This window comes from Cyclopterus lumpus, chromosome 9, assembly GCF_009769545.1.
Source record: "Cyclopterus lumpus isolate fCycLum1 chromosome 9, fCycLum1.pri, whole genome shotgun sequence".
Taxonomy (NCBI): domain Eukaryota; kingdom Metazoa; phylum Chordata; class Actinopteri; order Perciformes; family Cyclopteridae; genus Cyclopterus; species Cyclopterus lumpus.
This window is the reverse complement of record NC_046974.1, coordinates 17,622,435-17,694,038: the sequence shown is the minus strand read 5'-3', so window position 1 is coordinate 17,694,038 and position 71,604 is coordinate 17,622,435. Positions and strand designations below refer to the sequence as shown.

The window sequence follows — 71,604 nt, the reverse complement described above, 5'->3', positions numbered from 1 at the left end:
GAGTGAACTTCCTTGTGGACAAGAATTTAAAAGGCCCACATCCTGCATACAGCTTGGAAATGTGGATCTTGTTGAATTGCCATGGGCCATCAAACCGCATATAAAATGATTGTACACAAATATCTACACAAAGTTATTTAAGTCTAAAATAGTTTTAGAGTATATCAAACGGAGCCATATAGTCAATGCTAGAAAGGCCAGAACTGTATTAGAAAGCCCTCACGGGAAAAACCAGCCCGGACTTTGGTCTGTGTGAATATTCTTAGCGCTCATGGTTAAAATATTTGATTGTATGAATGAACCCATATGCGTTTGTGTGAATGGCATGTACGTCGTAGTAGACGTTACTTTGGGGATTCCCTACATTCCCTGTCGCGCTGACGTGCAGTTCCTTTGTGTGGCTTACACCGGGAAACGGCTACATTGGTTTGGGAGATGCAGTAGGTTGTATCTGTTTTTGAAAGGAATCAATCAATCAAACTTTTATTTCAGAATCAAGGTCCAGGTAGTACAAAATATTAAATAGAATAAAATACATACACGTAAAATACATAGACCTACACATGCCTTATAAATAGACAGCGGTACCAATGTCTCCACAGCTGATTGTTACAGGATAAGTTAAGTGCTTTTTTTTGGTTAAAATGGTAAGTCAATGTCAGTGTGGTCTGACTGGTTTGCTCTGGTGCAAACAGTGTCCCCCTGTCAGGTGCGGGGTCATTACCACTTTGGATTTCGTCCTGTTTGTTGTTTTATTAGTGTTGCGGTGACCGCGGTTAGAGCATCTTGTCTTGGGAGCACATGCATGGTCCAAGGGGAGTCGCCAGTTTCTGGTTGCTTTCCCTCGCCACTGGGCTTCAGTGCGTAATTACTCACCGCCATTAGCTGCATGAAGACCAGGGTTGAACTTATATTTATGTAGTTTATGGTGACGCAGTCAGCTAGAGGGGCGCACTGGTATGCTTGTTTCGCCATAGTCTGTGGGCTGTTCACCGGTAAACTTCACTATTCCTTGCATTGGTTTCAGGCATTAAATATGGAGAGTGTTGAGCATGTCTTGCTTCTCCCTCAGAGAAGAGTTTAGATCTCTGCACGAAGGAGCAACTGCTGAACATAGCGGAACATTATGACGTTGACGATAAACGTATTAAAGAGAGAGTGAAGACTATATTGAAATCCAATTGATTTGAAAAGAAATCTAAATAAGCTGTTGACAGAAGATTTGTCAGCTGTTTTGGAAGATCATATACTCCGCCCTTAGCGGCATCTGGCTGAACCTTTGCACAGCGGAAATAATGACTTATGTTGCAACTTGACCAAATTTAAGTTACGAGCACAATTGGAGAAAGAATTGTCTGTGGACCGATTGAGTCTGTCTGTGCAGACTGAGCATGCAAAGTTGCAGGTGGAGCAAGCTAGACTGGCTTTAGTGAAAGAGGGAAAGTGGTCAGCTTCTGGGTTGAATAGGAAGTCGACAGCCTGGGCTTGACTTTGATATCAGGCTCTTGCCAACATTTTCGAAAAAGGAGTTTTGATTGTGTGGCTGATGCACGTGATTGGCCAGATTCAGCATGCATACTGATGCTGCAGTGCATGCTGACCGGTAGGGCACAGGAGGCGTACTCCTCGTTAACTGATGCGGACAGTCAGGAATATTTGTCTGTGAAAGTGGCTGTGTTGAAGTCCAGTGGTTCTCAACTACTCTGGCTGCGGGACCCACCATCACCCTCGAGGAACATTTTCAACTTCTTAACTTAATTTAATGAAAAAATGGTTCAGTTTGAACCTGAGATAGAGAAGACTATCACAGTATGTACAAACAAACTAGTAAGGAATATTGCCTTTTACAGTCAATTATAAACCAAAAAGTGCATCATAAGGACAACATACAACATAAATAACTATTCAATAACTTCTGACTTTAAAAAAAAACCTCAATAGTGCTTTCATGCACAAACATGAAATAAAAGTCTAGTGAGAAGTAGTTTTAAAAAGCCTCAAAAGATGTAACTTATGGCTCACTCACTGCATCTATGATAACCAACACTGTTAAGTGAATAAATTCCAGTGACAACGGTAGATGTTTCAAGCTTTACTTCAAGCCAACATAAACATACGTTTTACATGCGTTCCTCTAGAACCAGACTGAACCCGCATGCACACTAAACTGAATACTTAACAAACTCCCCTTTCTCTTTAAAGAAAAACATAGTAAAAAAACTTTTTTTTCCTAAAACCTTAAACAGATAAACATAGGTTTCAACTAGCAACTTTAATAAATATAGTTTGAAGATAGGCTTTTTGTGATTAGGTCGTTTAGCCTTTGAGTTGCCAGGCACCTTTGCTGAGAGCCCTCAGCAGAACGAGTTCAGATGTCCCCTTCTTAGTAAAGCAGTCAGCGAGCTGTTCCTTGGAGGCTGACCACATGATCTGCTGGATGGTCCCAGAGTGGACGAGTTCCTTGATGCTGCTGATTTCGAGGCGGAGTCTCTTTTCAGTCACGCTTTTGGTGGACTTCACCGCATCAAGAGTAATTGTCCGTTACACTGACAATGGGCAAATTGTTTTGTGTGCAATCACCTGTGGTCAGTTCGGAGTAGAGTGTAGCCAAAAAGACTGCACTGTCAATGCCATCTGCAAGTGCCAACGTCTCTCCTGCTAAGGTGCTTCGGACAACTCTCTTGATCCTCTTTGAACGCCAGCATATAGGTGAAAAACCGTCCATTCTCTCCCATAAGCATGACCAGGTGTCCGCCTTGAGTGCCACCGTCTGGAAGGTTTCCCATCGAGAAATCACTAAACACCACTAGTTTCAGCGAGCTGTCTTTTCCCAGGTGCTGAAACCTCAAGGTCACCTCTTCGGATTTCAGTTTCCTGACAAGTTTGTTTGCACAGTGTAGAGTCTGAACAGTAGCATGCTTTGTACTTGATGATAGGATGGATATGTCGCACATTATGTCGGGTCTACTCTGTCTTGTTACCCACAATATTTGGCCAATCTTCGACTTTAACATGTCAGTTTCAGTGTCTGTTAGAGGAGCCTCTCGCTGTGTGGCTCTCTTGGGATCCACAGAAATGGGTTGTAGATTCTTGATGTAAATCCTTTGTTGCACTTGTATCTCATCCTCCAAAGAGTGAACCTCCATTCTAATGTAGCTGAAGCTGTTGTGCTCTTCACGTCCAACTTGAAAAGCAACTTTCAAGTGAGGAATGACTGTTGTGGAGAATGTTTCTGAACCACCCCAGATGAAGTCATCCACGTGACAAGCAAGGAGTCCCATCACGTTGCAGGAGTCATCCAGCCAGTAGAACACTGCTGGATCAACTTGTGACACAGTAGCTCCCAGTTGCTGCATGCTGTCTTTCACTCTGTTGTACCAATACAGAGAAGCATCTGCTAAGCCATAAACACACTTTTTTAACTTCCACAGAATTCCTTTGCTCTGAGCTTCTTGGGGGGGACGAATATAGACATTTCGGGTTAACTCTTTGCCTTGTAAAAAGGCTGCTTTAATGTCCATAGAGTTAAGCTGCCATTTCTTTTGACATATCACTGCCATAATCATTTTTAGAGACTCTGAGGCACATGTAGGCGAGTCTTTTGGGAGCTCCTGGGTGTTAATTTCTTCAAAGCCTCTTGCAACTAATCTAGCTTTCAGTGCAACACCATCAGGTGTCTCCTTGAGTGTGCACACCCACCTCTTAGAGATGCATTTCTGGCCTTCATCTTTCACCTCTTCAAACACATCATTCTTTTTCCAGTTGCTGAGTTCATTGTGTTTGGCAGACATGAAGGCATCATTATTCGCAATAAGTATGTCTTCTTCAGGATGGCTAGCACCTAATTCACCATGCTCAGGTGGGACCACTTGAAGATTGTGTACTCGTCCTAAATCAACAGAACTGGTAGTGCCAATAATTTCCTCAGGCTCAATGTACTCCAAATTGTACCAGTATTTGTATGCTTTTCCTGCCCCGCTGAGTGTGCTTGGCCACTCCCACTATCTGTGTATGTGACTACCTGTCCAGTTTTCAGACTTAGGTCTTCGCAGGTTGTGGTTGAGTTGTTCTGGGAAGCGTCAGATATATCATGACTACCTCCTTCTGTCTGTCTTGGTGTGTGAGAGGGTTCGCTGTTATCCTCCCCATTTGTAGGTGTCTCCTCCTCACTTTCGTTTTCAGTGTCATAGTTATTCTCATAAAAGCCGGGTTCTGGTAATGTGGTAGGATGTTCAGTCGCTTCCAGCTGAATGTCCTTTTCTCCCAGCTCTGCTTGTGGGTCATCTTCTTTTCGAAGCCTGGAGTGATGTACGCAAACATAAGTGCCTCTATGCCTCACAAATATCACCACACCATCTTGGCCGATGACCACACCTGGACCTTTCCATTCTGTACAATCCACCCGTTTGAAGTAGACTTTGTCTCCGGTTTCGTATCGGTCATCAATGGTCCGTAGTTGTTTACGAAGGGCTCTTTGGATCCTTTCAGAGCACTCAGCTTCTGTAAACGCTCTTCTTGCAGTATGTCATGTTGTGATGTGCTGGGCTAACCAAGTACTCATATTAGTACCTTCCAGAGCTGGCAGCTTATTAGTGAGAACTGAAGGCAGATTTGGGTTCTGTCCAAATACCAGCTGGAGCCATTCACGTTGTGCATAGAGTTCTTTGCCATCAGGGCCCAGTCGAGGGCCATCCTCCAGTCACATCCATTGTCCCTCTTCACTTTCATCAGGGTTTCAGTGAGGGTTTGATTATGCCTTTCCAAAAGCCCATTGCTCCATGAGCTGTAAGCTGCAGTTGTTTTTACTTCAATGTTGAAGCTTTCAGCCATGTCCCTCATATCGTCGTTGTTGAATTCTCCCCCATTGTCACTGAACAGTCTGCTTGGAAGACCATGAACACTTATCCAGCAATGTATAAAGTGCTTTACAATCTCCCTGGGTTTCTTGGTGGTGACGATGCTCCACTGCACTGAAACGTGTGAAGTGGTCAATTGCATGCAGATACCACACTCCCGGCTCTAACTCACGCAAATCCACAGCTACGGTTTCATTCTAGGTTGAGGCCATGGGCAAAACCCACCGCTGGCTTTGGCTTGCTATATCTAATGCATGTGTTTTTCACAATGTCTTTAAGGATTGTGGTGCATTCAGAGCATCAGCATTACCCTGAGCAGGCCAGTAGTTTATTCAGTCTGTCAACAGAGGCATGTCCAAATAGCTTGTGTAGTTTGAACAGAACTTTCTGTTTTTCTTTTTGTTGTCATGTTTTCTGTCACAGTGAGAATGTCACCCTCATTTCTGGAGGTCATTTTCTTCTGGGTTACTCTCATCTCTAATGTTCACACAATAGTGTCCTGAAGATGTTAGTTCAAGTTTCACTGGTTGTTTAAACATTGTGGCTTTGTCATTTTCAATGTCTAAAAGGGCACCTGCTCTTTTCAGTGAAGTTTGCTTAAAAGCAATGGGATATCTACCGGAACTACTTCTGTTTCAATTTTACATCTAGTCTGTCCTATCATGGCTGGGATTTTTACTTTCTTTGTAGAATGAACAATTCTCCCATCGCCAAACTTGAATGCTCTTACACTCTTTTTGTCCCCCATTTCTTTAACTCACGTTGCGTTAGTCCCACTCATGTAATGATCAAGCCATTTTTCTCCACACACAGTTCTAGTACAAGCTGTGTCAATTACAGCTGATCCTAGAGACTCCACCATGAATATCTCTGTATCAGTCAACGATTCTTTTGATAATAAAGTAATGTGGCATTCTTTAACATCTGTCACCTCCTCATCTTCTGTCAATTTTGCATGTTCTGGCAGACTTTGGCAGACTTCACATCTTGTCCTTTTACCATATCTGTCGGGTGGATTTGTCCCTTGAACAAGACGTATGATGTTGTGGGCTTGACCTGACATTACTTTCACGCTTGCCAGTAAACCGTGTGTAGTAGGCTGAGTCGCCAACACCCACACTCACACGGAGGTCATCAGCTCCCTCTTGTGGAGAATTATCACCAAAGATTCTCTTCAAGCCTGACTTCACGTTAACAAACGAAAGCTCTGTGCAAGCAGTAAGTGCCAATTGTTTTGTCTTTTAACATTAAGTCCTGCAGTGTCTAGTAGCTTGAAAGCTAACACAGCATCTGCAAGCTCCATCTTGAACTTACGTAGTCAAACGTACGTACTCAAACTCGATAATGTAGTCGGACCATAGAGACGCCATTTTGTCTTGCGATCCGGTCAAACTCTGTGTACGCCTCGTACTGGCGACCTTTTTCCTCTTTCAAAAAAACTGAGTCCAATTTCGTAACATGTATAAGCATTCCTCCATCGACGTTTTAAATCCGCTGCGGCTATTTCTAGCGCACTATCCCTCGCTCTTCCCGTCAGCGATAAAACCAACCGCCAAGGCCTCCTTCTTCTTCTCCATGGTCTGTCACCAGTCTCCAAACTTCAACCTCATTTTTCCGGCTCTCATAAGACGCGTTGATGATTACGTGCACAGAGGCGGGTTTGGCGAGCCAAGGGCTGGTGGTAGCAGTGTCATTGGTGCTACTGCTGTCGGTGAGTCATTTGGCCTACACAGTAAAACAAGTCAAAAACAACATTAATGTTGACATTATATAAAATAATATTATAATACCATATGAAGTTACACTACTGTACTGTTTTTAATTGAAAGTCAGCTCAAATTCAATGATTATATTTAGAATTTCACAATATTATAACTGTTATAAAAGCAGATCCTTAAAAGATATTTTTCTATTTCCACTGGTTTGTTGTTCATGAGGTCCCCTGCTATGTTCATGTCTATTTTATTGAGATTTTACTGTACAATTTTTGTGAAAATTAAAGGAAAAGTTGGCTCAAATTAAAAGATGATATTCTTAATTTCCCAATATTTGAACTGTTATTAAAGCATATCTTTAAAAGGTTATATTCTATTTCCACTGGTTTGTTGTTCACAAGGACCTCTTCCTTGTCCATGGTTATTTCCAAAAAATAGTTATTTTAAAGCAGATCATTAATAGTGTATATACAAAAGACACTAGTATGTGGTTCATGACAGTTATAATATTGGGAAATTGTGAATAGAATCATTGAATTTGAGCTGACTTTCAATTAAAAACAGTACAGTAGTATAACTTCATATGTTATTATAATATTATTTCATATAATTTCCAAATTAATGTTGTTTTTGACAAATCAGACAAAATCATTGCTTAAATAAGGGTCTATCTCCGTGCTTTTGGGCCGTACAAGCCTCTGTACCGTAACACCATGAATAGAAGTGCATTACATTTCAAGCGGTGGCTCACTTTACTGAGTATCACATGACCACAGTTCTGCACGTCAACACTCCTGTCGTTCTTGACTTGCATGTGTGACTTTACAGGCATGAACGCTTCAAGAACAATGATGCCAAAGCATCAAAATACAAGTTGAAGTTGGTAAACTCATCTAAACTAAGTACACTGCTGTCTGACCAACATAAAATGTCCTGAATATGTGTATACATTTAGCGGTCAGGTTGCAGATTACAACTAAACAAACACACCAAAAACACACTAATTTATAGTTTCAAGGTCACGCGGATCAATTTAGGGAGAACTCAAGCTGGGGCACGCAGCATGATCAAATTGATCACTGGATTAATGTATTGAGATTTGACTTGTACATGTGATTATTACGTATTATCTTTATCACATGTTATTTGTTTAAACATGGTGTATACCAAGCCAGCTTGACCACTATATCCTGTGCAGTAGATGTATGGACTCATGGTCCAATGTTGCACAAGCACCATAGATCTTGAAAGTATTATTATAAGAATTAAGTCATGATACAAATAACACCTATTTATGATGTCAATTGTTAACTCTTAGGATGAACACAATTACAAGTTACAGATATCTATTTGTAAAGGTCATTATTTAGAAATGATCAAACAGTTCATTGGTCAGGAAAAAAAAATCTACATTTGAAAGAGAAGGAAAAAAATCGCATTTCAACTAATCGCCGGCACTCCAGCAGAATAATATCCAGCAGAAATGTGATGTATGAATTGCCCTTAGATTTAAATAAAAAATGTAAATTACAAAGAAAAAGATTTTATTCCACTCGACAAAGCAATCACAATTCTAATTCAAACAAAAACAAGGTTTGGAGCATTATAGTTTTGTGACTAATGTTTTAAGTAGTCAGCAGAAGTGTGAAGAACAGTCTCATCTTACACAGAAAAAACAGATGCCCTGAGATGTAGCTGTCTTCAGTCAGACCGCTTACGAGTTAATACTCTCCTTCCATGGACTGAGATCAAAGACAGGGATGTCACCACATTTAGTGTAACCAGACTTTCTGGGGGCATACAGGAAGGGCTGGGCTGGTACATCAGTGATGCCAGTGTTGTCACAGATGATACGTGCAAGAGAGGTGTTCTTCAGGGAGTCCCTCTGGCCCGCAGTGAAAACGCCATTGTTCTCCCACCAAAGTCTGCAATTGGCAGTTCATGTTTAAAAGTGTGGCTAACACGACTATCTGCACGTCTTTATTTCAATCAACAATGCATTTTTAGCACTTACCGGTCTCCCGTGCGGATCCGCTGGAACTGAGTGGCAATCAGGCAGGCAAACAAAGGTCCCACTCTTCCTCCACGGACAAACGGCTCAGCCACTCCTCCCAGCCACACATCGATGTTGTCAGCTCTCCCGTAGAGTTTCAGCAGATTATTGGCCAGGTCCTTACTTTTCAGCACTTTTGCCAGTGCTTTCTTAGTTCTTGGCTGCGACAGCCCACAGAATTTACGCCATTGGTTGTATCCTAAAAATGGCATACAGTGTAAATATGTTGAGATATTTTAAGAGTGTGGTCTGTAGGTCCTGCAAAATCATAGACATGTAAGTAAAATTGACTCTAGATATAACAAAATACACAAGTATGAAGACTAAATAACTACCAGAGAGTCCATGGTCTCTTCCTCTCTGCATGTTGAGGGCAGCCAGATCCAGTGCCAACTCACTGGAGAATTTAAACAGCCTGTCCCTCAGTTCATCAGTCATCATGTGATCCTGTGTGTTCAGCTTGGCCTGACGACCCACTAGGCCCCTGATGAGGGGGTTCAGACCACCTGAGGACAACAAGAGATCATTTAATTGTGTGTCATTTGTATTAATTTTCTGTTTAAGGAAAGACTAACAAGTTCAAGACCTTGATATTACCTTCAAAGACGACCCTCCACGGTGTAAAGAAGGCTTTGTGCAGCATCGGGCTGGGGAAATCAGGGTGATCCTGGTACTGCTCATTAAGACGAAACATGAAAGGCTGAACCATAAGGTGAGCGAATCGGTAGGCAGCTGTGGCAAACACATTGGACATCGAGGGGTCCACGTGTTCATCATAGCCAGGGTAGGTGGACAGATGACTGGCTATGAAGTCTGGACCAACAATGTGAAGTAAGTAGTCTCTGAAAGTGAGAACCTAAAAGACAGAAAATACATTCAGTTGATTGAACACATTGGGTGAAGACATTCCAATATTTCTGTAATCCATGCGGCTAAACTTGTTTCTAACCTGCGAATATCCTCCCATGATTTTACGTGCTTCTTGATAGAGTCTCTCTCCGTTCCAGTGAGGATTGAGGTCTGCCAGAGCACGGACCAGGCGGTTGTGCTCACGCAGGAACAGTGTGTGTAAAGCGGTCAGGCCAATGTGCTCATTGGACCGCTCGTCACCTTTAAGTCAGATAAAATGAGGACAAAAGAACGGTCAGCCCTGTGCAATGCTTGTGATGGACTTAACACGTTTGTATTGGTTCATCAGTGTTGGTGCACCCACTCACCAGCCACAAAGCAAGGCACCTCCTCTGCCTTACTGTCATTAGTAATGCGGGCTCGGGTGGCACACATGTTGGTATCCATGGTGGAGAAGGGGAGGAGCTCACGGTTGCTGTCAGTGAACTGTGTGTTGACTCTCAGCAGGCCCTTATCTGAGGTGAGGTCTCGTAGGAAAAGAGCTTTGGTGTCCTCTGAACCGTACACCTGACCTACATCAAGGAAAGCCGTGAGACTGTTGATCTGTTGACGGACGGTGCTCGCTCCAAACGTGTGGCCAAAGTTGCCAGAACCACAAGTTGCTGCTGAGCGGAAGAAGGGGATGCAACTCTGAGATTTTTTGCCAAAGCGAGGGTCTTTCTTGGGAATCTGATGAGATGGCAAAAATGTTATTAACATTGTTTGTGTTTTTGTGTGTGTGTCAGGTGTATTCATGTCTTTTTTTGTGTAATGCAGCAAACATTAACCTCGATGGGGAAGCAGGGCTCTGTCCGGTCACAGCTCTGGTCACAGTCAATCCCATTATTGAACGAGCGAATCACAGGAGAGTGAGGAGTGAAGGTCAGGTCATGATCCGTCCACTGGCCGAACATTGTGACCATGTGAGTGTAGAGTGGGTCGCTCTCCACATTAGAGTTTACTGTACGCACAATTCTGTTGGACACCTCTCTGACCTGAGAACAGCATGTGAGCAATGAGCACCTTGGTGAAAAGGACTTTTTCAACTGCCAGTGTTTTTTTTCTCATAGTGAGTGAAGATGATATTCTGAAGTATGTTACCAAGGGAAGAAGATGTTTGTTGATTTTGCGTTTAGGGTCCCAGCCTTTGGGCAGAGAGATTCCATCCTCATACTCATTAGGGAGCCAGCGGGTGAAAGGTGTGTTGGAGGCTCCCCAGCGGGTGTTAAGTCTAGACAAGAAACAAATGAATCCCTTATTATAATGTGTTAATCTTCTTGTTTTTGACAAGAAAAAAGTCTGAATATTTCTTCGTTTTCACACATAGGTGCACAGCGAGTACCAGTGATTGACAAACCTGCAGTTGTACTCCCATTTTTAACATCTTTATTTCAGATAGGCAAACAGATTAAGTAGTCAATTAGCTGTGGACATATTGTAACTTCTGTTCTTTTACTTCCCCCATCAATCGTAAAATTGCCTCACCTGTTGTTGCAGACGCTGCTTGCAGTGCGAAATTGATTTAAATTGGGAATAGTCTTGCAAGAAGTGGGACGATGTTTGGGAGAGCAGCCGGTCAGGGAAGCAATGACCTCCAGGTCTTCCTCAGAGATCAGATCTTATTAACAGAGACAAGAAATGAGCAACTCAGCTGCAACTGCTCTTTGCAAGACATTTCTGTGAAGCTGTAAGGATAAACACCTGTGGCATTGATGGAGCGTTTTTCACGTCTTTCCAAAGACCTCTTGATGAGTTTAATGGTATTATCCATATAGTCAGCAGCACGCACAGCATTACGGGTTTGCCCAACAGGCTGCTTCACCAACCGCAGAATGTCTGACGGACTCACTGCATTCCTCCTCACGCGCTCAACGCTCCTGTATTGTGTGGAGACATCAGATCTATGAGTTATTGCTTCTGGCGCCGTACAACTTCCAGTTGAATGTATTGTACACTTCCATGCTGTGCCTGTGTTCAGTCACAATGTCTTCAATAGCAATTTAATACACTTTTGTTGAACAACTTTATTTTTCAATCAAAGTAGGAAAGAATGTGTTCAGCAGGCTACTCACACTCTCCTGGAGTACTCGTAGGCCGAGTCTACTGTGGCCTTGGCTTCCATCACAGCCCTTTCAATGGCACTCCTGCTCAAATGGGATTCTGAAAGCATAAAATACATTTTGTTTCATATACTTTTTTTTATACTTAATGATGATGTTTTGGGCCAGTGCATTTCTGAGATGATCATTTTTCATCCATGGCACACAGTTACATCATTTTACTAAATATATATTGTCTCACAATAAACCATGAACTCAAATGTTTCAAAAGTTTAATACAAAAATAAGAGATTAAAATGTAGTAGGAATCAACCAAGTAATGAATGCATTTAAAGCTATAGCTATTCTCAGTAAGATGATAGAGGTTTTACTCACCGGCATCCACCTGGCATTGCACGCTCAGGTAAAGAACTGCAGCCAGTAGGCACAGAAAGTGGTTCATCTTTGCAAACAAGACTAATGTTCTCCAGTCGGTAAAGCACAGGTCAAATCACGTAAACTAATAGAATTGTTACAAATTTTGTTCTAAAACAAATATAATCCAATCTAATGCATCTAAATGCCCATAGAATATTTACTGGACATATTAAGTCAAAGTAAAAAGAATGTGGAAGGGTTAAAAATAAAAGTAAAGTAACCTTGGATAAGCACAAAGTTGTGTACTCTTATCTGGAGATGGAGCTCCTTTTATACTCTCAATGGACGTGAGTCATTCACCGCCCTTGTTTGTCAGGAATGTTTCTCAGGACAATTACTTTATATTCATCCTCCAAGTTCCGCATCTGCAGCATAAATCCTGTTGAGCAACTGCATGCCATTTACGGTAAATGAAACAATGAAGAAAAACAATCCTCTAGCAAAGTTCCTATATGTCAAGACGCTTAATCACGTCGAAGACGTTACCAGCAATAATTAACAACATTATTATTGGTTAATGGCAGAGAGAAGATGATCTCTCAAACATTGACACATTTAGCTTTATAATTTATTGTTTAATTTTTGTTTTTCTTTGTAGATTGGTGAAACAATTGGTGATGATCGATTTCTTTTGGGGTTTTCGTCTCACACGCACAACAGTTTCACGTCAGCTTGTCAAAATTCCAATCGTTGTTTTCCACTCCAGGAAATTGTTGGCATTTGATGCACTATATATGACATCATCGAGCGTTTCTCGAAAACGCTTACCGAGGATAATAGCTGATCAGCTTCTATTATAATGGCTTGCATCATTTTTTTTTTTTTTTAAAGACACAAAATATACACAGCAGGATAAAAATGAGAAGAGAAAACATCTTTTAATTGAAATACTCAACAGTAAAAAAAACTGCAGTAAAATTATATATGAAAAGAAAATTCATGTAACTTTATGTAATACAAAAGCTATATTTATAAACATTTGAGAGAGCATATATCGCTCAGCGGCCTAAATGATTACTCTTTCTTTTGTACAGATTGAATATACCTTTTGTATTACAGGTATGTCAAGTGTCAACGAGCTCCTGGAGTGGAAACAACAAAGGCATTTTCTTAAAGCTGGCATGCAACTCTTGTGCGTGCGAGTTGAAACACAAACATCGTTCTGCACCAATGCTCAAAACAAAACAAAGAAGTAGTGTTTTTGAGAAAAACTTGAGAGCTACTAGCTCAACCACAACACAAGCAATGTGTGGCAGGGAATCCAGTCTGTCACAAACTACAGGAGAACCACAACAACCACAGACCCCCGAGGACAAGCCTTAACACCTTCTATGCCAGGTTCGGACAGGCTGAATACAGACACACCCACCTCTAAATGACTTCAGGCCAGTGGCACTCACACCAGTTGCCATGAAGTGCTTTATGGCTGGATTTCTTCCTTCTTGGTCAATGCTAACTAATCTCTTAACCTGATGCTGTATAAACTTGTTTCTCTCTCTTATCTGACTGCTGGTGAGACGCCACAGGATACTCACACACTGAACCTCATCAAACACCCACAGAACACAGAAAGTTTGGATCAGAGTTCACTTCACATAGATTTATTTGTAACCAACAGTTTCACAAATAAACCTGATTTGGGTCCGGTATTAAAGATACAGTTCTGGCCTTTCTGGCATCGACTATATGGCTCCATTTGATATGCTCTAAAACTATTTTAGACTTAAATATCTTTGTGTAGATATTTGTGTACAATCATTTTATATGCGATTTGATGGCCCATGGCAATTCAACAAGATCCACATTTCCAAGCTGGATGCAGGATGTGGGCCTTTAAAATTATTGTAAAATAGTTTTAGAGTATATCAAATAGAGCATATAGTCGATGCTAGAAAGGCCAGAACTGTATTAGAAAGCCCTCACGGGAAAAAACCAGCCCGGACTTTGGGTCTGTGTGAATATTCTTAGCGCTCATGGTTAAAATATTTGATTGTATGAATGAACCCATATTCGTTTGTGTGAATGGCATGTACGTCGTAGTAGACGTTACTTTGGGGATTCCCTACATTCCCTGTCGCGTTGACGTTGCAGTTCCTTTGTGTGGCTTACACCGGGAAACGGCCACATTGGTTTGGGAAATGCAGTAGGTTGTATCTGTTTTTGAAAGGAATCAATCAATCAAACTTTTATTTCAGATTCAAGGTCCAGGTAGTACAAAACATTAAATAGAATAAAATACATACAAAATCACAAATAAAATACATAGACCTACACATGCCTTATAAATAGACAGCGGTACCAATGTCTCCACAGCTGATTGTTACAGGATAAGTTAAGTGCTTTTTTTTGGTTAAAATGGTAAGTCAATGTCAGTGTGGTCTGACTGGTTTGCTCTGGTGCAAACAGTGTCCCCCTGTCAGGTGCGGGGTCATTACCACTTTGGATTTCGTCCTGTTTGTTGTTTTATTAGTGTTGCGGTGACCGCGGTTAGAGCATCTTGTCTTGGGAGCACATGCATGGTCCAAGGGGAGTCGCCAGTTTCTGGTTGCTTTCCCTCGCCACTGGGCTTCAGTGCGTAATTACTCACCGCCATTAGCTGCATGAAGACCAGGGTTGAACTTATATTTATGTAGTTTATGGTGACGCAGTCAGCTAGAGGGGCGCACTGGTATGCTTGTTTCGCCATAGTCTGTGGGCTGTTCACCGGTAAACTTCACTATTCCTTGCATTGGTTTCAGGCATTAAATATGGAGAGTGTTGAGCATGTCTTGCTTCTCCCTCAGAGAAGAGTTTAGATCTCTGCACGAAGGAGCAACTGCTGAACATAGCGGAACATTATGACGTTGACGATAAACGTATTAAAGAGAGAGTGAAGACTATATTGAAATCCAATTGATTTGAAAAGAAATCTAAATAAGCTGTTGACAGAAGATTTGTCAGCTGTTTTGGAAGATCATATACTCCGCCCTTAGCGGCATCTGGCTGAACCTTTGCACAGCGGAAATAATGACTTATGTTGCAACTTGACCAAATTTAAGTTACGAGCACAATTGGAGAAAGAATTGTCTGTGGACCGATTGAGTCTGTCTGTGCAGACTGAGCATGCAAAGTTGCAGGTGGAGCAAGCTAGACTGGCTTTAGTGAAAGAGGGAAAGTGGTCAGCTTCTGGGTTGAATAGGAAGTCGACAGCCTGGGCTTGACTTTGATATCAGGCTCTTGCCAACATTTTCGAAAAAGGAGTTTTCTTTCTTCATTTTCTTTTCTTCATTGTTTGATTGTGTGGCTGATGCACGTGATTGGCCAGATTCAGCATGCATACTGATGCTGCAGTGCATGCTGACCGGTAGGGCACAGGAGGCGTACTCCTCGTTAACTGATGCGGACAGTCAGGAATATTTGTCTGTGAAAGTGGCTGTGTTGAAGTCCAGTGGTTCTCAACTGCTCTGGCTGCGGGACCCACCATCACCCTCGAGGAACATTTTCAACTTCTTAACTTAATTTAATGAAAAAAGGGTTCAGTTTGAACCTGAGATAGAGAAGACTATCACAGTATGTACAAACAAACTAGTAAGGAATATTGCCTTTTACAGTCAATTATAAAACCAAAAAGTGCATCTTAAGGACAACATACAACATCAATAACTATTCAATAACTTCTGACTTTAAAAAAAAAACTCAATAGTGCTTTCATGCACAACATGAAATAAAAGTCTAGTGAGAAGTAGTTTTAAAAAGCCTCAAAAGATGTAACTTATGGCTCACTCACTGCATCTATGATAACCAACACTGTTAAGGTGAATAAATTCCCAGTGACCAACGGTAGATGTTTCAAGCTTTACTTCAAGCCAACATAAACATACGTTTTACATGCGTTCCTCTAGAACCAGACTGAACCCGCATGCACACTAAACTGAATACTTAACAAACTCCCCTTTCTCTTAAAGAAAAAACATAGTACAAAAACTTTTTTTTCCTAAAACCTTAAACAGATAAACATAGGTTTCAACTAGCAACTTTAATAAAATATAGTTTGAAGATAGGCTTTTGTGATTAGGTCGTTTAGCCTTTGAGTTGCCAGGCACCTTTGCTGAGAGCCCTCAGGCAGAACGAGTTCAGAGTGTCCCCTTCTTAGTAAAGCAGTCAGCGAGCTGTTCCTTGGAGGCTGACCACATGATCTGCGGGATGGTCCCAGAGTGGACGAGTTCCTTGATGCTGCTGATTTCGAGGCGGAGTCTCTTTTCAGTCACGCTTTTGGTGGACTTCACAGCATCAAGAGTAATTGTCCGTTACACTGACAATGGGCAAATTGTTTCGTGTGCAATCACCTGTGGTCAGTTCGGAGTAGAGTGTAGCCAAAAAGACTGCACTGTCAATGCCATCTGCAAGTGCCAACGTCTCTCCTGCTAAGGTGCTTCGGACAACTCTCTTGATCCTCTTTGAACGCCAGCATATAGGTGAAAACCGTCCATTCTCTCCCATAAGCATGACCAGGTGTCCGCCTTGAGTGCCACCGTCTGGAGAGTTTCCCATCGAGAAATCACTAAACACCACTAGTTTCAGCGAGCTGTCTTTTCCCCAGGTGCTGAAACCTCAAGGTCACCTCTTCGGATTTCAGTTTCCTGACAAGTTTGTTTGCACAGTGTAGAGTCTGAACAGTAGCATGCTTTGTACTTGATGATAGGATGGATATGTCGCACATTATGTCGGGTCTACTCTGTCTTGCTACCCACAATATTTGGCCAATCTTCGACTTTAACATGTCAGTTTCAGTGTCTGTTAGAGGAGGCCTCTCGCTGTGTGGCTCTGTTGGAATCCACAGAAATGGGTTGTAGATTCTTGATGTAAATCCTTTGTTGCACTTGTATCTCATCCTCCAAAGAGTAAACCTCCATTCTAATGTAGCTGAAGCTGTTGTGCTCTTCACGTCCAACTTGAAAAGCAACTTTCAAGTGAGGAATGACTGTTGTGGAGAATGTTTCTGAACCACCCCAGATGAAGTCATCCACGTGACAAGCAAGGAGTCCCATCACGTTGCAGGAGGTCATCCAGCCAGTAGAACACTGCTGGATCACTTGTGACACAGTAGCTCCCAGTTGCTGCATGCTGTCTTTCACTCTGTTGTACCAATACAGAGAAGCATCTGCTAAGCCATAAACACACTTTTTTAACTTCCACAGAATTCCTTTGCTCTGAGCTTCTTGGGGGGGGACGAATATAGACATTTCGGGTTAACTCTTTGCCTTGTAAAAAGGCTGCTTTAATGTCCATAGAGTTAAGCTGCCATTTCTTTTGACATATCACTGCCATAATCATTTAGAGACTCTGAGGCACATGTAGGCAAGTCTTTTGGGAGCTCCTGGGTGTTAATTTCTTCAAAGCCTCTTGCAACTAATCTAGCTTTCGGTGCAACACCATCAGGTGTCTCCTTGAGTGTGCACACCCACCTCTTAGAGACGCATTTCTGGCCTTCATCTTTCACCTCTTCAAACACATCATTCTTTTTCCAGTTGCTGAGTTCATTGTGTTTGGCAGACATGAAGGCATCATTATTCGCAATAAGTATGTCTTCTTCAGGATGGCTAGCACCTAATTCACCATGCTCAGGTGGGACCACTTGAAGATTGTGTACTCGTCCTAAATCAACAGAACTGGTAGTGCCAATAATTTCCTCAGGCTCAATGTACTCTAAATTGTACCAGTATTTGTATGCTTTTCCTGCCCCGCTGAGTGTGCTTGGCCACTCCCACTATCTGTGTATGTGACTACCTGTCCAGTTTTCAGACTTAGGTCTTCACAGGTTGTGGTTGAGTTGTTCTGGAAGCGTCAGATAGAAACATGACTACCTCCTTCTGTCTGTCTTGGTGTGTGAGAGGGTTCGCTGTTATCCTCCCCATTTGTAGGTGTCTCCTCCTCACTTTCGTTTTCAGTGTCATAGTTATTCTCATAAAAGCCGGGTTCTGGTAATGTGGTAGGATGTTCAGTCGCTTCCAGCTGAATGTCCTTTTCTCCCAGCTCTGCTTGTGGGTCATCTACTTTTCAAAGCCTGGAGTGATGTACGCAAACGTAAGTGCCTCCATGCCTCACAAATATCACCACACCATCTTGGCCGATGACCACACCTGGACCTTTCCATTCTGTACAATCCACCCGTTTGAAGTAGACTTTGTCTCCGGTTTCGTATCGGTCATCAATGGTCCGTAGTTGTTTACGAAGGGCTCTTTGGATCCTTTCAGAGCACTCAGCTTCTGTAAACGCTCTTCTTGCAGTATGTCATGTTGTGATGTGCTGGGCTAACCAAGTACTCATATTAGTACCTTCCAGAGCTGGCAGCTTATTAGTGAGAACTGAAGGCAGATTTGGGTTCTGTCCAAATACCAGCTGGAGCCATTCACGTTGTGCATAAGAGTTCTTTGCCATCAGGGCCCAGTCGAGGGCCATCCTCCAGTCACATCCATTGTCCCTCTTCACTTTCATCAGGGTTTCAGTGAGGGTTTGATTATGCCTTTCCAAAAGCCCATTGCTCCATGAGCTGTAAGCTGCAGTTGTTTTTACTTCAATGTTGAAGCTTTCAGCCATGTCCCTCATATCGTCGTTGTTGAATTCTCCCCCATTGTCACTGAACAGTCTGCTTGGAAGACCATGAACACTTATCCAGCAATGTATAAAGTGCTTTACAATCTCCCTGGGTTTCTTGGTGGTGACGATGCTCACTGCACTGAAACGTGTGAAGTGGTCAATTGCATGCAGATACCACACTCCCGGCTCTAACTCACGCAAATCCACAGCTACAGTTTCATTCTAGGTTGAGGCCATGGGCAAACCCACCGCTGGCTTTGGCTTGCTATATCTAATGCATGTGTTTTTCACAATGTCTTTAAGGATTGTGGTGCATTCAGCATCAGCATTACCTGAGCAGGCCAGTAGTTTCTTCAGTCTGTCAAGAGAGGCATGTCCAAATAGCTTGTGTAGTTTGAACAGAACTTTCTGTTTTCTTTTTGTTGTCATGTTTTCTGTCACTGTGAGAATGTCACCCTCATTCTGGAGGTCATTTTCTTCTGGGTTACTCTCATCTCTAATGTTCACACAATAGTGTCCTGAAGATGTTAGTTCAAGTTTCACTGGTTGTTTAAACATTGTGGCTTTGTCATTTTCAATGTCTAAAAGGGCACCTGCTCTTTTCAGTGAAGTTTTGCTTAAAAGCAATGGGATATCTACCGGAACTACTTCTGTTTCAATTTTACATCTAGTCTGTCCTATCATGGCTGGGATTTTTACTTTCTTTGTAGAATGAACAATTCTCCCATCGCCAAACTTGAATGCTATTACACTCTTTTTGTCCCCCATTTTCTTTAACTCACGTTGCGTTAGTCCACTCATGTAATGATCAAGCCATTTTTCTCCACACACAGTTCTAGTACAAGCTGTGTCAATTACAGCTGATCCTAGAGACTCCACCATGAATATCTCTGTATCAGTCAACGATTCTTTTGATAATAAAGTAATGTGGCATTCTTCAACATCTGTCACCTCCTCATCTTCTGTCAATTTTGCTTTTTCTGGCAGACTTTGGCAGACTTCACATCTTGTCCTTCTACCATATCTGTCGAGTGGATTTGTCCCTTGAACAGCCGTTTGATGTTGTGGGCTTGACCTGACATTACTTTCACGCTTGCCAGTAAACCGTGTGTAGTAGGCTGAGTCGCCAACACCCACACTCACACGGAGGTCATCAGCTCCCTCTTGTGGAGAATTATCACCAAAGATTCTCTTCAAGCCTGACTTCACGTTAACAAACGAAAGCTCTGTGCAAGCAGTAAGTGCCAATTGTTTGTCTTTAACATTAAGTCCTGCAGTGTCTAGTAGCTTGAAAGCTAACACAGCATCTGCAAGCTCCATCTTGAACTTACGTAGTCGTTGTACCGGCGCTCAAACTCGATAATGTAGTCGACCATAGAGACGCCATTTTGTCTTGCGATCCGGTCAAACTCTGTGTACGCCTCGTACTGGCGACCTTTTTCCTCTTTCAAAAAAACTGAGTCCAATTTCGTAACATGTATAAACATTCCTCCATCGACGTTTAAATCCGCTGCGGCTATTTCTAGCGCACTATCCCTCGCTCTTCCCGTCAGCGATAAACCAACCGCCAAGGCCTGCTTCTTCTTCTCCATGGTCTGTCACCAGCCTCCAAACTTCAACCTCATTTTTCCAGCTCTCATAAGACTTCTTCTCGTCAAACTGCGGCGGAGTTTTATAATTTCCAGCCGCCATCCTCTGCTACCATGTTAAGTGATTAAATTGCAGTGACAACGGTAGATGTTTCAAGCTTTACTTCAAGCCAACATAAACATACGTTTTACATATGTTCCTCTAGAACCAAACTGAACCCGCGCATGCACACTAAACTGAATACTTAACACACTGCACTAACAAGTCAGTATCTTTAAGAGCAGCTTTTATCTACAAACTCAAAATAAATTAAACAAAGTGAAATTCAAAAAGATTCAAGTATACAACATTAACTTTTATTCTGATTACCTTTTATCAGTATAGGTAAATACTGAAAAACATTGTGCTTTGAAGAAAATGAAGCAGCAATCACTTCAACCTTAATGTACCACTGATAATGGGAGAACCGGGGATGTCTTTAATACAAAGTCAATGCACAGACGCGTATGTGAATGACGCAACGCGAAAAATGTGCCTCAAGCTTACATTTTTAACTTGGGCGAAAAAATGTGTGTGAGGCTGTGTCGTTGACGTCATGCAGCTGACGTCATGCAGCTGACGTCATGCAGCTGTTTAATAAGAAACTATATAGGATAAATTGGTAGTCTGGAAAGCGGCCGTCATCCAGACGCAGTTCCTGGAGAAGCTGTGTGCAGCTACGGATAATATAATATATCATATTAATATTATGAACCCAGACACGAGGGCTTGATGGTCCGACGTTTGTGGGACTTCCTCAATATGTACAAAGCACAAATAGTGGTTATTTCTTCCATGGTGGACAGTGGTAATGAACTGTTTTCATGGCGATAAGCCACGCCTCCTCTCCGGCGCTTCTAGTGCGAACAAAGCGAATGATCACAAATAGTCAGGCGAGTAAACTCATGCGAGTAAAGCAACGCGAGAGTTCGCTTCTCTCTTGGTGTGAACGCAGCATGAAGGAGAGTTAACAGACCGCACTCCGCTGCAGAAAAGAAATACCTTCAAAATAAAAGCACATGATTTCTTTCTTACATTTTTTTAAGAAAGGGTGATGATATGTCTTTCAAGCCGTCGCGGGACACCTAAAATGACGTGGCGGGCCGGAATCGGCCTTCGGGCCCTGTGTTTGACACCTGTGTCCGAGAGCAATTTAAAAACTCTGTCCCGTCGCGTGTTGCTGTTTACATCAGTGAGCAGAAGGTAACAACCGCTGCGACACGCGCTGATGATTACGTGTCATTGGTGCGCTGGTGGTAGCAGTGTCATTGGTGCTACTGCTGTCGGTGAGTCATTTGGCCTACACAGTAAAACAAGTCAAAAACAACATTAATGTTGACATTATATAACATATTATATTACACATTATATAAAATAATATTATAATAACATATGAAGTTACACTACTGTACTGTGTTTAATTGAAAGCTCAAATTCAATGATTATATTCATAATTTCACAATATTATAACTGTTATAAAAGCAGATCCTTAAAAGGTTATTTTCTATTTCCACTGGTTTGTTGTTCATGAGGTCCCCTGCTATGTTCATGTCTATTTTATTGAGATTTTACTGTACAGTTTTTGTGAAAATTAAAGGAAAAGTTGGCTCAAATTAAAAGATGATATTCTTAATTTCCCAATATTTGAACTGTTATTAAAGCATATCTTTAAAAGGTTATATTCTATTTCCACTGGTTTGTTGTTCACAAGGACCTCTTCCTTGTCCATGGTTATTTCCATGAGATTTTACTGTACAGTTTTTGAGAAAATCACAGTCAGCTAAAAAGAAAAATTATATTAATAATTTCCTAATATCTGAAACATTTTTAAAGCAGATCATTAATAGTGTATATACAAAAGACACTAGTATGTGGTTATAATATTGGGAAATTGTGAATAGAATCATTGAATTTGAGCTGACTTTCAATTAAAAACAGTACAGTAGTATAACTTCATATGTTATAATATTATTTCATATAATTTCCAAATTAATGTTGTTTTTGACAAATCAGACAAAATCATTGCTTAAATAAGGGTCTATCTCCGTGCTTTTGGGCCGTACAAGCCTCTGTACCGTAACAATTAAATTAAAAATTAATAAGATTGATGAGTTTGAATCCCTACCTGCCATTTATTCATAAAGGCGTTGTGTCCATGATAGCAACAACTCAAATTGTAACAATTCAATTCTAGTGTTGTCACAGATGATACGTGCAAGAGAGGTGTCCTTTAGGGAGTCCCTCTGGCCCGCAGTGAAAACGCCATTGTTCTCCCACCGAAGTCTGCAATTGGCAGTTCATGTTTAAAAGTGTGGCTAACACAACTATCTGCACATCTTTATGTCAGTCAATAATGCATTTTTTGTAAAATTGTAACAAAGAGACTTTACAGGCATGAACGCTTCAAGAACAATGATGCCAAAGCATCAAAATACAAGTTGAAGTTGGTAAACTCATCTAAACTAAGTACACTGCTGTCTGACCAACATAAAGTGTCCTGAATATGTGTATACATTTAGCGGTCAGGTTGCAGATTACAACTAAACAAACACACCAAAAACACACTAATTTATAGTTTCAAGGTCCCACGGATCAATTTAGGGAGAACTCAAGCTGGGGCACGCAGCGTGATCAAATTGATCACTGGATTAATGTATTGAGATTTGACTTGTATATGTGCTTATTACGTATTATCTTTATTACATGTTATTTGTTTAAACATGGTGTATACCAAGCCAGCTTGACCACTATATCCTGTGCAGTAGATGTATGGACTCATGGTCCAATGTTGCACAAGCACCATAGATCTTGAAAGTATTATTATAAGAATTAAGTCATGATACAAAAAACACTTTGTAACAGGTTTCCCTGCCACCCGGTGAGTCGCGGACTTTAACAGAGGCAGCAACACAGCTTGAGGTAGTTTCAAATGCTCTTTATTCGCCACACACAAATACAGGCTCCGTGACAGCTTCGGCTTCCCCCTCTCCTCTCAGTCCCTCCTGCACTTATTTGGGGAGAGACCGCCAGATTAACCCCAGCTGAGGCTGATTAACCCTCAGCCCCAGCTGAGACTGATTAGACATCATCCCGGCACTGTTCCCTGAACCACATCCCCGCTCCACCCACTCTACAGCTGAGTCTAACCACACCCAACTGCCACATACCTCCACCGCCCGTCTTAGGCCAGGGTGCCATCTGGCCTAACCTACTCCCCCCCCCCTCCCCCCCATGAGAGCGGGAGAGGAAGTCGGCCACGACCATCTGCGTCCCCGGCCTATGGATCACCTTGAAATTAAAAGGCTGTAAAGCCAGATACCACCGAGTGATCCGGGCGTTGGTGTCTTTCATGTGGTGGCGCCACTGCAGCGGGTCATGGTCCGACCAGAGGGTGAATGAGCGTCCCAGGAGGTAGTAGCGCAGGGAGTCGACCGCCCACCGGATAGCCAGGCACTCCTTCTCCACCGTGCTGTACCTGGCCTCCCTCTCTGAAAGCTTCCGGCTGATGTACAGGACTGGGCGGTCAACCCCCTCTACCTGCTGGGACAAAACGGCCCCCAGCCCTCTGTTCGACGCATCAGTCTGCAGAGTAAAAGGAAGAGAAAAGTTAGGTGTGTGAAGGAGTGGTTCCCCACAGAGAGCTTGCTTTACCTTCTCGAACACCAACTGGCACTGCTCCGTCCACTGGACCGGATCTGAGGCACCTTTCCGGGTGAGGTCAGTCAAGGGGCTGGTCAGCTCTGCAAAGTTTGGGATGAACCGTCTGTAATAGCCCGCCAGCCCCAAAAACTGTCTCACCTCTTTTTTTGTCTTGGGTGGCGGGCAGGCGGCAGTCTTGTCTACCTGAGGGCGCACCTGCCCGGCGCCCAAGTGGTACCCCAGATACCGTACCTCCCTCCGTCCAACTGCACACTTCCCCGGGTTGGCAGTGAGCCCCGCCTGCCTCAGGGACTCCAGCACCGCGCCCACCCGCTGCACATGCTCCGCCCAGGTGGTGCTGTGGATGATCACATCATCCAAGTAGGCGGCCGCATATGCAGCGTGCGGACGCAGCACCTGGTCCATGAGGCGTTGAAAGGTGGCTGGGGCCCCAAACAACCCAAAGGGAAGCGCGGTAAATTGGTACAAACCAAACGGAGTGGAGAAGGCCGTTTTTTCCTTGGACTCTGGCGACAGAGGAATCTGCCAGTAGCCCTTGGTTAAATCCAGGGTCGTAAAAAAACGCGCAGTGCCCAGTCGGTCCAGGAGTTCGTCGACCCAGGGCATCGGGTAAGCATCGAACCATGACACATCATTCACCCTGCGATAGTCCACACAGAACCGTATAGACCCATCCTTCTTGACAACAAGAAGGATGGGGCTACACCAGGCACTGTGTGACTCTTCTATTACCCCCATCTCCAGCATAGCCGCCAATTCCCTCTGAACCACTTTTCTTTTGTGTTCAGGTAACCTGTAGGGCCGCAACCGCACCATCACGCCCGGAGGAGTCTCAATCTGGTGCATGATGAGGTTTGTGCGTCCTGGCAGGAGAGAGAACACGTCAGAAAACCTCTCTTGCAACTGGGCAATATCTGTTCTCTGTGTCCCAGAGAGATGGTCTTCACAAAAGAGCGAGGCCGGATTGGTGGATTTTGGGACCTCAGGCCCCAGCTCCTCTCTCTCAGATACCGCAGACACCAGAGAAACAGACTCCGTCTCCCTCCACGCTTTTAGGAGGTTGAGGTGGTAAATCTGTGTAGCTCCGCCCCTGTCAGAACGCACTACCTCATAATCAACATCCCCCACTCGCCCTGTGACCACAAAGGGCCCTTGCCACTTGGCAAGGAGTTTAGAGCTGGAAGCAATACAAGTACCTTCTCTCCCGGCGTGAATTGTCTCAGCCTGGCCCCTCTGTCGTACAGGCGTTGTTGCCGTCCCTGGGCCTGGAGCAAATTCTCACGTGACATCCTACCCAGTGTGTGGAGCTTTGCTCGCAGGTCCAGGACGTACTGGATCTCGTTTTTGCTGGTGCTCGGCCCCTCCTCCCAGTTTTAAGGTCGAGCACCCCCCGCGGAATCCTGCCGAACAAAAGTTCAAAGGGAGAAAACCCTGTGGAGGCCTGGGGGACCTCCCGCACTGCAAACAACAGAGTCAAGCCATTTATCCCAATTACGCACATCTTCGCTAATAAATTTACGGATCATGGACTTTAAAGTCTTATTCAGACGCTCCACCAGACCGTCTGTCTGTGGGTGGTACACACTGGTCCGAATAGACTTGATGCCCAGTAACCCGTAAAGTTCTCTCAGTGTTCGTGACATGAACTGGGTGCCCTGGTCAGTCAGAATCTCTTTCGGGATTCCGACTCGGGAGATGACCTGAAACAGCGCCTGGGCGACACTCTTTGCAGAAATGTTGCGCAACGGCACCGCCTCCGGATATCGTGTTGCGTAATCCACCAGGACTAACACAAAGCGATATCCGCGTGCACTCCGGTGAAATGGCCCGATAAGGTCCATGGCGATTCGCTCGAACGGAACCTCCATTAATGGCAGAGGACGCAAAGGCGCCCTCGGAATGGCCGGGGGATTTACCAATTGACACTCCGGGCAGGACGCACACCAACGGCGCACATCCGCCCGGATGCCCGGCCAATAAAATCGGGTCATTATCCGGTCTAGTGTTTTATCGTATCCCATGTGACCAGCCATCGGGTTATAATGAGCCGCCTGGAAAATCATTTCCCGGCGGCTCTTCGGCACCAGCAACTGGGTGCTTTCCTCTCCTGTCTGAGCGTCACGGCTCACTCTGTACAGTCTGTCCCTAATCAATGAAAAGTGCGGATATGACTGCGCTGCGTCAGGGCGCACCAACTGACCATCAATTCGTATCACTTGGTCAAAGGCTGAGCGTAGAGTATCGTCGCGAGACTGCTCGAGTGGAAAATCTTCCATGGAGTGAAACTCGGGAGCCGGTGGAGTCTCCACAGGAGGCTCTGCCGGTTCCCCCTCCCCGTCTGCAGTGTCGGACAACCTTGCGTCGCCACTGAGCACAGCGCAGATATCGCATGTCCCTGCCGGCCGTGAACACCCCCCCGCAACCTGTCCCATTAACTTGTTAAACCCTGGCCAATCCGTTACGAAGATTAGGGGGTGCGTAAGGTGGGAGCTAACCGCGACCTTTACATTTTTTTTTTCCCCCCCGTATCTAATTTCCACCGACACCATAGGATATTCGTGAACGTCCCCATGCACACACATTATCTTCACCCACAATGCCTCCATCAATGCCCCGGGTCGAACCAGGCTCTGGTGGATCATAGACTGCGTACAGCCAGAATCCACCATCGCCTGGTGTGTCCCCCCCTGGATTCTTACCGGAACCCGGTACGTCGCTCCCGGACCGGGGGAAGGTGTTGGAGAGCCGGCAACCCGAATCACCTGGCCCACCTCCATCCGCGGACACTCCCTCCGGAAGTGCCCGGGCTGCCCGCACCTCCAACACTCCTGCCCTGGTGTTCGAGAATCCCCCTGTAGGTCAGGAAGAGTGCCGGTGCTGGCTGCGGTCGGTGGCTCGGGGACTCGGACACTGTGCCGGCGTCGACCCCGACAGCGGCTGTGTGGGTAGCCTCCTCCGTGGGGCAGGTGTTGGCCGGAACGAAGCCGGCATTAGACCGCTGTCCCCCTGCCCAGGGGAATGAACTGTGAACTGCCAGGTGGTCCTCCGCCAAGGTGATGGCGGTTCCCAGCAGCGACGGGCGGTGGCAGCGGACCCACGCCGAGGTTCCGGACGGCAATCCGCCCACAAACTGCTCGAGGACGACTTTTTCCACCACCTCCTGTGCCGCTCCCGGACCCCTGGGTTGTAGCCATCTGGTGGCGGCGTCCTTGAGCCGCTGCGCAAACGCAAAGGGACGGTCCTCCGGCCCCAGCCTGGCCTCACGGAACCTCTGCCGGTGGTCCTCTGGGGACAGGCCCATCCGGTCGATCACAGCCTTGCGCACATCCGAATATCGGTGCTTGGCTGCCGGGGGGAGCCCCAGGGCCGCTGTCTGTGCCTCCCTGGCAAGCAGAGGCAAGAGCCGGACCGCCCACTCGGCAGCAGGCCAGCCACACGCCTCCACTGTTGCCTCGAAAGACTCGAGGAAGGACTGGGCATCGTCCCCTGCCGTCATCCGATGTAGAGCCACCTCCATAAGGGCGGAGGAAGCCGCCGGCGGTGGCACCGCAGCTGTCCGGGCTGCGAGCTGCTCCAGGGTGAACGCCTGCCTCTCCGCCTGGACCTGGAGCTCACCCATGAACTGACGGTTCATCTCCGCCTGGTCTCTCTGCATCCCAGCGATCCCCGCCAGCATCTGCCCCAGCGCCACGATCGACTGGCTCGGCAGCTCCGGCTGCTGCTCTCGGTTTTCCATCTGTCCGCCCCACGTTGGGCTCCACTGTAACAGGTTTCCCTGCCACCTGGTGAGTCGCGGACTTTAACAGAGGCAGCAACACAGCTTGAGGTAGTTTCAAATGCTCTTTATTCGCCACACACAAATACAGGCTCCGTGACAGCTTCGACTTCCCCCTCTCCTCTCAGTCCCTCCTGCACTTATTTGGGGAAAGACCGCCAGATTAACCCCAGCTGAGGCTGATTAACCCTCAGCCCCAGCTGAGACTGATTAGACATCATCCCGGCACTGTTCCCTGAACCACACCCCCGCTCCACCCACTCTACAGCTGAGTCTAACCACACCCCACTGCCACACACTTATTTATCATGTTGCACTTAAGGTGATGTCAATTGTTAACTCTTAGGATGAACACAATGACAAATGACAAATATTTATTTGTAAAGTTCATTATTTAGAAATGATCAAACAGTTCATTGGTCAGGAAAAAAAATCTACATTTGAAAGAGAAGGAAAAAAATCGCATTTCAACTAATTGCCAGCACTCCAGCAGAATAATATCCAGCAGAAATGTTATGTATGAATTGCCCTTAGATTTAAATAAAAAATGTAAATTACAAGAAAAATATTTTATTCCACACGACAAAGAAAGCAACAATTCTAATTCAAACAATACACAAGGTTTGGAGCATTATAGTTTTGTGACTAATGTTTTAAGTAGTCAGCAGAAGTGTGAAGAACAGTCTCATCTTACACAGAAAAAACAGATGCCCTGAGATGTAGCTGTCTTCAGTCAGACCGCTTACGAGTTAATACTCTCCTTCCATGGACTGAGATCAAAGACAGGGATGTCACCACATTTAGTGTAACCAGACTTTCTGGGGGCATACAGGAAGGGCTGGGCTGGTACATCAGTGATGCCAGTGTTGTCACAGATGATACGTGCAAGAGAGGTGTTCTTCAGGGAGTCCCTCTGTCCCGCAGTGAAAACGCCATTGTTCTCCCACCAAAGTCTGCAATTGGCAGTTCATGTTTAAAAGTGTGGCTAACACGACTATCTGCACGTCTTTATTTCAATCAATAATGCATTTTTAGCACTTACCGGTCTCCCGTGCGGATCCGCTGGAACTGAGTGGCAATCAGGCAGGCAAACAAAGGTCCCACTCTTCCTCCACGGACAAACGGCTCAGCAACTCCTCCCAGCCACACATCGATGTTATCAGCTCTCCCGTAGAGATTCAACAGATTATTGGCCAGGTCCTTACTTTTCAGCACTTTTGCCAGTGCTGTCTTACTTCTTGGCTGCGACAGCCCACAGAATTTACGCCATTGGTTGTATCCTAAAAAGGGCATACAGTGTAAATATGTTGAAATATTTTAAGAGTGTGGTCTGTAGGTCCTGCAAAATCATAGACATGTAAGTAAAATTGACTCTAGATATAACAAAATAAACAAGTATGAAGACTAAATAACTACCAGAGAGTCCATGGTCTCTTCCTCTCTGCATGTTGAGGGCAGCCAGATCCAGTGCCAACTCACTAGTGAATTTAAACAGCCTGTCCCTCAGTTCATCAGTCATCATGTGATCCTGTGTGTTCAGCTTGGCCTGACGACCCACCAGGCCCCTGATGAGGGGGTCCAGACCACCTGAGGAACACAAAGGACAGGAACATTTAAAATGTAGGCTATTGCTACTGAGAATCATGACCCCATGCACTCTGCAACTCATTGTAGTTTTTAACACATATAATAATAATGCTAATAATACTACTATAAGAATAGTAATAATAATTAAAAAACAAATATGAAGAAAAACAAGAAGAAGAAGCATCATTTATGTAGCACCTTTAACAGAAGGCTGCACACCAGTGCGTAACAACAGAAACAAATCAATAACACAGGTATTTAAGGAGCAGAAATAATATAATAATGCAACCCTAAAGAGACACAAAATTAGATAATATAAGTTATAAAGCAAGTTGGAAATTGAGATATGAAAACCATATATAATGTATGTAAAACATAAATAAAATAAGAACAACGCTGTTGGAAAAAGGTGGAATTCATTAAAATCAAGATCATGAATACATTTTGAGTTTTTTCTTAAAACTCAACAGATGTTGCTTGTCTTCTTTGTGATGGGAGTTTGTTCCAAACATTTGGTGAATATTCACCATAGACTTATTATCGTTTGGTACATTGAGCAAGCCAGCGCCACAATTTAAGGGAACGGGTTGTATAAAGAGAGGTATAAAGGTGCTAAACTATTTAAAGCCTTAAAGACAAGTACAAAAGAATGTAATCAATCCCCAATGTTACAGGTAACCAATGTAACAACACTAGCATTTCAAACAAGTTACAGACTACCAATGTTTCATTTGGGAAATCGAAAATAAAGTCCATTACAGTAATCTAGACCAAGGAATAAAAAGCTTTGGGCATTTTTGGCATCCTCCAAAGAGAGGTAGAAGAAGTAAGATTTCATGATATTAATATATGTATTTGTATAAAAAAATAAGCTTAGCAACATTGTTGATGTGATTTCAAATTCAGCCCAGAGTCAAGAATAATACAAAGGTTTTTTACTTATTCTGTAGAGCCAGATTTCCACGTTTGCGTAATATCTCTTCTCTCTATGCATTTGTATCAGTGAGTAGAATTTTAGTTTCTATCTTCCTTACAATTATTACTCATCCACTGTACCATGTTGGAGAAGTCCAATTGAACACTGTGAGAAAATGAGTAGAGGCTGGACTGAGTTGCACCTGGAAAGATGCATTTTACAATATCTAATACATCCTAACATAAACTGTCCAAAACCTCCTTAAAGAAAATAGTGGGAGTTAAACGACAGGATAAGGATTTTACGGAGTTACCCGTCACTCATTTTGCAAAAATAATTCCGATTTCAGGATCTAACAATCATACTGTTTGGATTGTCAACATTAGGTCCAAACTTGCGTGGATATTAATAATCCTTTTTTAATGATTTTAACTCCTTACAAGACTGCCACTTTCACTGAAAATCATAGAGAAATATGCCTTTGCTACATACGCATATGGATTTTAGGAGGATCTCTGGGTGGATTCTCCTCCACATTCGCTCAGCTCTATGGCACTCTTAAGATGTATTTGCTCATTCTTCCTCAGCATTTATATAATCTATGATTTTCAGAGGCCATTGAAATATTTTCAATTTACTTAATCATGTTATGATTTCAGAGATTTAATGAATCAATGTAGTTTCCTCAGATGGGGGTGGTTTGAGAAATTAAAGGTTGAATATGGACTCAAGAGTCTTTTATTAGAGCGCTCTGTGTCTGTGTGCTTTGTGTTCAATAGGCAGGGTGCATATACCTGCATGTAACTTCTACAGGAAACAATGCTCCAACACTAGTATTATTGGAATAAGCCTCCACCCATCAGTGGCAGCAAAGACTGCAGAGCAGAGCTCAGAGTAAGTAAGAAAATATACACCCCGTATTGCAGGGGTTCTCAACCTTTCCTTGGCCCACTTCAGATTGTTAAAGAAATCAGAGAATCACTTCCCAAATCATGATACAAATATTCTTCTCTACCATCACTGTATGTCATTACAAACCCAAATATATTGTATTCAGGGTTTCAACAAACGATCAATTTTGTGTCAATGGATCTAGGAAAAGGTTTGTCTTGACCTGATGATGAGCCGTGATTTCCGTGGTGACACTCAAACCTATCTGGTCTTTTATTGTATGCTTTGTTTGAATTACTATGTTTTTAATTATTTTTGAATTTAGATGTATAAATAAAATAACTCAAAATGAACCATTTGGCATTACCTTCACTGGCCCCTAGATGGGCATCTTTGACCCACTAATGGGCCCCGGCCAAGTGGTTGAGAATAGTTGCCTAATTTCACATTAAGAGAAATAATTTGCAATACACTGTAATAAGCTATACATTCTCTCCTGACAGTTAGTAATTTGATATTTTCAATGAAGGTGAATAGACCTTGGTATTACCTTCAAAAACGACCCTCCACGGTGTAAAGAAGGCTTTGTGCAGCATCGGGCTGGGGAAATCAGGGTGATCCTGGTACTGCTCATTAAGACGAAACATGAAAGGCTGAACCATAAGGTGAGCGAATCGGTAGGCAGCTGTGGCAAACACATTGGCGATTGAGGGGTCCACGTTTTCATCATAACCAGGGTAGGTGGACAGATGACTGGCTATGAAGTCTGGACCAACAATGGGAAGTAAGTAGTCTCTGAAAGTGAGAACCTAAAAGACAGAAAATACATTCAGTTGATTGAACACATTGGGTGAAGACATTCCAATATTTCTGTAATCCATGCGGCTAAACCTGTCTCTAACCTGTGAATATCCTCCCATGATTTTACGTGCTTCTTGATAGAGTCTCTCTCCGTTCCAGTGAGGGTTGAGGTCTGCCAGAGCACGGACCAGGCGGTTGTGCTCACGCAGGAACAGTGTGTGTAAAGCGGTCAGGCCAATGTGCTCATTGGACCGCTCGTCACCTTTAAAGTCAGATAAAATGAGGACAAAAGAACGGTCAGCCCTGTGCAATGCTTGTGATGGACTTAACACGTTTACTATTGGTTCATCAGTGTTGGTGCACCCACTCACCAGCCACAAAGCAAGGCACCTCCTCTGCCTTACTGTCATTAGTAATACGGGCTCGGGTGGCACACATGTTGGTAACCATGGTGGAGAAGGGGAGGAGCTCACGGCTGCTGTCAGTGAACTGTGTGTTGACTCTCAGCAGGCCCTTATCTGAGGTGAGGTCTCGTAGGAAACGAGCTTTGGTGTCCTCTGAACCGTACACCTGACCTACATCAAGGAAAGCCGTGAGACTGTTGATCTGTTGACGGACGGTGCTCGCTCCAAACGTGTGGCCAAAGTTGCCAGAACCACAAGTTGCTGCTGAGCGGAAGAAGGGGATGCAACTCTGAGATTTTTTGCCAAAGCGAGGGTCTTTCTTGGGAATCTGATGAGATGGCAAAAATGTTATTAACAATATTTGTGTTTTTGTGTGTGTGTCAGGTGTATTCATGTCTTTTTTTGTGTAATGCAGCAAACATTAACCTCGATGGGGAAGCAGGGCTCTGTCCGGTCACAGCTCTGGTCACAGTCAATCCCATTATTGAACGAGCGAATCACAGGAGAGTGAGGAGTGAAGGTCAGGTCATGATCCGTCCACTGGCCGAACATTGTGACCATGTGAGTGTAGAGTGGGTCGCTCTCCACATTAGAGTTTACTGTACGCACAATTCTGTTGGACACCTCTCTGACCTGAGAACAGCATGTGAGCAATGAGCACCTTGGTGAAAAGGACTTTTTCAACTGCCAGTGTTGTTTTCTCATAGTGAGTGAAGATGATATTCTGAAGTATGTTACCAAGGGAAGAAGACGTTTGTTGATTTTGCGTTTAGGGTCCCAGCCTTTGGGCAGAGAGATTCCATCCTCATACTCATTAGGGAGCCAGCGGGTGAAAGGTGTGTTGGAGGCTCCCCAGCGGGTGTTAAGTCTAGACAAGAAACAAATGAATCCCTTATTATAATGTGTTAATCTTCTCATTTTTGACAAGAAAAAAGTCAGAATATTTCTACGTTCCACACATAGGTGCAGAGCGAGTACCAGTGATTGACAAACCTGCAGTTGTACTCCCATTTTTAACATCTTTATTTCAGATAGGCAAACAGATTAAGTAGTCAATTAGCTGTGGACATATTTGTAACTTCTGTTCTTTTTCTTCCCCCATCAATCGTAAAATTGCCTCACCTGTTGTTGCAGACGCTGCTTGCAGTGCGAAATTTATTTAAATTGGGAATAGTCTTGCAAGAAGTGGGACGATGTTTGGGAGAGCAGCCGGTCAGGGAAGCAATGACCTCCAGGTCTTCCTCAGAGATCAGATCTTATTAACAGAGACAAGAAATGAGCAACTCAGCTGCAACTGCTCTTTGCAAGACATTTCTGTGAAGCTGTAAAGGATAAACACCTGTGGCATTGATGGAGCGTTTTTCACGTCTTTCCAAAGACCTCTTGATGAGTTTAATGGTATTATCCATATAGTCAGCAGCACGCACAGCATTACGGGTTTGCCCAACAGGCTGCTTCACCAACCGCAGAATGTCTGACGGACTCACTGCATTCCTCCTCACGCGCTCAACGCTCCTGTATTGTGTGGAGACATCAGATCTATGAGTTATTGCTTCTAGCGCCGTACAACTTCCAGTTGAATGTATTGTACACTTCCATGTTGTGCCTGTGTTCAGTCACAATGTCTTCAATACCAATTCAATACACCTGTGTTGAACAACTTTATGTTTCAATCAAAGTAGGAAAAAATGTGTTCAGCAGGCTACTCACACTCTCCTGGAGTACTCGTAGGCCGAGTCTACTGTGGCCTTGGCTTCCATCACAGCCCTTTCAATGGCACTCCTGCTCAAATGGGATTCTGAAAGCATAAAATACATTTTGTTTCGTATACTTTTTTTTTTAATACTTAATGATGATGTTTTTGGCCAGTGCATTTCTGAGATGATCATTTTTCATCCATGGCACACAGTTACTTCATTTTACTAAATATATATTGTCTCACAATAAACCATGAACTCAAATGTTTCAAACGTTTAATACAAAAATAAGAGAGTGAAATGTAGTAGGAATCAACCAAGTAATGAATGCATTTAAAGCTATAGCTATTCTCAGTAAGATGATAGAGGTTTTACTCACCGGCATCCACCTGGCATTGCACGCTCAGGTAAAGAACTGCAGCCAGTAGGCACAGAAAGTGGTTCATCTTTGCAAACAAGACAAATTTTTTCCAGTCTGTAAAGCACAGGTCAAATCACTTAAACTAATAGAATTGTTACAAATTTTGTTCTAAAACAAATATAATCCAATCTAATGCATCTAAATGCCCATAGAATATTTACTGGACATATTAAGTCAAATTAAAAAGAATGTGGAAGGGTTAAAAATAAAAGTAAAGTAACCTTGGATAAGCACAAAGTTGTGTACTCTTATTTGGAGATGGAGCTCTTTTTATACTCTCGATGGACGTGTGTCATTCACCGTCCTTGTTTGTCAGGAATGTTTCTCAGACAATTACTTTTTTTTCTTCTTCTTCCTAGTTCCGCATTTGCAGCATAATGCCTGTTGAGAAACTTTGTGCCATTTACGGTAAATGAAACAATGAGGAAAACAAGAATGATCTACTACAATTAGGTGCAATTAGGTGTTTTATGATCTTAAAAATAGCCACAGCCGATCCATCCACCTGTAAACATTAGTCTTTTTTTAATGTTTGAATTGGATTTCACCACTTTCAATTGAACCATATGACATCTCAAATTAATAATTTGTGTGACTTATGATTGATGGTAAGCCATAATGCTACATCCTCAAGGAGACAGTATTTTAAAACGATAGATAATTATCAATGTGACAGGTAGCACCGGGGAAGTCCGGGCTGGTTTTTCCCGTGAGGGCTTTCTAATACAGTTCTGGCCTTTCTGGCATCGACTATATGGCTCCGTTTGATATACTCTACAACTATTTTGGACTTGAATAACTTTGTGTAGATATTTGTGTACAATTATTTTATATGCGGTTTGATGGCCCATGGCAATTCAACAATAACCACATTTTCAAGCTGTATGCAGGATGTGGGCCTTTTAAATTCTTGTCCACAAGGAAGTTCAGTGAAGACACTCATGTGTCTGTGGTTATAAGGTGTGTTTGAGAAACAATTTGTGGCAATTATCCATATTAACGAATGATTATATACCTAACAAATCAAATTGTAAACATTAAATTCCATTCAAAGGGACTTTACATGCATGAACACTTCGAGAAATATGTTGCCAAAACATAAAAATACAAAAGTCCTTGTTGCAGTCATCTAAACTTAGTGCACCTAGTATCCTAAATATGTGTATAGATACTTTAAAGAAAAATACCACAGTGAAAGATTTCATTAAAACATGCTTGGTTTTGATCACATTGTTGGATGCTGGCAGTTTTCGAAGACCTTTAAAAGGTGCTGTGTGTTGTATTTGGCAACATTTAGCGGTGAATATGCAACCCAGTGTCACTCTCAGCACATCAGCGGTTGGTCAGTGCCCCTCGGTGTCTGATGCCAATGCTCCAGACTTTCAACTGCCTCCAATGTAAAATCCAACTGCGTCATTATTAGACGATCAGAGCAACTGCGCACTTTAAAGAACAAGATTGTCCACAGAGGGCTGGTGGGAGGGGAGCAGGAAGGGTCAAACAAACACAGGACACTTGTCCAGAAGACCGCTGTTAATGTCGTTGGTGTGAAATTTAAAGTAAACGTTGACATTGTGACGGTTCCGTAGCCTGTAAGGAGAGAGAGAAGAGGAGATAGGTACTCAGCGTATCCTAAAACATCCCCCAGCAGCCTATAAGCCTATAGCAGCATATCTAGGGGCTCGACCAGGGAAAACCTGATTCAGCCCTAACTATAAGCACTATCAAACAGGAAAGTCTTAAGTCTATTCTTAAATGAGGTGACTGTGTCTGCCTCCCGGACTGAAAGTGGAAGCTGGTTCCATAAAAGAGGAGCTTGATAACTAAAGGCTCTGGCTCCCATCCTAATTTTTTTAACTCTAGGAACCACAAGTAACCCGCATTTAGTGAGCACAGCTCTCTAGTGGCGCAATATGGTACAACAAGCTGTTTAAGAGTGGGCTTCTTTAGGAGAGGTTTAATTACAGCTACTTTGAAGGGATGTGGTACATGGCCTGTTAGGAAAGACACATTAACAATATCCAACGGAGAGGTGCCAATTAAAGGCAACACATCTTTAAGCAGCCTCGTTGGGACGGGGTCGAAGAGACAGGTAGACGGTTTAGAAGTAGAAACCATTCATAACTATTCAATAACTTCCGACTTTAAAAAAAAAAAGCTCAATAGTGCTTAATGCACAAACATGAAACATGAAAAGTCTATTGAGAAGTAGTTTTAAAAAGCCTCAAAAGATGTAACTTATGGCTCACTCACTGAATCTATGACAACCAACACTGCACTAAACAAGTCAGTGTCTTGAAGAGCAGCTTTTATCTACAAACTCAAAATAAATTAAGCAAAAGGCAATTCAAAAAGATTCAAGTATACAACATTTACTTTTATTCTGATTACCTTTTATCAGTATAGGCTGAATTTTTTAACTTGGGCGAAAACATTTTTGTGAAACTGTGTCTGTTTTTTTAACTTGGTTTTGCGGGTCTGAGGGTTATAACAGGGAGCAAACCTCCTTTGCCTCACCGTCTTCTTCGTAGGTCCACGGAGATCAGCGGTGAGTTGTATGTCCTGTGTCGAGCCTCGGGTATCACACAGTCGACCCTGCCTGTCGTTTAACAGCCACTTTTCGGCCTGAAGCGGAGCGCGGGTGCATGCCTCCGCTTTTCCGTCAGCTTTCTGCCGCTACCATCAGCCGCTTCTCAGCGCGGGAGCATGCCTCCTAGTGACAATCGCATATGTTCTCTGTCTGCCCTTGTCTACACCATCTCTGCAATAAAACTACTTCTCTAAGAAAGAACTCTGCTGTCCTGTCGCTTCATTTGGGTTTGTGAATGCACCATAACAGAACGGACTAAACAAATTACGGACTCAGCAGCAGCAGTAGGATCTCCCCCTTCGGAGTCTCTACGGATAGCGATCACCAACCAGGGAGTTCTGCTGGGACAGCAAGGCAACCTGCTGCACGATCTACGGGGTTCACAGCAAACCCTCCAAGCGGAGATGTCCGAGATCGGCAGGATTGTGCAAGGTCTCGCACAACACCGTCCGTTCCCCCGGGGATCAGACGGCAGCCACTGAGCAACCAGTCCGTGAGTCCTTCGTACCATCCTTCGTATTCCCAGAAGGCTGTTCAACACCTTTTCCGTCTCTGCTAGGGCTCTGCTAGCGCCGCAGATCATTCTATCGACTTTCTGATCCTGGCCGCCGAGTCTGGTTGGGAGGAGAGGGCGCTGAAGGGGGTCTTCCTCAATAGCCTTTCTGACCCTCTAAAGGACGAGCTTCTCATTCTGGAGGAGTCCAAGACATTGGAGGACCTATTTGCTCTCTCCATTCGACTGGATACTCGGTTGCGGTAAACGTCGGAGAGAGCGGAGCACTAGGTTCTCGGCACCGGTTCGCCAGCCCTTCACCTCTTCAAGTCACCGGACTCCAGTTCCCCCACGTCGCCGCAGCCCAGATCCCCAGGCACTCTCCTCTTCCGGGGTTCAGGAGGAACCCATGCAGTTGGGTCTGTCCAAAGAGTGCCGAATCCGTTCCGGTGCCTGCCTTTACTGCGGCGAGTCGGATCACCACATCTCTGTCTTCCCCGTGCAGGGCACGTCAGTAGGAGTGGGACTACTAGCGAGCAACTCCACCCGGCTCGCCTGCCCAGAACCCCGTCTCACTCTTCCGGCTAAGCTCTGCCTACTGTCCGATTCGCTCCCGACCTTGGCGCTTGTTGACTCCGGAGCAGAACAGAGTTTTTTTTATTTATTCCTTTGCCTCTGCCCAGAGGATTCCTGTGGAGTTAGATTGCCCCCTTCGGGCTAATGCTTTGGTTTGAACCCCCTTGGCAGACATCACTCACTGGACCGGTCCTATTACCTTACTTGTGTCCGGAAACCACCGGCAAGAGATCCAACTCTACATCTTCTCGATCCAGACACCTCTGGTTTTGGGTCATCCCTGGCTCCGGGACCACAACCCGCAGATTGACTGGGCGGGAAACAGAATTATTGGTTGGAGTCCCACGTGTCTCTCGAGGGGTCTCCAGTCCGCCGTTCCATGGCAGATCTCGCCCACCGGCACGCCAGCTTCCGGAACCGGTTGCCGTAGAGTATGCGGATCTCAGCGAGGCGTTTAGCAAGGACCGAGCCCTTTCCCTGCCACCCCACGACTGTGCCATTGAACTGTTCCCTTGCGCCACCTTACCCTCCAGTCAATTATACAACCTGTCCCGTCCGGAACGCGTGGCAATGGAGTCCTATAGCACAGACTCCCTTGCTGCCGGAATCATCCGCCCGTCATCCTCCCCAGGGGAGGCAGGCTTCTTGTACGTGGACAAGAGTCTCCATCCGTGCATCGACTTCCGAGGGTTAAACCAGATCACCACTCGGAACAAATACCCTGTACCCCTGCTCGACTCAGCTTTCGAATCCCTACCCGGCCTCACTTCCACAAAAGTGAATTTTTTCCACGCCAGTTCGTGGTCGAGGTGGACGCCTCCGACACCGGAGTTGGAGCATTGTTGTCCCAATGCTCAGCCACTGACTCTAGGCTTCGTCTGTGCCCTTTTTTATCCGCCGCCTTTCCCCGTCCGAGCGGAACTACGATGTGGGCAACCGGGAGTTACTGGCCGTCAAGTTGGCTCTGGAGGAGTGGAGAAATCTTGAGTACATCCATTCCGCACGTCGACTCAACTCCCGCCAAGCTCGTTGAGCTTTTTCCCGTTTTAACTTCTTCATCACCTACCCCCCGGGGAGTAAGAACGTCAAGCCTGACGCCCTCTCTCGTCAGTTTTCCTCGGACGAGGTAGACCCAGCTCCTGACACAATTGTTCCACCCGCCTGTGTCTTAGGAGTCCTCACCTGGGAGATTGAGTCTGCAGTACGGGAGGCTCAGCAGACCCATCCAGATCCTGGAGGTTGTCCACCTGGGCACCTGTTTGTTCCCCTTTCTATCCGTTCCCGTGTTTCACAGTGGGCTCACGACTCCCGACTCTCAGGCCATCCAGGAATAAGACGTACTATTAACTGGTTCCGGCCCTCCTTCTGGTGGCCCTCTCTGGACAATGACACCCTGGCTTACGTCCTAGCCTGTATCACTTGTGTGCGTAGCAAGGCCTCACAGAGCTCCCGTCGGTCTGTTACAGCCCCTGCCAATTCCCCACAGGCCTTGGTCACATATGGCATTGGACTTTGTCACTGGCTTTCCCCCCTCCGAGAACAATACGGTCATCCTAACTATCGTGGACCGTTTTTTAGGCTCAACGGCATCCCTGTGGACATTGTTTCTGATCAGGGTCCCCAGTTCACCTCCCAAGTATGGAAGGCATTCTGCCGCAGCCTCGGCGCCACCGCTAGCCTCTCCTCCGGCTTTCATCCTCAGACCAATGGGCAAACCGAGAGGATTAACCAGGAGTTAGAAGCCATGCTCCGCTGTTTAACGGTGGCCAATCCATCCTCCTGGAGTCGTCACCTGACGAGGATTGAACACGCAACAGCCATACCTCCACGGCAACGTTTTTTTCCCTTTTCGAGGCCTCCATTGGCTACCAACCTCCTCTCCTACCAAGCCAAGAGGTCGAGATTCCCTGTCTGGCTGACAGCTGTGAGGATTGTTGTATAAACACTGTTTGTTTTTTGTGAGTTCCGCCCACAGCCGTGCCTCTCTCCGTGAGCACAGCTGATCCTCGTCTCCCGTAATTGTCTCCTGATAAATACTCCGTTCATCCTCGCCTCCAGTGTCAGTCCGTCCGTTTGCCAAACTGGTTTCCCCATTCGTGAGTAGCCTGTCCGTTTCCCGTGTGTTTCCCTGTGAGCTTTTCTGTTTACTACCCGTTCGTTTTTTCCTTTATGCCAGTGTCGACCCTCGAGTCTCACCTGCGTGAAGAGGACCTCCCGCTCGTTCCACGGAGCTCAGCGGTGAGTTGTATGCCATTGTCAAGCCTCGGGTCACACCTTTGTAAAGAGGACCTCCCGCTCGTTCCACGATGATCAGCGCTGAGTTGTATGTCCTGTGTCAAGCCTCGGGTATCACACAGTCGGCCCTGCCTGCCGTTTAACAGCCACTTTCCGGCGTGGATCGGAGAGGAGTACGTGCCGTTAAGCAGCCACTTTCCAGCTCGGATCATGAGAGCGTGTTTGTTTAAGGCCACTTTCCGTCCCGAAGCGTAGCGCGGGTGCATGCCTCCGCTTTACCGTCAGCTTGTTGCCGCTACCATCAGCCACTTCTCAGAGCGCGAGAATGTGCCTCCCAGTGACAATCGCATACGATCTCTGCCTGCTCTTGTCTACACCATCTCTGCAATAAAACTACTTCTCTAAGGGACTTCCGGGATGAGACTGAAGCGAACGGTCGCATAAAGAACATCTCCCGGTCGGTCGGAGTTTATTCCCCAATTTAAATACAAGTGACTTTTAAGATTTGTGCTCAATAATAATGGAAGGGGAAAAACACAAGAAGAGCAAGGGAAAGCCATATGGGAAAGTGGATAAAACTGATAAAACAGCGACTGAAGGGGCCATCACGGACGATCATCGTGAGTGTCATGGCGGACGTAGCCAAAATTCCGAGCTAACGCTAGCTGCGGTGGACATGGAAGGCAACATCGCCGCCATACGTAAAGACATAAAAAAACGTGGCCTCGGAGTTGAAGTCCGAATTGGGTAACTTTCGAAACAAAATCAGAGAAGATTTGAAAGAGGAGCTAACTGACATAAGAAAGGAAATTCAACAGAAGCTAGGCGAAGTGGTAGCCGACCTCAAAGCTACAGCCGACAGGGTGGGTGAAGCAGAGACGCGCATAGCCGACCTAGAAGAGTGGAACGTTGACTTTCAGGAGGTGCTGAGTTGCTCACTACAAACCCAGGAACGTTTACAGATGAAGCTTACGGACATGGAAGCACGCTCGAGGCGTAACAATCTTCGCATTTACGGCATCCCAGAGGGGACTGAGGGAGACAATATTCAGCAGTTTATTGAGAATAGGCCGATAACCTACGGGAGCGCGGCGGATGCGGCGCGGGATTTACAGACCAGGGGAATCTCTGTCGAGTTGGAGAAGTCGGCTGATGAGTCTGGGACCCCGGAGAAGACAAGGAGGACCTGGCAGCGAGCAGGGACTACATCCAGCCGACAGACCCGCCAAGAGTGGATTAAGGAGAAGCTGTGAGGTTTTCACCGGCCAAAATAAAGAGACAGGGGGAATCGGAGGTAACAGACTGATACACGATTTTTCATATTAAACGGCAAAGAATCGGGTAAGCAAGATTACTGCCCAGTTAAGGACATTTATTAATGACATTTGTTTTAAGGGATGAAAATGTATGCCCGTGATTTTATTATTTTTTCTTCGTATAGTATTGGCTTGCTCTTATCTAACAGAGTGAATATAGTTGACCGAATATGGGTAAGGGATCTGGTAACACACAAAGTGCACAAAATACACTCACTAGGTAGGGGTATTATAGGTTGCACTGAAGGGGGGCTCTGGGGGCTAACTAGACTACTCCCCCCACAAAAGAAGTGGTTTTCTACTTCAAAATGGAGGTCCACCTGAGTTGTGCTATATGTTTGCTTGTTTTGTCTTGTATTCACTAGTTGAGTTCATTCTATGGTTCAAGAATAGTTAAAGTTTGGTCACCAATGGTACATAACTCTTGTGTTAACTGTGGGTTTAAATGTAATGTCAGGAATATAGGGTGATTACCCTAAATGTAAATGGTTTACACAATCCAAGTAAGGGGTAAGGTAATTGCAAAGATGAAAAGGGAAAAGTTGGATGTAATGTTTTGGCAGGAGACCCATATTAATACATGGAACATGAAAAGTTAAAAAAACTAGGGTTTAAAAATACCTTTCATTCGTCCTATAAGAAAGGGAAAAGGAGAGGAGTAGCGATACTAATTTCTAACAGGGTGAACTTCCGACTGGTTTCTAAAGTTTGTGACAGTGAGGGTCGATATGTCTTTGTTAAAGGGTATCTTGACCAGAAAGAAGTCACATTAGTCAATGTGTATATTCCACCAGGGCAGGACAATTCTTGTTTTAGGGACATTTTTGACCTGATAGCCTCTGAGGCCTCCGGTGTTCTAATATGTGGAGGAGATTGGAACATTCAGTTACAACCTAAACATGATTCCTCTAATACATTTAAGAGGCTAACTCCTAATGCCAGGATAACAAAAAAATTGTTGACGTAGCTAGGTCTGATCGATGTATGGAGGGACTTCCACCCAAAAGAAAAACAATTCACATTCTATTCAGCAAGTAAAGGTGTATACTCAAGAATTTACTATTGTTTTACTTACAACTCAGACAGACACAGACTTAAAGATTGTAGGATAGGGGACAGAGACATATCTGACCACTCAGCTGTTTATTTAACTGTGCATCTGGATAATAAAAAGAAAAACACGCTGTGGCGACTTTATACAAGCATCTTGAATGACAAAACATGCAAGGAATATGTGCAAAAGGAACTTAAAGATTATATGGACAATAACAATAATGGGACGCTGCAAAAGCAGTGATTAGAGAAAGGCTCATAGCATTGGCCTCACACAGAAAAGAGAAAAGATATAAAAAGATGTCTGATCTAGAAGAGAATCTTAAAGTTCTGGAGAGGGAACATATCGAAAGTAAGGAACCTTATATTCTAAATCAAATAAGAAATATCAGAAAAGAAATAAACAAACAATGTGAGGAAGAACTAGAGAAAAAAGCCAAATTTGCAAAGCAGAGATATTATGAGAATGGACCAAGGGCCCTGAAGCTTCTGGGATGGAGGTTAAGAAAACAACAAGCAGACAGCTCCATATATGAAATTAGGGACCCTGTAACTAAAAAAGTATGTCATAAATTAGAGGATATTGAACATATTTTTGAAAATTACTATAGAGACTTATATAAGGAACCAAGTACAACTAGCCCACAGGAAATAAATTCATTTCTGGAGTCATTAGATCTACCGTCTATAGGTGAAGAATAAAGCCTTGATGGCAGAGATTACGATGGAAGAAATAGGGAAAGCAATTTCTAGATTAAAAGCTAATAAAGCGCCGGGTACGGACGGCTTCCCAGCCGAATGGTACAAGGCCATTAAGGATCAAATAGTGCCTATGCTTTTTGATTGCTTTAACTATACACTTAAAAAAGGTGAAACACCAGGTAGGAAGGAGGCAATCATTTCGGTTATTTCTAAAGAGGGGAAGGACAGAAAAGAATGTAGCTCATATAGGCCAATTTCTGTACTCAATATAGACTACAAGTTGTATGCGTCAATATTAGTAAAAAGGTTAGAGCATATAATAGTAGAACTAGTGGATCCAGACCAAACTGGTTTTGTACGTGAAAGACAGACACAAGATAATATTAGACGGGTGCTACACGTCATCGATCATGTGATTAAGGGAAATATTGGAGCCACAGTGATTAGTTTAGATGCGGAAAAGGCTTTCGATTCGGTTCGCTGGAAATATCTGTATTTGGCATTGAGAATATTTGGCTTTAAGGATGATTTTATTAGTTGTATCAGAAATCTATACTCCTCACCAAATGCCAGAATAAAGATTAATGGTCACCTTAGGTTGTCAATTTAGAGAGAGGCTGCCCCCTCAGCCCAGCCCTCTTTGCTTTATTTATAGAGCCCCTGGCACAGTTAATCAGGGATGATGAGGTGATAAAAGGAGTCATGGTTAGAGGTTTAGAGCAGAAGATTTGCCTATATGCAGATGATGTTTTGCTCTTTATTACGACACCGGCGGTCAGCATTCCTAGACTGATGTCCTCGCTAGGAGATTTTGGAACCTACTCTGGATATCAATTAAATGTACAAAAAACACAAACTCTAAGATATAACTACACCCCTCAGAAAGACATGCTAAATAGATTTCATTTCAAATGGACCTCATCAGACATTAAATATCTGGGAATTCAAATACCTAAAAGACATTTCCAAAATATATGATAGCAATTACTATTAGTAGAAACATCAAGGCAGATATTGACAGGTGGTCCCAACTGCCCTTAGATATGCATAATAGAATAGAAACGATAAAAATGAATGTACTCCCCCGACTCTTGTATCTTTTTCAATCCCTTCCAGCTGTAGTACCACTGCAACAATTTAATGAATGGGATAAGTGGATATCTAGATTTATATGGGGGGGTAGAAGACCAAGAATTCAATTCAAAACACTGCAACTTTCTAAAGAAAAAGGGGGTAGATCATTACCATGTTTAACAGACTGCTACAAGGCGACACAATTAAGACCACTAGCATGTTGCTGTAACCCAATGTATATAGCAAAATGGAAAGATTTGGAAATTTCACAGCTAGAAATACCGTTACAACCCTTATTAGGCAGCAAAATCTTGTATGAGCAGCATGCTAAAAGTTTAAATCAATGGACTAGAGTCCCTCTTAAAATCTGGTTTAAGGAATGTAGATCACTATTTGAAAGACGGTCTAGACTGTTGAGATGGGTCGCTTTTGATCCGGACTTTAATCCGGCAAGGATTGATGGGAGGTTTAAACATTGGCACAGAATTGGCATCACTTCTTACTGTTCAATTTCACCAAAGGGAGAAGATTTTCAGTTTTCAGAAAATTTCAGAGATGTATGGTTTAGAAAAACTGGATTTTTTTAGGTACTTACAAACCAGGACCTACTTTAATAAGGAGATTAAAACAAAGGAGAAATGTGATGCCAATTTAATTGATATATTTATTGACATATATAAAACTATGGACAACAGGAAACTTATTTCAAAACTATACTCAAGTATTCAATCCAGTAGAAAACACTCAACAGATAAGGTTAGATTAAAATGGGAGAAAGAATCTGGACTTGTCATTTCAGAGGAGGACTAGTCAAATATGTGCTCTGTGCAGTCCACTTCCACCGGCTCGGGTCTCTGGAGGGAATTCTGTTGGCGGAATCTGATTAGATATTTCATAACCCCCAAATTAAAATGTACACAAACAGGGAAGGCAGGAAGGGGTCTATGCTGGAGGAAATGTGGAGAACAGCTGGCAGATCATTTCCATATATTCTGGAGCTGCCCAGCCATTCAGCCATACTGGCAGGCGATAATGCAAGTAATACAAACTGTTTTTGGAGATGGAGTTGATTGTTCCTTTTCTACAGTGTATTTGGGCAACATTGCAGATCACCTATTGGTGCAAGACAAATATTTGTTAAAGATATTACTAGCAGCCAGCAAGAAAGCTGTAACACGAAAATGGCTGCAGGCCGTGCCACCAACAGAGACTGACTGGACAGATATTGTAACTGATGTTCAGAATATGGAGAGAATGACTTTCTCGCTGAATCTAAGGTTCAATAAATGTTTGAAGTATTGGGAAAAATGAATTGTGTTTGTGACCTCACAGGATCATCACTGATCTGTTATTGGGTGAATTGACATTTATTTCCATCAGTATACTATTGGCATACATGTATAGGTGACCAACCTTTTGTTCATGTATGTTTGTCTCATTGTATCTTTAAAAAAGAAAGTATAAAAAAAATTAAAAAAAATACTTCTCTAAGAAAGAACTCTGCTGTCCTGTGAATCCACCACACCATAACAACAGTAGTGTAACTTCATATGTTATTATAATATTATTTAAAAAAATTAAATTAATGTTGTTTTTTACTTCAAATTGGACAAATCATTGCTTAAATAAGGGTCTAACTGCTTTTGAGCCGTACAAGCCTCTGTACCATAACACCATGAATAGAGGTGCATAAGTCTCTTAATTCCCTCCAGTTAATCCAGAATGCTGGAGCTTGTGTACTCACAAAAACTAAGAAAAGAGATCACATTACTCCTGTATCTACCAAATTTTTTCGACAATCTTTTTTAATAGTTTAATAGTGTGTATTATGTTTGTGTGATGTTTGGAGCTACTTGGATCCTGAATTTCCCTTAGGGGATCAATAAAGTACTTATCTATCTATCTAAACACACACATCTGTAGTTTAAAGCACCGGTAAATGAAATGTCTAATAACTCAAACGATGACACTCCGCACGATCAGATAAGTGGATCAACATATTGTGATTTGACTTGCACATATGATTATTATTATTATAATATGTTTTTCTTTTTTACATGGTGTTTATTTAAACATGGTTCATACCAGCGTAATTGAAGGGCTGGGCTGGGACATCGTGTATCTCTGGGGAAATCTCAGTCTTGGTGTAGATATTCATGTACCTTTGTGTCATAAAATGTTTGGTTGCTCATGACAATTCAACATTTGAAGAACCAAATGTCCAAGCTGTATGGAGGATAAAGGCTACCGGGTTAACTTTTAAATTATTCTCCACAAGTAAGTTCAATGAAGTTAGGGACCTTCCATAAATAGTGAAACAACTAAATGTTTCACAATAACAAAATCCACAGAAGCAAAGTTATATAAATAGAGTAAATTATATTGTCTGTGGTTATAAGTTGGGGTTGGACAATAATTTGAAGCAATCATCATACCTGAGGAAAACCAAAAGACAATAGATTGTTGGCTGCAGGGTGTGTGTAATATTAAAGTGTAAAGTGTTGAGTTGTAGTGGATTTTATATACACGTGCACATGTAGATAAGAGAGGTTATGTTTTAAATTAATACATAAAGAAAGTTATGATAATTAATTTGAGGAATATTCTGAGGAATGTATTATGAAGCATAAGAGAGGATCACTGTTTTATTATTCTGTTTGTTAATGACAAATGTAATGATTAATTGTATGATGCATGGGAATGAATGGATGTTTTATTGTTTAGACAATAGTTAAAGGGATGCCGATTGAAACCTGAGATGTTGCTTTTATTCTGAAGGCAGGATAATAGGGTTTTATTCTGAAGGGGAACTTCCTGTCCTTGACCGGAAGTGTGAGCTTTGACCCCGCTAGTTGTTATTGTTTGTTATGATTAAATAATGATTATTATATATCTCTGGCTTCGGAGCTTCTTCTTCCAAGCACCAGGTAGCTCGAGATTCTCTGAACTTTTACAATTTGGTGATTCCCGACGTGGAGTCTCTGAGTGAGCCTTGTGTCTTGAGGAGTGGTTCGAGGCTACAGAGTAACATGATTTAGAGAAGGCTGAACTTTGTTTCGGGCCTCTCGGACGGCCTCTCTGAACTTTCCCACACACAGCGCTGATTAATCACGGTCTGCAGAGCCCGTTTTACCGAAGTTTGTGTAGATTATACAGGAAACATTTAGGTGTGGGGAGGTCAGAGCTGGTTGTGCGAGGTTTTAAATTTAGCGTGAAACACGACATAGATTCTAAACTATTACCTAAGAGGTGAAGGGGTCATCAGTATATTTGTTTGTTGAATGAATGAATATATGTTGACTGGAATTTTTGTGCATGCCGGTTGTCCTCGCTGGGAAGCGAAAATATTCCATATGTTAGATACTGGTTTTCCATACACTTGTGCGTTTTGAGTTCCAACAGAACTGAAGTCTGATATGCCTGTAGGAGCTAAGATGTTAGCGGTCTGCAGTGGGAAACGGTTGGAAGTTCGTTGAGTTATACCGACGGGTGCTCTGTTGTGTCTATATACTAATTCTCAGGTTCTGTTTGGATGCACGGATAAATTATGGTCTGGAAAAGACGACGCATGAATTACTAGGCAAGGAATTCATGGCTAGAAACCGAAATTGAAATTGCTTATGACGACGCCTGCGGTTGAGGGCCCGAAGCTCTGGGCTAGACAACGAAATTTGCGGACAATTAAATATTGGATAACCAGTTGATACAACACAGTAAGAGCCAGATGGAGTCGCTGAACTGCCATTCTGTTTTACTGCAAACGCGTTGTAAATAGAGTACAGTGTGCTAATGTCTTGTAAATACTACGTTAAAAATGTTTGTTAAAATAGAAGAAAAAATAGTTTTCAGACAAAGGGTGCTGCAGCCAGTAAAACTCACTCATTTGAATAGGGGAAGAGAGTGCTGAATAGCCACCAGAAGACCAGAAGTTGCAGCTGATGACAGTGCTCAAGCTGAGGCACGACGTGGCAAGGGAGAAACAGAAGGGGAAAGGATCGTTCACATCCCGCTCAGCGGACATCACCAGAACCGGTAAAGCCATTGTGTCGGCAAGACTGCTGCTATATGGAATTTCACAGAGTAAAGCCATCGGTGCCCGGAAATGCATAGAGGTGAAGACCCTGCTGGAGGAAGAAACACCAACCGAAGAACGGGGTTGGGCGCATATAGACAGAGCCATAGCAGCCCCTCACCCCCACCTCCATCACCATGTGGTGGAGTCACACCACAGACCCAGCATCCTGTGTCACCTCCCGCTTTACCCGTAGCAGAACCCTTCCCCCGCCTTGACCTCACGCCAAGTAGACTCAGGAGCCAAGTAAGATCCAACATCAACTACAGGACTACAGGTCCACGTAAACAAATGCTGTCAGTAGGAAGAGCTGCCCAAGAGGACAGTGAAGAAGAAGAGGGCTACCAGATTCAGGCCCCTATCATAACCTTGAGCAATGGCTTAACACAATACAAGCCATATAATCCGAGGGATGTGCAGTACCTCGTCGACCAGCTGCCTCCCCTGAGGAGTGGAGGATCCCCCTGGATCAAGGCACTCAACACGGCCACCAGTGGGACTCCATTAGCAGTGGGTGACCTAAGAGCCATCCTGGCAAAGTGCTCCTGCCTGAGTGAACTGAAGGAGTTGGAGAGAACTGCTGGCTGTTCAGTCGTCTTGGACAGCCAGGACATAGACACTGTTAGCATTCATCTGTTTGGAGCCATCAGAACCAAGTGGCCCTATACTCCAGATATGGACAACCTAGCCAGCATCAGACTCAAGCCATGTGAAGAAGCCATGGTGTATCTGAAGCGAGCTGCTGACGCCTGGGAATCCGCTACAGGCACCAGACATGACAGGGACCAGACCTACCTGAACATGTGGAAGGCTGCAGTGGTGTCAGGTCTCCCTGCAAAGTTGAGGCGAGAGATGCAACGGACGGTGGGCATAAAAAATGCCACCTATGAGGTGTGGAAGGAACACATCACACACCACATCGCTCTGCACCATGAGGATGAGGAAGAAGACAGAGTGAACAAGGAGAAGTTGTCGCTAAGACTACTGAAGCTACAGATAGCATAAGAAGATGCGGAAGCTACTAGGAATGGACTGAGAACACAGAACCAGATGACTGTTGTGAGTGACATAGCCACCCAGATCCAAGAAGCAGTGGCCAATGCTCTGGAGCAAGAGAAGAAAAGGGAACAAAATCACAGAGACCAGCCTTGTCAAGACGGACGAGGAAACAACAGAGTTAGCACAGATCAGCTAACCTGTCATAACTGTGGGAAGCTTGGACACTGGGTTAGGGACTGCCACAGTCGACCTTATGGAACAAGACGACGTGGAGAGGATGTCCCCAACTAGCATCACATGCCTGCAGGAGCCATGGAGAAATGTGGCACCTGCCAATGACCGACGACACCGATCCCTTCCTTCAGATTTCTGAATCAATTGGATTTGCTTCAGAAAAGGAGGGAGGAAGGAGAATTGATACTGAGATATGGTGTTCTAAGGAGAATAAGGTCTGACAATGACACACACACAATTTTGTGCAAACAAACACCGACAAGAAGTTAAGAAATATATATATAGATGGAACACATTCACATAGAGCAGTCTATCACCTTGTCAAGAGAGCTAGTTAAACAATTAATTCTAAAATGGCTAAATATCCTCCAAAAGGAGGGAGAACATTTCTCTCCCCATGAGAGTTGACAAGGAGACCCATGTGGACTCTACAGAGAGCTAGGAGAAAGTCCTAGCTTCACGAAAGAAGGTGGACAGGGCCGTTTGAAGTCGTTGATAAAAATAAATATTTTTTGAGATTTTGAGAAGATTAAAAGAAAACATAGAATGACTACTTCTCAGACATGTTGGAAAATTGGTTCAGGAAATATGAAAATTATTTCCAAATATATTTCAGATATCCAACTTTAGTTAGAGCCGGCGCAGAAAGCCGCTCTGTGTGTGTTTTTAATTCTCTTTTACAGCTACACTTGTCTCTCCATCGTCGACCTTCATTGTGTACCTGACTGCCTGCTGTGATGGACCTCACCAACAGGTGAGCTGCCCACAGAGGAGTATCGTGCATCTTTAACACATTGATTCAAATTATAACAAAACACAGAAGTCTGTTTGATGATCATCATCATAAAATAAATACTGTTTGAACCTGCTGTTTTTTCTTTTACCCGAGGAAATCGAGGATTGGAGGAATGCAGAGGAAGGCGACCGTCAAGAAGATGAGCGTGCAGAGAAAGAAGATGCACATAGACATATGCACAGATAGACACATATATCTGAGCACAACAATCCTAGACTTTAGTTACTTTGCAGAGCAGGGTCAAAAGGAGGGAGTGATATTGTTTTTTCTTCCACAGGTATTGATGATAGAGATTGTATTACAGTGATGTTTACAGTGCAGTGAAATAAAATCCTATACAAGTTGTTTATACTATGGAATAGTATAAAAGGAGGGACTGTTGAGTTGTAGTGGATTTTATATACATGTGCACATGTAGATAAGAGAGGTTATGTTTTAAATTAATACATAAAGAAAGTTATGATAATTAATTTGAGGAATATTCTGAGGAATGTATTATGAAGCATAAGAGAGGATTACTGTTTTATTATTCTGTTTGTTAATGACAAATGTAATGATTAATTGTATGATGCATGGGAATGAATGGATGGTTTATTGTATAGACAATAGTTAAAGGGATGCTGATTGAAACCTGAGATGTTGCTTTTATTCTGAAGGCAGGATAATAGGGTTTTATTCTGAAGGGGAACTTCCTGTCCTTGACCGGAAGTGTGAGCTTTGACCCCGCTAGTTTATCGATTTGAGGCATTCTTTGAAGTGGCCAATGGAACTAACCTTCAGGTGTGAACCTTATGTCTTATTTGCTGGTCAGCGTAGCATGCAGTACGTGTGGGCAACAACACCTCGAGCAGCATCACACTAAGCACAGGGGCCCCTCAGGGCCGTGTGCTCAGTCCACTGCTCTTCACCTTGCTGACTCACGACTGCAAAACCACCTACAGCACCAACCACATGGTCAAGTTTGCAGACGACACAACTCTGGTTGGTCTCATCACCAAGGATGATGAGACTCACTACAGGAAGGAGGTCAGTCTTCTGACCACGTGGTGCGGAGACAACAACCTCCTTCTAAACAACAGCAAGACCAAGGAGATTGTTGTTGACTTCCGGAGAGGCCACACTGAACACCCACCACTGACCATCAATGGTGCTGTCATAGAGAGAGTGAGCAGCACCAAATTCCTGGGGGTGGACATCAGTGAAGACCTCTCCTGGACAGCCAACACAACATCCCTGGCAAAGAAAGCACAGAGGCGCCTCTACTTCCTCCGGAAGCTGAGGAAGGCAAGAACCCCCCCCCCACCCATCATGTGCACCTTTTACCCTGGCACCATTGAGAGCATCCTGACCAACTGCATCACTGTGTGGGGCGGAAGCTGCACGGACTACAACAGGAAAGCCCTGCAGCGCATAGTGAACGCAGCTGGACGCATCATCGGTGCCTCACTCCCCCCCCCCCCCCCCCCCCCCCCCCCCCCCCCCCCCCCCCCCCCCCTCCCCTCCCTGCAGGACATATATAACACCCGCCTCACCCGCAAAGTGACCATGATTGTGAGCGATTCCTGCCACCCCTCACACGGTCTCTTCAGCCTCCTGCCCTCTGGGAGGAGATACTGGAGCCTCTGGGCTCGCACCACCAGACTGTCAAACAGCTTCATCCACCAGGCTGTCAGGAAGCTGAACTCTCTCCCCACTCTCCCACTCCTAAATAATAATAATAATAATAATAATGCATTTAATTTATATAGCGCTTTTCATAGTACTCAAAGACACTTCACATAATTAAAACATCCTAAAAGCTAAAAATAAATAAATAAGAATAGCTAAAATACAGGTAAAACAAATAAAACAAATAAATAGGGACTTTGAGTCGCTCGGACCCTGATAAGAAAACAAAAACAAACAATCACACATTAAAAGCAGTTCTGAACAGGTGGGTTTTGATTTGGGATTTGAATGAGGAAAGATCAGTGCAGTCTCGGATGAGTTTGGGGAGAGAGTTCCAGAGGGAGGGGGCAGATATGGAGAAGGCTCTGTCACCCCACGTCCGGTGCTTGGTCCTATGTGGGATGGACAGGAGATTGGCATCAGAGGAGCGGAGCTGACGGGATGGAGTGTGGTGGTGGAGCAGGTCGGTGAGGTAGGAGGGGGCCTGATTATGGAGGGCTTTGTGAGTGAGGAGAAGGATTTTGTATTGGATCCGTTGTGGGACGGGGAGCCAGTGAAGGCTCTGGAGAACAGGGGTGATGTGATCACGGGAGTGGGTGAGCAGGCGAGCAGCAGAGTTCTGGATGTATTGGAGTTTGTTTAGGATTTTGGAAGATGTCCCATAAAGAATACTATTGCAATAGTCAATTCTGGAGGTGATGAAGGCGTGGATTAAAGTTTCAGCAGCAGATGAGGAAAGTGATGAGCGGAGACGGGCAATGTTTTTTAGGTGGAAGGAGGTTCTGGTGATTTGTTTGATGTGATGTTCAAATGAGAGGTTGCTGTCAAACATGACTCCGAGGTTGCGGATGTGAGGGGAGGGAGACAGAGTGGAGTTGTCAATGGTGAGGCAGAAGTTGTGACTGGTTTTGGTGAGAGATTTGGGGCCGATGATGATCATATCCGATTTATCACAGTTGAGTTTGAGAAAGTTGGTTTCCATCCATGATTTAATGTCAGTGAGGCAGTTGGTCAGAGTGGAGTGAGTAGCAGTGGTAATGGCTTTTGTGGAGATGTAGAGCTGGACATCATCAGCGTAGCAGTGGAAGAGGAGACCGTGATGACGTATGATGTTTCCAAGAGGGAGCAGGTAGAGGATGAACAGAAGAGGACCAAGCACCGAACCCTGGGGGACGCCCTGAGACAGAGGAGCAGTGGAGGAGGTGCAGTTGTTGATGCTGATAAATTGTTGTCTGTTTGTTAGATATGATTTGAGCCAGGAGAGAGCAGTTCCGGTGATGTTGAGGGACGATTCGAGGCGGGAGAGAAGGATGTTGTGGTTGATGGTGTCAAAGGCTGCAGTGAGATCCAGGAGAAGGAGAATGTTGAGGTGGCCAGAGTCTGAGGAGAGGAGGAGGTCATTGGTGACTTTGAGAAGTGCTGTTTCGGTGCTGTGCTGTGAGCGGAAACCAGATTGAAATGGCTCGAACAGATCGTTTGAAATGAGGTGGGTTTTGAGTTGTGCAGCGACGACACGTTCCAGTATTTTTGACAGGAAGGGAAGATTTGAGATGGGCTGGAAATTGCTCATGGTCTCAGGGTCGAGTCCAGGTTTCTTGAGGATGGGGGTGACAGCAGCCAGTTTAAGTGTGTCGGGGACTGAGCCGGAGTTGAGGGAGGAGTTGATTATTGCTATGATGAGTGGAGCAATGGCTGGGAGACATTCCTTGGTGAGAGTAGATGGTATGGGATCCAGAATACAGGTGGAGCTTCTCATTCCTGTTGTGAATGAAGAGAGCTCCAAAGGGGACACAGGGGAGAACTGAGAAAGGGGCTGAGGGGTGAATATGGGGAGAGGGGGTGGCGAAATGGAAAGTGCGGGTGAGGTCTTCAGGTTGCTGTAAATTATATCAATTTTTGTATTGAAAAATGAAAGGAAAGAGTTGCACTTGTCGACTGTAAAGGATTTGGAGGTGTTGTCCCTGGGTTTGAGAAGCTTGTTTATTGTTGAGAAGAGAGCCTTTGGGTTGGAGGAGCCAGCGTGTATGAGGTGTGAGTAGTAGGTGGTCCGGGCTGAGATGAGAGCGTCATTGTATTGTTGAAGGTAGTCAGAGTGTGCGTGGAGATGGACTGTTAAACCAGTTTTCCTGCAGAGTCTTTCAAGCTGGCGCTTACGGGATTTCATGTGGTGGAGATCAGGAGTATACCAAGGAGCTGAGTGAGTGAATGAGACCGTTTGGGTTTTAATAGGAGCCAGCTGATCAAGACAGGAGGAGAGTGTGTTATTGTAGTAATTTACGAGATCGGAGGGATTATCAGACAGTGGGAAAGGGGAGGCCGACATGGTACTGGCAAGAGAGGCTGAAAGAGTTGTGGGGGAAATAGTTTTGAGATTTCTGAAGGATATGTTGCGCTTGGTTCTTGGGATGGGGATAGGGATGCCGATGTCCATGGTGATAGCCAGGTGGTCGGAGATATTGAGGTTGAGGCTGGAGAGCTGAAGTATTGTGAGACCAGTGGAGCAGACCAAATCCAGGATGTGACCTCGGCTGTGAGTGGGGAAGTTGATGTGTTGTGTAAAGTTGAAGCATTGTAGCAGTTCTAGGAATTCTATGGCAGGTTTACATTCCGTGTCATCAATATGGATGTTAAAATCACCAAGGAGGAGAACGGCAGGTGAAATTGCACAGAGCTGGGTCAGAAAATCAGAGAAGTCAGAGAGGAAGGAGGGGTTTGGCTTGGGGGGGCGGTAAATAACAGCAATTACCAGAGGAGTTGGACCAGAGAGTTTGAGGGCAATATGTTCAAAAGAATGAACGGCAGGAATGGGAATGGTGGTTGTTTTAATGTCCTCCCGGTGGACAGCAGCAACACCACCTCCCCACCCCTCTGGACGAGGTTTATCTGTGTATGTGAATCCTGTGGGGGTGGTCTGGTTGAGTGAGAAATAGTCCAGGGGTTTATGCCATGTTTCAGTGAGGCAGAGAAAATCAAGATTACTATCAATTATGAATTCATTCAGAAGGAGGCTTTTGTTATTGAGTGAGCGGGTGTTGAGCAAGGCCAGTTTCAGGTGACGTTGCGTTGTGATAGGCTGTGAGGACTGAGGAAGGGGACGGAGATTGGACCAATTCACGTGTGGTTTGTTGTGATGACGTAACGAGGAAGTACGATTGCGACAGGACCACAGGGATGGGATGGAGTTTTGGGACGTGAAGTTGTAGGTGAACATGCGGCCAGAGCCTCTGTGTGAAGGATGGCCTCGGCGGAGTATTCCATGTTGTTTCAGAATGTCCATGCAGTCCGGGCGCAGGTGGTTATCAAAGCCGCGAAGCTCCGACGCGGAGTACAGCGGCGGCATGGTCCGGTGGCGGAGTAGTAGCGTTAAGCTAGCGCCAACCTGTGACCGAGAGCCCGCCGTCCGCGAGATGAGAAGCGATGTGCAGCCCAGGAGAATCAGCGAGATGATCCACAGCATACCAGCGGGAAGACGCCAGCAGTCCGGTGAGGAGAGAGTGGTAGCCGGTAGGGGCTAGCAGCCCGATAGCCTGACGATCCTGCCCGAAGAATGGAGGTCCACCTGGTGCAGTGGTGGCTAGCGGAGACCAACCCAGGTCTGCTCACCGCACCGGAACGGAAAGATCCCGGCAGAGTAGACAGGTGGGCTCGTGATGGCTAGCGACGTGGCAGCCAGGGGTGAGAAGACCAGCCGTTCCAGTTGCAGGACAAAAACAACAATTGGACTAAACCCGGAAGTCTTCGGGCTAGCGGGCTAATTACTCTTCTGAGGTTAGTCGAGTGTTTAAATATATTCAAGGTGCTACTCTTGTGTTTGTGAGCACAGAGCTAGCAACCTAAACAAACAGGCAAAAAGAAGTGAAAAACACAAGAGCAAAAATAAAAACGCGAAAACACGAGCGAAAAATCGAGGCTGCCATCAAGCGGCCATCTTGGATATCAATCTAAAGTAGACTCATGTCAAATGCTGCTTTATATATTGTTTACATGTTCTTTGTTGTTGTTGTTAACTGTTTGCACTTTATTACTTTTATTTATTATTATTATTACTACAATCACTTTATGTTGGACAGGAGAGAAACGTACTTTCAGATCTTCTGTATGTTTGCACAAATGGAAGAAGTGACAATAAAGCTAACTTTGAACTTTGATGCTGTGTCTCTGAAAGGTATTTGCATGAATACCTCCACTAACCAATGGGAGCTTAGCTCAGTGAATGGACTGCGAATAAAACTAATTGTCAGACGTGAATTTGGTCTCTTACGTGGTGACGCCAGAAACTGTTGGCTACATCAGGAGACTGTGGAAGCGAAGCCATGTGAGCGCGTCCGGGCCTGGACCATGTATGTATACAGATGACTCTTGTTTGTTATTAAATAATGATTATTATATATCTCTGGCTTCGGAGCTTCTTCTTCCAAGCACCAGGTAGCTCGAGATTCTCTGAACTTTTACAAAAGATATGCTGTTAAATGAAGCACTCCTGCGATCATCAGACAAAAGACTCAATGGCAAAGATCACGCAAGAATAAAGTGAAGTAGAAAAATCCAAAGGTTTACTGAGAGCTTTGAGTAACAAAGTACAAAATAGCGAAAGAGTCACGTTGCATACTGTCGTATCTTTCAAGTGGCAGTGATGTTGAAGAATGAGGATGAAGGAATCTTCCGCGGACACTGTTCTTTCTTGTATGATAGAGTTTATTACAGGAATCACAGGTCATAACGAGCGACTAGTCAGCCCGGAGACTTTGCAGTCAATCGGAAAGTCTACTGTCCAGTGCGAGGCAGCTAGTTTTATAGAGGCGATATTGTGACAAAAATTGGGGATAACACACCGTCCCCCAGGGGCCTCTAATCTAAATACGTATGTTTCAGACCCAAGAACGAGCACCATACATCAAAACTTGAGATAACATACCGTCACGCAGAGACCTCTAACCTAAATACATATTTTCCAGACACAAGAATGTGTACCAAATAGCAAAAACTGAAGATAACATACTGTCATGCAGAGTCCTCTAATCTAAACACACATGTTCCAGACACAAGAACGAGTACCGAGTACTAGGTACGGACCGATCCTCCAACAGGTCAACGGGCATTCTTTCGAGGGGGACACAGTAATTTGGAAGCAAGCTTCTAAGGAAGCTGAGAATATACCACATATTCCCCCCTTCGAGACTAAAAAAAGTCTCGACCAACAAACAAAAGAAGAAAACATACCTGTGTATAATTGTGACAAAAAATAGCAACCCGCATCATTTTAACAATAAAACAATTGTATGGAGTATAAAAAGTGAGAGTGAAAACCTGTTAGGCAGCTATCTTTCCTGAAATCTAATATTAATATTGATTAATGTCCATTAAACAATGGAGACAGGACAATTCTCTCACAGCTCCTCTGCTAAGGCAACCTTACATAGTACTCCATACCACTGAAATGAGGAATTTTAGCAAATTGTGTAAGGAAATTACTTAAGCAAATACATATGGAATTCTCAGCAAATCAAAACAAAAGTCAGGCTGGTCGACCCATCACACCTTCCAATGAACCTCTTCCTGCCTAGACCCACTGTCCCTCAATCATCGAGAAAATAAAACATCCAAGGTCCCATCTATATTTGCCCAACAACAAAAACATCATTTCCCAAACAATTGGCACATAAAGAAGAAAATTCATTTTTAATACTAATAATGTAACGTATAGGATAAGACATAAAAATGTATAACACTGCAGTTTCTCAGCAGCCTTGACTCTCAGTTGTAGCATCGATGACGTCTTGAATCTGGATGTTGTATCATCAGTCCTTGTTCAGAGTCCTTCAGATCATTCGTATTGTTCATTATTGTTCATCTTTGACGTGTCTTGAATCCATTCAACACATCGGAGTCCCATAACAATTCACCACCCGCACAGTGGTCTTGCCCCAATATGTTCTAGAATGAAAGAAAAGAAAAGAAAAACAGTATATTTTGCATACAGAACAGATACAAATGAAAAATTAAAACATCAAATACAGATTAACACTTCTATAAGTACATGAATGAAATTATAAATGTGAAATTATAAATCATATTGTCCATTCGTCCCCCCCTTCGAGACCACACAGAGTCTCGAAAGAGCAAAACAAAATCAAAACTACAGAATAACCAAGCAATAGTCAAGAGGTAAATCTTCGGATTATAATTACATCAGATATTCAAAATGGATATTCCTCCACCAGTTCGACCCTCATCAGTCTAGATTCTAGACTGCCCTCCTTGCTGTCTCTGAGCAACTTTACACTGCTAGAGCAGCCTCCCTCTCATCTGTCCTCATCCTTCTAAACCTTTCTGCTGCCTTTGACATAATCAATCTGTTCAAGCAAACATAGTGCCCAAAATCATACTCCTTTGTAATCTTTCTCTTAACTTCCTCTCTTGCAACGTGAGCTAACCCATGCTCCTCCTGAATCATTAGAACATTCGTCTGGACGCTGTTGTTTTTCCCCCTTCTTTCCCTTCTTTTGCTCCGCCTTGTATGTGGATACAAGTACCTGCATTATTTTAATTACATCTGGGTTAAGAGTCCCCTCCACTGGCCATGGTTGGTCAATTTCAGGCCAGCGTTTATGCCATTTTTCCAATATCTTTGCAATGTTTGCGATGCCTCCAATTTGCGATGCCTCCAATTAAAGCAGTGGTTCCCAAAGTGGGTGGTACTACAGGGGGGTCGCGGCTTCATCACCAACCCACACACACAGACGCACACATACACCGGTAAAACAATATAAAATAACCGACGTGACATGCACTGTGTTCCAACCACGCCACCAGAGCGGCTCATGTCACAGACCGACTGTGGCAAAACCAGCGAGAGCGAGAGAGCGAGCGCGCGCCCGAGCGAGAGAGCGAGCGCGCCCGAGCGAGAGAGCGAGCGCGCGCCCGAGCGAGAGAGCGCGAACGAGCGAGGGAGAGAGAGAGTGAGGGAGCGCGAACGAGAGAGAGACACACAGCGACACAGAGCGAGAAAGATACGGAGCGACAGAGAAAGATAAAGATAAGAGAAGGAAGTATGTACAAAGATGGACAGATTTGTGACTGGTCTGAAGCGCAAATCCGATGGAACTTCTGTTACAGCCGCAACAGGCGACGCGACCACCTCGACAACGCCTCAAACTAAGGTAAAGGCAAGAAAATATAGCGAGGCATATCTGTCTCTGGGCTTTACAAGCACTATTGTCGGTCAGGATGAGAGACCCCAGTGTGTGGATTGGAGTGGAGAAAGACTACCCACTACTAGGCCAAAGAGCTATGGGCATACTGTTGCCTTTTGCCACATCCTATTTATGTGAAACAGGGTTTTCTGCAGTTGCTGCAATGAAGACCAAATACAGATCAAAGTTGAACATTGAGAATGAACTGAGAGTAGCTATCTCCAACCAGCAACCCCGCTTTGACAAAATCTGTAAAGCAAAGCAAGCCCACACCAGTCACTGATTGATATATATGAAAAGGAATATACATAGGAATATGATCACAACATAATATGGTCCATGTAGACCTGCACACCTTGTTCATAATTGTGTTATTTTATTGTTTGAGAAAACCTGCTGTTCAATGTGAGGAAATACAGTATATGTTGTTTGCACTTTGTTTGAAATTAAGTTAATTGTATTTACAAATTATTTTATATATTTTTTATTTTATATATATTTTATTATTGCTATTTTTTTTCCCCAGTTAAACAAACTGAAGAATCCAATGTTCCTATATCATCAAAGGGGGTCTTGACAGAAAAAGTTTGGGAACCACTGAATTAAAGGATTATTCTTCTGTACTACATCAACAGGAGTAATTACTTTTGGAATTTTAGTGTCCTTTTTCCCCATTATAACGGCGTCCTTCTGTTCCTTTATTTGTAATTTAAGAAGTGTGATTAAAACTACCTAAAGCTATTCAGATTATTTCTCCCCCGTTTTTTTATTATTTTAATTTTATTTATTTATTTATTTAAATTAATTAACCAATTAACAAACACTCAATCACTCAACCAGCCACCAAATTAATCAATTCATTCAGTCATTCATGTATCAAAACCACAAATTCAACCTAGTCAAAAATGGAATTGATTTGTCAACGCCAAAAGGATCAAGAGCCTCTTAATGCGATAGCACAACCCAAAGTCTGCTTATCATTTTTTACATAAAGATCACGTGCTCCCGCAAGTGACTGACTGTCACCAAATGTTGTCTTAATCACTGTAAGACAATCGCCTAATTTATCACCCAATATCCAGCTCAAATCGTCAAACAGTCATGATATTGAATCTCCAACACAGCACAAATCGGACTAAATCACGCACAAACAATAAAACTGACATCTGCAATTGTGAGCAGAGTTTAGACCAAACAATCATATGCCATTAATGAATTAAATGCATTAACTGGTCAGTCAGTTACCAAGCCCTCTATCCACTTATTTACTTTTTCTTTTAACTAACTACAGCATGTAGCCTTTCATTTGTATGTAAACCAATCAATATTCGTATAAGCTTATAAATGAAAGCAGGTTAAAATGTGTACCAACAAATAAGGGAAAAGAAACAGGCAATGATTTAGTCTCTTATGAACCCATTAGGTTCTTAAAAAGCATCATAAACTTAATTTCCAAATTAAACCCCGAGCTAAACATTTGTAGAATTTAATGAAAACCAAATAAAACAAACAGTTCAAGCGACAAAAGAATTTTGTGTCTCACGTCCCACTAAAAATCTCCCCCTTCTTTTGGAGGAGAGTTGGAACCCTTACACACACACACGCAGCCGCACCTCGACACACACACAGCTTCACATGAACAGAGACAGTTGGGGGGGAGACAATAGGAGACTCATAGTGTCATTACGTCCCTTTATAAAAGAAAGAAAAAAGGGCTCATATTGTATTAGTCTTCTTAAGAAGCTCATTGTGTATTTAGTAACTTATTTGTTTGTTACGTCCTCTCTAACGAAGCTCATTTGCATATTTAATAACTCATTTATTATCTTACGTCTTTTCACAAGAAGCTCATTATATATTTAATACATCGAACATACATTCATATAGCATGCTTTTTGCTGCTCCCTTTTCTATCTTTCTTATTCTCATAAAATGTATGCTACCTCTGAGATGTAAATAGTCGATGAGAGGCTGCATCAGACACTGTTCGTCAACAAATGTCAGAGTGGGAACAGTCAATCGACCTTTTATTCTACAATCTCCAGTTAAACTGACCATACGGTGTTGTTCCAGGTTTTCCGGCCCATGTTTATTTATCCAGATTCTGCGGCTCAGTCATATGATCCTTTCCTTTAATCTTATCTCTCTCTCTTTCCTCTGTTCCTTATTACTGTTTTACATTTATTTATTTAAATTACTTGGATCCAGGTTTATCCCAATTTTGTCTTTTTAACTTAATTCCTGACGATTTTTATCTCTATAATACTTCTCCCTTTTGCGTATTCTTACGCAAATAAAATCAAATTTAGCAGAGCTTCAATTCAAACACATCACTTCAACAAGAGATTTCCATTTAAAAAGAAAATAGGTTACCATACAATTTCCACATACAGCTCGATAAATGAACCAGCATCCAATCGAGTGAGAAATGCTCACCGTGTGTCGTCGTAGTAGGTCACAGCACGTCCGAGTTCGTGACGCCGAGTTTGTCGTATCTTTCAAGCGGCAGTGATGTTGAAGAATGAGGATGAAGGAATCTTCCGCGGACACTGTTCTTTCTTGTATGATAGAGTTTATTACAGGAATCATAGGTCATAACGAGCGACTAGTCAGCCCGGAGACTTCGCAGTCAATTGGAAAGTCTACTGTCCAGTGCGAGGCAGCTAGTTTTATAGAGGCGATATTGTGACAAAAACTGGGGATAACACACCGTCCCCCAGGGGCCTCTAATCTAAGTACGTATGTTTCAGACCCAAGAACGAGCACCATACATCAAAACTTGAGATAACATAACGTCACGCAGAGGCCTCTAACCTAAATACATATTTTCCAGACACAAGAATGTGTACCATATAGCAAAAACTGAAGATAACATACTGTCGTGCAGAGGCCTCTAATACAACAAGTTAACGACAAGTGTCCTGAATATGTGTATACATTTAGCGGTCAGGTTGCAGATTACAACTAAACAAACGCACCAAAAACACACTAATTTATAGTTTCAAGGTCCCACGGATCAATTTAGGGAGAACTCAAGCTGGGGCACGCAGCGTGATCAAATTGATCACTGGATTAATGTATTGAGATTTGACTTGTACATGTGCTTATACGTATTATCTTTATCACATGTTATTTGTTTAAACATGGTGTATACCAAGCCAGCTTGACCACTATATCCTGTGCAGTAGATGTATGGACTCATGGTCCAATGTTGCACAAGCACCATAGATCTTGAAAGTATTATTATAAGAATTAAGTCATGATACAAATAACACTTATTTATGATGTCAATTGTTAACTCTTAGGATGAACACAATTACAAGTTACAGATATTTATTTGTAAAGGTCATTATTTAGAAATGATCATTGGTCAGGAAAAAAAAATCTACATTTGAAAGAGAAGGAAAAAAATCACATTTCAACTAATCGCCGGCACTCCAGCAGAATAATATCCAGCAGAAATGTTATGTATGAATTGCCCTTAGATTTAAATAAAAAGTAGTCAGCAGAAGTGTGAAGAACAGTCTCATCTTACACAGAAAAAACAGATGCCCTGAGATGTAGCTGTCTTCAGTCAGACCGCTTACGAGTTAATACTCTCCTTCCATGGACTGAGATCAAAGACAGGGATGTCACCACATTTAGTGTAACCAGACTTTCTGGGGGCATACAGGAAGGGCTGGGCTGGTACATCAGTGATGCCAGTGTTGTCACAGATGATACGTGCAAGAGAGGTGTTCTTCAGGGAGTCCCTCTGGCCCGCAGTGAAAACGCCATTGTTCTCCCACCAAAGTCTGCAATTGGCAGTTCATGTTTAAAAGTGTGGCTAACACAACTATCTGCACGTCTTTATTTCAATCAACAATGCATTTTTAGCACTTACCGGTCTCCCGTGCGGATCCGCTGGAACTGAGTGGCAATCAGGCAGGCAAACAAAGGTCCCACTCTTCCTCCACGGACAAACGGCTCAGCCACTCCTCCCAGCCACACATCGATGTTGTCAGCTCTCCCGTAGAGTTTCAGCAGATTATTGGCCAGGTCCTTACTTTTCAGCACTTTTGCCAGCGCTTTCTTAGTTCTTGGCTGCGACAGCCCACAGAATTTACGCCATTGGTTGTATCCTAAAAAGGGCATACAGTGTAAATATGTTGAGATATTTTAAGAGTGTGGTCTGTAGGTCCTGCAAAATCATAGACATGTAAGTAAAATTGACTCTAGATATAACAAAATACACAAGTATGAAGACTAAATAACTACCAGAGAGTCCATGGTCTCTTCCTCTCTGCATGTTGAGGGCAGCCAGATCCAGTGCCAACTCACTGGAGAATTTAAACAGCCTGTCCCTCAGTTCATCCGTCATCATGTGATCCTGTGTGTTCAGCTTGGCCTGACGACCCACCAGGCCCCTGATGAGGGGGTCCAGACCACCTGAGGAACACAAGGGACAGGAACATTTAAAATGTAGGCTATTGCTACTGAGAATCATGACCCCATGCACTCTGCAACTCATTGTAGTTTTTAACAAATATAATAATAATGCAATAATACTACTATAAGAATAGTAATAATAATTAAAAAACAAATATGAAGAAAAACTAGAAGAAGAAGCATCATTTATGTAGCACCTTTAACAGAAGGCTGCACACCGGTGCGTAACAACAGAAACAAATCAATAACACAGGTATTTAAGGAGCAGAAACAATATAATAATGCAACCCTAAAGAGACACAAAATTAGATAATATAAGTTATAAAGCAAGTTGGAAATTAAGATATGAAAACCATATATAATGTATGTAAAACATAAATAAAATAAGAACAATGCTGTTGGAAAAAGGTGGAATTCATTAAAATCAAGATCATGAATACATTTTGAGCTTTTTCTTAAAACTCAACAGATGTTGCTTGTCTTCTTTGTGATGGGAGTTTGTTCCAAACATTTGGTGAATATTCACCATAGACTTATTATCTTTTGGTACATTGAGCAAGCCAGCGCCACAATTTAAGGGAACGGGTTGTATAAAGAGAGGTATAAAGGTGCTAAACTATTTAAAGCCTTAAAGACAAGTACAAAAGAATGTAATCAATCCCCAATGTTACAGGTAGCCAATGTAACAACACTAGCATTTCAAACAAGTTACAGACTACCAATGTTTCATTTGGGAAATCGAACTGTACCATGCTGGAGGAGTCCAATTGAACACTGAGAAAATGAGTAGAGGCTGGACTGAGTTGGAAAGATGCATTTTACAATATCTAATACATCCTAACATAAACTGTCCAAAACCTCCTTAAAGAAAATAGTGGGAGTTAAACGACAGGATAAGGATTTTACGGAGTTACCCTTCACTCATTTTGCAAAAATAATTCCGATTTCAGGATCTAACAATCAAACTGTTTGGATTGTCAACATTAGGTCCAAACTTGCTCGGATATTAATAATCCTTTTTAATGATTTTAACTCCTTACAGGACTGCCACTTTCACTGAAAATCATAGAGAAATATGCCGGCCTCACCCAGTGTAACACTTTGCTACATACGCATATGGATTTTAGGAGGATCTCTGGGTGGATTGTTTGCTTCTCCTCCACATTCGCTCAGCTCTATGGCACTCTTAAGATGTATTTGGTCATTCTTCCTTGGCATTTATATAATCTATGATTTTCAGAGGCCATTGAAATATTTTCAATTTACTTAATCATGTTATGATTTCAGAGATTTAATGAATCAATGTAGTTTCCTCAGATGGGGGGCTTTGAGAAATTAAAGGTTGAATATGGACTTCGATTCTTTTATTAGAGCGCTCTGTGTCTGTGTGCTTTGTGTTCAATAGGCAGGGTGCATATACCTGCATGTAACTTGTACAGGATACAATGCTCCAACACTAGTATTATTGGAATAAGCCTCCAGCCATCAGTGGCAGCAAAGACTGCAGAGCAGAGCTCAGAGTAAGTAAGAAAATAAACACCCCGTATTGCAGGGGTTCTCAACCTTTCCTTGGCCCACTTCAGATTGTTAAAGAAATCAGAGAATCACTTCCCAAATCATGATACAAATATTCTTCTCTACCATCACTGTATGTCATTACAAACCCAAATATATTGTATTCAGGGTTTCAACAAACGATCAATTTTGTGTCAATGGATCTAGGAAAAGGTTTGTCTTGACCTGATGATGAGCCGTGATTTCCGTGGTGACACTCAAACCTATCTGGTCTTTTATTGTATGCTTTGTTTGAATTACTATGTTTTTAATTATTTTTGAATTTAGATATATAAATAAAATAACTCAAAATTAACCATTTGGCATTACCTTCACTGGCCCCTAGATGGCCATCTTTGACCCACTAATGGGCCCCGGCCAAGTGGTTGAGAATAGTTGCCTAATTTCACATTAAGAGAAATAATTTGCAATACACTGGAATAAGCTATACATTCTCTACTGACAGTTGGTAATTTCATATTTTCAATAAAGGTGAATAGACCTTGGTATTACCTTCAAAGACGACCCTCCACGGTGTAAAGAAAGCTTTGTGCAGCATCGGGCTGGGGAAATCAGGGTGATCCTGGTACTGCTCATTAAGACGAAACATGAAAGGCTGAACCATAAGGTGAGCGAATCGGTAGGCAGCTGTGGCAAACACATTGGCGATTGAGGGGTCCACGTTTTCATCATAACCAGGGTAGGTGGACACATGACTGGCTATGAAGTCTGGACCAACAATGGGAAGTAAGTAGTCTCTGAAAGTGAGAACCTAAAAGACAGAAAATACATTCAGTTGATTGAACACATTGGGTGAAGACATTCCAATATTTCTGTAATCCATGAGGCTAAACCTGTTTCTAACCTGTGAATGTCCTCCCATGATTTTACGTGCTTCTTGATAGAGTCTCTCTCCGTTCCAGTGAGGGTTGAGGTCTGCCAGAGCACGGACCAGGCGGTTGTGCTCACGCAGGAACAGTGTGTGTAAAGCGGTCAGGCCAATGTGCTCATTGGACCGCTCGTCACCTTTAAAGTCAGATAAAATGAGGACAAAAGAACGGTCAGCCCTGTGCAATGCTTGTGATGGACTTAACACGTTTTGTATCTGTTCATCAGTGTTGGTGCACCCACTCACCAGCCACAAAGCAAGGCACCTCCTGTGCCTTACTGTCAGTAATGCGGGCTCGGGTGGCACACATGTTGGTAACCATGGTGGAGAAGGGGAGGAGCTCACGGCTGCTGTCAGTGAACTGTGTGTTGACTCTCAGCAGGCCCTTATCTGAGGTGAGGTCTCGTAGGAAACGAGCTTTGGTGTCCTCTGAACCGTACACCTGACCTACATCAAGGAAAGCCGTGAGACTGTTGATCTGTTGACGGACGGTGCTCGCTCCAAACGTGTGGCCAAAGTTGCCAGAACCACAAGTTGCTGCTGAGCGGAAGAAGGGGATGCAACTCTGAGATTTTTTGCCAAAGCGAGGGTCTTTCTTGGGAATCTGATGAGATGGCAAAAATGTTATTAACATTATTTGTGTTTTTGTGTGTGTGTCAGGTGTATTCATGTCTTTTTTTGTGTAATGCAGCAAACATTAACCTCGATGGGGAAGCAGGGCTCTGTCCGGTCACAGCTCTGGTCACAGTCAATCCCATTATTGAACGAGCGAATCACAGGAGAGTGAGGAGTGAAGGTCAGGTCATGATCCGTCCACTGGCCGAACATTGTGACCATGTGAGTGTAGAGTGGGTCGCTCTCCACATTAGAGTTTACTGTACGCACAATTCTGTTGGACACCTCTCTGACCTGAGAACAGCATGTGGGCAATGAGCACATTGGTGAAAAGGACATTTTCAACTGCCAGTGTTGTTTTCTCATAGTGAGTGAAGATGATATTCTGAAGTATGTTACCAAGGGAAGAAGACGTTTGTTGATTTTGCGTTTAGGGTCCCAGCCCTTGGGCAGAGAGATTCCATCCTCATACTCATTAGGGAGCCAGCGGGTGAAAGGTGTGTTGGAGGCTCCCCAGCGGGTGTTAAGTCTAGACAAGAAACAAGTCAGAATATTTCTTCGTTTCACACATAGGTGCACAGCAAGTACCAGTGATTGACAAACCTGCAGTTGTACTCCCATTTTTAACATCTTTATTTCAGATAGGCAAACAGATTAAGTAGTCAATTAGCTGTGGACATATTTGTAACTTCTGTTCTTTTTCTTCCCCCATCAATCGTAAAATTGCCTCACTTGTTGTTGCAGACGCTGCTTGCAGTGCGAAATTTATTTAAATCGGGAATAGTCTTGCAAGAAGTGGGACGATGCCTGGGAGAGCAGCCGGTCAAGGAAGCAATGACCTCCAGGTCCTCCTCAGAGATCAGATCTTATGGACAAGACAGAGACAAGAAATGAGCAACTCAGCTGCAACTGCTCTTTGCAAGACATTTCTGTGAAGCTGTAAAGGATAAACACCTGTGGCATTGATGGAGCGTTTTTCACGTCTTTCCAAAGACCTCTTGATGAGTTTAATGGTATTATCCATATAGTCAGCAGCACGCACAGCATTACGGGTTTGCCCAACAGGCTGCTTCACCAACCGCAGAATGTCTGACGGACTCACTGCATTCCTCCTCACGCGCTCAACGCTCCTGTATTGTGTGGAGACATCAGATCTATGAGTTATTGCTTCTGGCGCCGTACAACTTCCAGTTGAATGTATTGTACACTTCCATGCTGTGCCTGTGTTCAGTCACAATGTATTCAATAGCAATTTAATACACATGTGTTAAACAACTTTATTTTTCAATCAAAGTAGGAAAAAATGTGTTTAGCAGGCTACTCACACTCTCCTGGAGTACTCGTAGGCCGAGTCTACTGTGGCCTTGGCTTCCATCACAGCCCTTTCAATGGCACTCCTGCTCAAATGGGATTCTGAAAGCATAAAATAAATTTTGTTTCATATACTTTTTTTTAATACTTAATGATGATGTTTTTGGCCAGTGCATTTCTGAGATGATCATTTTTCATCCATGGCACACAGTTACATCATTTTACTAAATATATATTGTCTCAAAATAAACCATGAACTCAAATGTTTCAAAAGTTTAATACAAAAATAAGAGATTAAAATGTAGTAGGAATCAACCAAGTAATGAATGCATTTAAAGCTATAGCTATTCTCAGTAAGATGATAGAGGTTTTACTCACCGGCATCCACCTGGCATTGCACGCTCAGGTAAAGAACTGCAGCCAGTAGGCACAGAAAGTGGTTCATCTTTGCAAACAAGACAAATTTTCTCCAGTCGGTAAAGCACAGGTCAAATCACTTAAACTAATAGAATTGTTACAAATTTTGTTCTAAAACAAATATAATCCAATCTAATGCATCTAAATGCCCATAGAATATTTACTGGACATATTAAGTCAAATTAAAAAGAATGTGGAAGGGTTAAAAATAAAAGTAAAGTAACCTTGGATAAGCACAAAGTTGTGTACTCTTATTTGGAGATGGAGCTCTTTTTATACTCTCGATGGACGTGTGTCATTCACCGTCCTTGTTTGTCAGGAATGTTTCTCAGACAATTACTTTTTTTTCTTCTTCTTCCCAGTTCCGCATTTGCAGCATAATGCCTTTGTGCCATTTACGGTAAATGAAACAATGAGGAAAACAAGAATGATCTGCTACAATTAGGTGCAATTAGGTGTTTTATGATCTTAAAAATAGCCACAGCCGATCCATCCACCTGTAAACATTAGTCTTTTTTTAATGTTTGAATTGGATTTCACCACTTTCAATTGAACCATATGACATCTCAAATTAATAATTTGTGTGACTTATGATTGATGGTAAGCCATAATGCTACATCCTCAAGGAGACAGTATTTTAAAACGATAGATAATTATCAATGTGACAGGTAGCACCGGGGAAGTCCGGGCTGGTTTTTCCCGTGAGGGCTTTCTAATACAGTTCTGGCCTTTCTGGCATCGACTATATGGCTCCGTTTGATATGCTCTAAAACTATTTTGGACTTAAATAACTTTGTGTAGATATTTGTGTACAATTATTTTATATGCGGTTTGATGGCCCATGGCAATTCAACAATAACCACATTTTCAAGCTGTATGCAGGATGTGGGCCTTTTAAATTCTTGTCCACAAGGAAGTTCAGTGAAGACACTCATGTGTCTGTGGTTATAAGGTGTGTTTGAGAAACAATTTGTGGCAATTATCCATATTAACAAATGATTATATACCTAACAAATCAAATTGTAAACATTAAATTCCATTCAAAGGGACTTTACATGCATGAACACTTCGAGAAATATGTTACCAAAACATAAAAATACAAAAGTCCTTGTTGCAGTCATCTAAACTTAGTGCACCTAGTATCCTAAATATGTGTATAGATACTTTAAAGAAAAATACCACAGTGAAAGATTTCATTAAAAAATGCTTGGTTTTGATCACATTGTTGGATGCTGGCAGTTTTCGAAGACCTTTAAAAGGTGCTGTGTGTTGTATTTGGCAACATTTAGCGGTGAATATGCAACCCAGTGTCACTCTCAGCACATCAGCGGTTGGTCAGTGCCCCTCGGTGTCTGATGCCAATGCTCCAGACTTTCAACTGCCTCCAATGTAAAATCCAACTGCGTCATTATTAGACGATCAGAGCAACTGCGCACTTTAAAGAACAAGATTGTCCACAGAGGGCTGGTGGGAGGGGAGCAGGAAGGGTCAAACAAACACAGGACACTTGTCCAGAAGACCGCTGTTAATGTCGTTGGTGTGAAATTTAAAGTAAACGTTGACATTGTGACGGTTCCGTAGCCTGTAAGGAGAGAGAGAAGAGGAGATAGGTACTCAGCGTATCCTAAAACATCCCCCAGCAGCCTATAAGCCTATAGCAGCATATCTAGGGGCTCGACCAGGGAAAACCTGATTCAGCCCTAACTATAAGCACTATCAAACAGGAAAGTCTTAAGTCTATTCTTAAATGAGGTGACTGTGTCTGCCTCCCGGACTGAAAGTGGAAGCTGGTTCCATAAAAGAGGAGCTTGATAACTAAAGGCTCTGGCTCCCATCCTAATTTTTTGAACTCTAGGAACCACAAGTAACCCGCATTTAGTGAGCGCAGCTCTCTAGTGGCGCAATATGGTACAACAAGCTGTTTAAGAGTGGGCTTGTTTAGGAGAGGTTTAATTACAGCTACTTTGAAGGGATGTGGTACATGGCCTGTTAGGAAAGACACATTAACAATATCCAACGGAGAGGTGCCAATTAAAGGCAACACATCTTTAAGCAGCCTCGTTGGGATGGGGTCGAAGAGACAGGTAGACGGTTTAGAAGTAGAAACCATTCATAACTATTCAATAACTTCCGACTTTAAAAAAAAAAGCTCAATAGTGCTTAATGCACAAACATGAAACATGAAAAGTCTAGTGAGAAGTAGTTTTAAAAAGCCTTAAAAGATGTAACTTATGGCTCACTCACTGAATCTATGACAACCAACACTGCACTAAACAAGTCAGTGTCTTGAAGAGCAGCTTTTATCTACAAACTCAAAATAAATTAAGCAAAAGGCAATTCAAAAAGATTCAAGTATACAACATTTACTTTTATTCTGATTACCTTTTATCAGTATAGGCTGAATTTTTTAACTTGGGCGAAAACATTTTTGTGAAACTGTGTCTGTTTTTTTAACTTGGTTTTGCGGGTCTGAGGGTTATAACAGGGAGCAAACCTCCTTTGCCTCACCGTCTTCTTCGTAGGTCCACGGAGATCAGCGGTGAGTTGTATGTCCTGTGTCGAGCCTCGGGTATCACACAGTCGACCCTGCCTGTCGTTTAACAGCCACTTTTCGGCCTGAAGCGGAGCGCGGGTGCATGCCTCCGCTTTTCCGTCAGCTTTCTGCCGCTACCATCAGCCGCTTCTCAGCGCGGGAGCATGCCTCCTAGTGACAATCGCATATGTTCTCTGTCTGCCCTTGTCTACACCATCTCTGCAATAAAACTACTTCTCTAAGAAAGAACTCTGCTGTCCTGTCGCTTCATTTGGGTTTGTGAATGCACCATAACAGAACGGACTAAACAAATTACGGACTCAGCAGCAGCAGTAGGATCTCCCCCTTCGGAGTCTCTACGGATAGCGATCACCAACCAGGGAGTTCTGCTGGGACAGCAAGGCAACCTGCTGCACGATCTACGGGGTTCACAGCAAACCCTCCAAGCGGAGATGTCCGAGATCGGCAGGATTGTGCAAGGTCTCGCACAACACCGTCCGTTCCCCCGGG

At 43.4% G+C, this 71,604-nt stretch overlaps 3 protein-coding genes and 1 long non-coding RNA gene across 4 annotated transcripts; 1 reads left to right on the top strand and 3 right to left on the bottom strand.

The window, feature by feature from the left end:
• Nucleotides 1–8,273: 8,273 nt before the first annotated feature.
• LOC117736370 (eosinophil peroxidase-like) lies at nt 8,274–12,057 on the bottom strand. The gene is made up of 12 exons (XM_034541669.1): nt 11,948–12,057; nt 11,585–11,672; nt 11,214–11,389; nt 10,998–11,130; nt 10,614–10,743; nt 10,301–10,507; nt 9,842–10,202; nt 9,574–9,734; nt 9,222–9,480; nt 8,960–9,130; nt 8,586–8,823; nt 8,274–8,496 (listed from the first exon to the last, which is right to left on the bottom strand). Exons 1-12 carry the CDS (start codon nt 12,012–12,014, stop codon nt 8,286–8,288), a joined length of 2,202 nt encoding a protein of 733 aa, XP_034397560.1. The 5' UTR covers nt 12,015–12,057; the 3' UTR covers nt 8,274–8,285.
• Nucleotides 12,058–28,215: 16,158 nt separating this feature from the next.
• On the top strand, nt 28,216–62,916 carry LOC117736371. Its single transcript, XR_004609966.1, has 3 exons — nt 28,216–28,311; nt 52,767–52,770; nt 62,887–62,916. It is a non-coding gene; the product is annotated as an uncharacterized LOC117736371 (long non-coding RNA).
• LOC117736369 (eosinophil peroxidase-like) lies at nt 28,360–34,380 on the bottom strand. Its single transcript, XM_034541668.1, has 12 exons — nt 34,305–34,380; nt 33,939–34,026; nt 33,568–33,743; nt 33,351–33,483; nt 32,967–33,096; nt 32,655–32,861; nt 32,196–32,556; nt 31,926–32,086; nt 31,574–31,832; nt 29,046–29,216; nt 28,672–28,909; nt 28,360–28,582 (listed from the first exon to the last, which is right to left on the bottom strand). The coding sequence occupies exons 1-12, from the start codon at nt 34,369–34,371 to the stop codon at nt 28,372–28,374; spliced, it is 2,202 nt and encodes a 733-aa protein (XP_034397559.1). The 5' UTR covers nt 34,372–34,380; the 3' UTR covers nt 28,360–28,371.
• On the bottom strand, nt 62,901–68,598 carry LOC117736367 (eosinophil peroxidase-like). Its single transcript, XM_034541667.1, has 12 exons — nt 68,523–68,598; nt 68,159–68,246; nt 67,788–67,963; nt 67,566–67,698; nt 67,233–67,362; nt 66,921–67,127; nt 66,465–66,822; nt 66,195–66,355; nt 65,843–66,101; nt 63,605–63,775; nt 63,231–63,468; nt 62,901–63,141 (listed from the first exon to the last, which is right to left on the bottom strand). Exons 1-12 carry the CDS (start codon nt 68,587–68,589, stop codon nt 62,931–62,933), a joined length of 2,199 nt encoding a protein of 732 aa, XP_034397558.1. The 5' UTR covers nt 68,590–68,598; the 3' UTR covers nt 62,901–62,930.
• Nucleotides 68,599–71,604: the final 3,006 nt, after the last annotated feature.

Bases quoted from the DNA above. Each gene is read 5' to 3' on its own strand.
- LOC117736369 (XM_034541668.1), bottom strand. From the start codon at position 34,371: ATGAACCACTTTCTGTGCCTACTGGCTGCAGTTCTTTACCTGAGCGTG. The intron at 33,744-33,938 runs GTGAGTAGCCTG...CACACAATACAG, and splicing joins TACGAGTACTCCAGGAGAGT to GAGCGTTGAGCGCGTGAGGA. The intron at 31,833-31,925 runs GTTAGAGACAGG...TCTGTCTTTTAG, and splicing joins TCATGGGAGGATATTCACAG to GTTCTCACTTTCAGAGACTA.
- LOC117736370 (XM_034541669.1), bottom strand. From the start codon at position 12,014: ATGAACCACTTTCTGTGCCTACTGGCTGCAGTTCTTTACCTGAGCGTG. The intron at 11,131-11,213 runs GTGTTTATCCTT...TCTGTTAATAAG, and splicing joins ACGCTCCATCAATGCCACAG to ATCTGATCTCTGAGGAAGAC. The intron at 9,481-9,573 runs GTTAGAAACAAG...TCTGTCTTTTAG, and splicing joins TCATGGGAGGATATTCGCAG to GTTCTCACTTTCAGAGACTA.
- LOC117736367 (XM_034541667.1), bottom strand. From the start codon at position 68,589: ATGAACCACTTTCTGTGCCTACTGGCTGCAGTTCTTTACCTGAGCGTG. The intron at 67,363-67,565 runs GTGAGGCAATTT...TTTCTTGTCTAG, and splicing joins AGCAGCGTCTGCAACAACAA to ACTTAACACCCGCTGGGGAG. The intron at 67,128-67,232 runs GTAACATACTTC...TGCTGTTCTCAG, and splicing joins ACAAACGTCTTCTTCCCTTG to GTCAGAGAGGTGTCCAACAG.